The following is a 72,089-nucleotide window of genomic DNA, read 5'->3' on the forward strand; positions in this document are numbered from 1 at the left end:
AGTCTAAAGTGGGATAAAGTAAGGATGTGTTTTCATGCAAACTTTAATTCAGAATGATTATTTCCATGTAAACTAGTAAGAGAATAATGTTAATTTAGAATGAAAAATAATCATGTAATCGTCCACATTAAAGGATGTAAGTTTACTCAGGAAGCAGAGCCCGATGTGACCCTATTATCTCCTGTAATTATGTGAAATTTCATCCCAGAATTAGCCCCAATATACCTTGAAACTTTTCTGATAGATTTTGTGGGAGAACCACTCTGGAGAAGTTAGACAAATAAAGTAGCAAACAAATAATTACAAATCAAACACATTCAGGTGAAAACTGAAGCAACACTGAAGATGAAGCCTAACTGCCGTCAGCAGGTACTAAGTGGATTCATGTAAAGCAGATATATGTCATGAGTTGGATGTCATCACCAGCACACCACTAACTGGTTGTTTCACAAACTATGAGTAGAAATAGTAAAATGGTACAAACTTAAAACAGCAACTTTTTGTTGTTTAGGTTCTTCAAAGCATTTTCTGTTTATTTCTCATTCACTACTTTAAGAGAAACTTCGTTGGGATTAATGGAAGCAACAAGTTTATAATAGCTGGTTTTACTGCCATCATCTTGTCACACAAGACAAAATCTTGAGAATATCATAGTCGGAGATGTTTGTTAAAGGACTGTAAGTTGCACATTTGAATCCTGTTTATACCTCAGACCACAGCTGGACCACCACTAAAACATTTATCTGTAGTGTGCATTTGTGATTCCGCATCTTTGCAAGTTCTGGTTGGTTGAAAAAGACTCGTTGCCTTGTTTGCACTGAAAATTTGATCTGGTCTGAGATCTGTCGATCGGCGACCTCAGAGGACCCCCAGCGTGGAAGAGTAGCAAGCATCACCTTCAAAACTTTCACTTTTCTGTAATGTGGAAAAAAATGCAAAACATATTTTTTTCTGCTGACCTCAAAATTAGAACTTGTTCCAAAGCTTCATACCTCAGACATGAACTTTTTATCTCAAGATCTCTCAAGATAAGAGCAGGCTTAAAACTCATCTTTTTAATTTGGCTTTTACTTAGGAGTTACTATATTTGTCTGGACATTTAATTTATTTATTTGTACCCAATTCTTTTTAGGGATTTTTTGATATGCTTTTATAATCTTTATTGTCTTGTTTTTACTTGAAATATTTATTGTTTTATTATTACTACTTTTTCATTTTATTTTTCTTCTAATGTATTTTATCATTTTCAGGATATTTTCCAGTGTTTGTTCAGAGGGAGCCCTCAGCACTGGGTGTCATAATGGCCATGGCTGTGGGGGCGCCTTTCATGTCTCATGGTTTCCCTGGTACTGTGGTCTGGTCGACTCCTGGTGCAGATGGCTCCTGCCATGATGTTCCTTACCAGGCTCATCTGTGCTCAGCAATAAATAATTAGGTAGGTGTACGCGTGATGTTTAAGAGTAGTGCTGGAAATTGGTGTTGTTTGGGTGTGTGTATGAGTGTGTATGCGTTTCCGTGTGAGAAGGGAGGGGCTGATGAATTTTTTGATGAATCTTTGTTGTGTTTTTATATCATGTAAAGCACTTTGTGTTGCATTTTATTGTAGAAAGAGTGCTTTATAAATAAAGTTTTAATTTGATCTGAAGAGATTTTTCAAAAGCACAGAATTAACATGACACACTAAAACCTGAATTAAGAATCTGAAACAAGTGGTTTTCTTCAGTCATAATGGATGTAAAATGCTTATTCTCTCCAATGATTAGAACTGGAGAGATTGTGTGGTGAAGCGAAATAAATTCTCCAGTCTAACTCTTTTATTTTAAACTCCAGATGGTGTTCTGTTAAAGAGTGAGACTGCACGATGTGGTAGAGACACTGACCTCCTGACAGCGGCTTTCTGTGCACAGCTGCGAATCAAATGCTTCATTGGTTTCCAAAATGTTTCCATAACCAGATCCTTGGATTCAGTAGCAGTTGAATGAAAATTGTGCTTGAAGGGAAATTATGTTTCTCTCTGAGAGGTTTGAATGCTTAGACCATAAAGCACTGTCTTAAGTCAACATATCATTTCAAGTCCATGACATTTATAGTAAACATAAAACACCAGGGTTTATGCGCCATTCCAGCCCACATGGAAACACACACCCATGCTCACTAATGAGAGCACGCGATCTGACACAAATACAAAGCATTTAAGCATGCACAGACTTAGACAAGTCATTTTCGGCATTGGCACCACTACAAACTAATTTTGTGTTCTTGTACACAAGGTTCTAAATGGCTAAATGCAGTCAAATCAACACCAAAATCCTTTTAAAGCAAAAAGCCCTGTTAGTAATTATTACATGCCAGTAAATCGAATCAGAATCACAAACTGTTTTAATGTGAGCGGTGTGGCACAACATGGAACATAGACATAAAATAAATAAATCTTGAAGATAAAGCTATAAGACATGGAAGAAAAACTGAAATAGAAAGGACTCCTACTAAATATGCATAATAGATATGTAACAGCAAGCAAATGAATTTGAATCAGGTGTGTTGCTGCATGGACGCATCCAACACCGGCAGCATTCCGGCCCTTGAGGATCAGATTTGGAGATTCTCATTCTAAACTCTAATGAACTCTGTATCCGTAGGGGATGAAAAGTCACTCCAACTTTTCCTGCTGAGAAGTTTCAACTCCCGTAGTTTTGCACAGACAACTTAATAAGACAAAGACGAGGACAGTGGTCCTGTTGGCCTTGAAACACTTTCATATTTTGGACACGAATGTCCAGTTAAATGTCCAGAAAAAGTCAACTGTCAGGAAAAAATGACCATTTTTATCTTGGTGGAACTGCATGTGAAGCTTGGTGCATGACATGCAAAGTAGGCTACTGAAAACTCGCAGCAGTTCCGCATTATGATGAAGCCATTCTTTATGTTTGTATTATCATGTATTTGCTACATAATGCAACAAACATTTTACAGAAACAGACTTTGTAAAAATGGATTTTTACCACACTGAAAGTAGACCGAATGTCACCGTTTGTTTTTCACCGACACTATTTTATAGCATTTTTTTAAACCTTTTTTTTCAAGCTCTTTATCAACCAGCTAATCTGGTCACTCTACTATAAGTATGTTGTAAATATTAGCAGTAATGGTGCTTTACTTGAAATAATTCAGCCATTAATGCTGCTTTTATTCCAACAAAAGCCTGTTTTGATGTTTGGATCAGCAGATAATACAGGTAACTAATGAGATGAACAACAGGCTTCATTTTGGGGTCATTCTCAGCTGGAGTCAGCTAACCTCAAAGGGCAGCAAGCTTTGCTGTGTTTTCAGATTTTGTTGTGGATCCAGTCAAGCTGCTTTTATCAAACAATGACGCAACCCAAACTCAGAACAGAAGCAGCCTAAAGACGCTGGATTTTTCCTGACGTCCTTGGAGACGCAGTTCATCTGTTGGAAGTTGATGGTTTCCATTAGCGCGTCAATGTTCTGCATTTATGTTTCTACGTGGTTGTCGCCTTCCACGTCCCACTATTGTTTAGCTACATTATAACTAGCTGGTTAAAAAGTTTGGGCCAGGAAAGATGCAAAGACACCAGGAAGTAAAAAAAAAAACCCAAAAAAAAACGTGTTCAATAATGTAACCAAACATTAGCTGATCCTCCGAGGCGCTAGGCGTCCACATGGACCACATGGTCCACATGGTCTGAGGTAATCTTACTGTAGTGGGTGAAGCTTCTGTGGCTGGTGGTGATCCTTCTGAAACAGACTGTCATACGAAGACGAAGGCAGCAGTGGTGGCCGTGCAGCAGAAAAAAAACATATTCAGTGTGATCTGGTAAGAACTGCTGCAGTCTTGGCAAGATCCCCTCACTGAAAAGGTTCACAAAAAAAAACAAAAAAAAAACATACTCAATAAGACTTCACAAGAACAGTAAACACCTCAAATTTGACCTGCATTGTACCATTCTGGTGAGGCAACAATCTGACGAGGATGAGTCTGCAAGTAGAGACCAGTAGGTGATCTGCAGTGTTTGCTTTGAATCCATTCTTATCTCCGTCACACCCAGCAGGAAGTCTCAGAGCTGCAAGAAGCAAAAAAGAGAAACCAAATAAAACCATCCAAAAAATACAATAAAAAAAGAATCAGAAAGTTCCTGACAAGCTAAACTCTTCTGTTGGATATGCAGACGGACACTTTCGTCTACCTCCTGCGGACAGGATTTGGTCCAGCAGTGTTGAGCGGTACAGCTGACATTTAACAACTGAAGGAAACAAACCTAAGACAATAAAAGTAGAGATATGATAGAAAAGCTGTGTGTGTGTGTGTTGGACGGTTGCAACAACGCCACCAGATGGTGTCTGAGACTGATGTCAGAATGCAGGAATAAACTCTGAGCTCAGCACTGCCCACTAGTGGAGGAACTGACTGAACAGCAAAGACAACGTAAAGGATGTGTGGAAGTACGAGCGTAGCGATGCGTGAAACGGACAACTGTTTACTTATGGGAGCGTAAATGGACCATTACATGAAGATATTAGAGAGACTCTATGATACTTTGTGTCACTCTGAACACAGTGTGGAAGCGATAACCCATCAGAGACTTGTCCCACAAAGTTTTCAACATTTATCACTTTCATTTTTGTTTTTGCAGATTTATATGACAATAGTATTGATTCAACAATAAAAATACAGAGTTAGTGGTTAGAATTCATCCACACTGTCATAGCTTACATGCTACAAATGCTTGGTGAGACAATTCCAAACATAAACATGGTTGAGGCTAACACATTTAGCCTGGGCTAATATGAGCTGTTGTTCTAAGAGACATCCACTTAAAAGACAATAGTCACTAAAACTTCATCAACCAAGGATAGAAAGAGAGAATTTGTGAGGAAGGTGCACCAGGATGTGATAAGCACAACAGAGCAGGAAGTGTTAGGAATTGATGCCAGCTTTATGTAATAAAAGAACTTTGTAGATGTTGTGTAAACTGTCTGTCAAGGTGCTAAAAAGTGTCAGTTTGTATGCTGAGGAAGGAAGCTGAGTGCACACAGTGGAGACATTATACAAGATGCGTTTTGTTAAATTTTACTTTACATAAATTCTCTTTTCAGATGCAAAACCAGGACGAGCATTTATGCAGAATATTGCCAGTCCACTTCAAAATTTCAATCTGTATTATGAGGTGACTGCAGTATTTCATTTATTTAAATGGGACAATGCACATTGATAGACAGAGAAATGTAAATATACCAGAATATTTCCATCTTTAGTCTGGCAGATGGAGGAAATTTTAAACTGTATAACGACAGACAGGCAAAGACAAAGATCATACACTCAATCACACATAAGTGTATTCCAGTGAGTGATAAACTACATACTCACGACAAATTACTAAAATATATACATGCTCCAGAACATGAACTTGAGTTATTGATATTTCAGTATGGATCACTAGTGCATGTGTTACCAGGCATTAAGTCCACGGAAAGTCTTAAAAATTGGACACGCTAGTTTACATCGTTGTGTGTTTGTTATTTTGGTGTTTTTTATTGCAACAAGAGAACTTTGCCAAGAATGAGATTAGATTTTAGTAACTTTTTAAGAAGTGTGAGCTAAATCACAAGGGACTAATGGGCTCATGCCAACTCCACCTCCAGTTAAATTATGTCCTAATCCTGGAGTGTTTGGGGGGAATAAGCCCCAGTTTTGGCTCACGGAGACGATTCTTTCAAGCTTGATTTCATCAACTTCTCTGTGAAGGGTTCCCATCCAATGTTCTTCCCTTTTGTTGTGCTGTGATTTGTGTCATCTCCCAATTTATCGCTCGGTGAGCGGACAGTTTTTATCATGAAAGGTTTCTCTCTGTCTCTTTCAGTCTCCTGCTCCTTGGCCCCTACTGTCCTTTGTCCCCCTCTCTGTTCTGCTCTGTTTGCCACTGCTGAAGTCTTATGGTGAGATCACAGCATCGACACAATGTGGTCACAACTCACAAGACTGATTATCTTCCCTCCATTTATAATATACTGAAACCTGTTTCTATCAACTCCCATAACTCGGCTTCCAGCCTGACAGATTCATCCTGCTCTGGAAAAGTTCAAAAGTAAATAAAGTCAGAAGGAAATTTTGAGCCACCAGTTTATTGTAATTTATTATTGGTCATGAAAAGATCAAGACCTCAAACGGAATTGACACACAACAGCATGAAGAACCGGGACAACAAAATGCTTATTAATAAGAAAACTGCTAAGAAGTTGCAGCTGTGCATTCTGAGCCTCCCCAGCTTTGTGACGATCGATCACAAATACCACCCCAACCTTCCTCCCCATTTCTACACCTCATTTCCACCCAAAACAGAAAAATTCCCACCGTCTCGGAGGCCTCTCCTGACTGATAATTATTCATGCAGTATCTCAGTGGAAATGAACGTTTCTCCAACAGAGACGGGGTTGGAGATGGATCTGGGTTAATTATCAAGAGCAGTTTTAATTGCTTTCGTTTTCTCTGCCGTGATGTTAGCGAATTAGCAGAAGCTCCTCTCTTTCTGTACGTGTGTGTGTGTGTGTGTGTGTGTGTGTGTGTGTGTGTGCTTTAGCCACCTCAGCTGATTTGCGAACTGGAAATTGGAATGCTTCCGCTCTCCTAACTGCAGTGGATAAGAAGATGAAGCCAAGCCTGAGCGGTCGAAGGGGCCTGAGTGAGGTCTGCAGAGATGCCTGCAGAACAGAAGATAGTAGAAAACATGCTCCTAATTCTTTCTGGGGTCTCACCCTCTTAACCCCTCCACTGTTCTGAGGGCTTCAGCATTTCCTTGTGAGTTTCGCGGTCCCTGCGCTGGGATATGGAGTCCACTTGTAACTGTTGATGGGAGCGTTTTACTGTATATCAGTGTCTGCAAAGCATTTTGAATTACAGAACACAACTGGTCAGTGGCTTTAAAGATTAACATGAATTTTTCTGAGATGGTTTACAAGCTTGCGTTAGTGGCAGAATGCAAAAGTTTGGGTACCCTTTCAAAATCCATGTTTTACTGAGTCAAGTTGAAAACAAAGTGATGTGCAAAAGGCGTTAAAAGGTTATATTTCACTTTTAACTTCCGGAAAGGGCTGAAAAACAATTAAAAGCTTTATTTTACAAAGGATTTAACCATTTTTGATGGTTCGACTTCTGCAATAGAAAGACTTGAATAGAAGACTAGGAGAGCTTGTGGAGTGGTGTGCACCGTTATGTTTATGACCTTCATCAGATGAAAAACTTTCAATACAACATTCAGTATTGAAAGTATTTAAATTCACAGTTTACAAGTTTAGTGCATTACATAACAAGTCCTGTGATTCAGGTTAAAGGTTTTTATCAGGGCTCACATTTCCCTGCTCTCACCATCATGAAAATCCAACCTGTTCTTCTGAAAATTATACAGAAAAACAAACATGCAAGGAAAAAGTGTCAGAGAAAAGAAAAAACATAATAAACAAAAAATAAAAGATAAAGGAAATAAATAAATTAAAAAAAAACAAAGGGAAAATAAATATCATAATTTGGGAAAATAGAAGTAAAAATACAAAAAGACCTGTCCAGGGTGTACCCCGCCTCTCACCTGATGATGGGTGGGATCGGCTTCCAACGACCCTTGATAGGACGAAGCGGTTGGTGTCTTTGGAAGTGAATGGTTGGATATGAAGTTGTCATAAGACGTATTTGGCAGCCACTGAGTTGAATATCATCTTTTTACATTAACAAAAATTGCAAACTGAGATTTGTCAAAAACCTCCAAATGATCCAAATTATATCAAATAAATAAAACCAATAATTTCCCATATTTCAAAAGGCCAGGTTGGAAAACACATAAACAAATTATTTAAAAATCATTTAAGTGATTTTAAATATATTATTTAACTTTCAGCTCTACTCTGTGTAAATAAATTAACTAATTTAACAATAATAAAATGAATAAATTAAATAAAATACAAATTTCCTCTGAAAGACAACTCACTATGAGCATTTGGTGGGAAAAAGTCAACACTCAACTGTAAACCTTCATGCAGTTGTCTAATTGCAGAAATATTCTCATAATTTGTAAATTTGAAGCAAAGGAATAAACATGAAATTCCCATTTAAAGACTCATTTTTATTCATATTTATCTCCATCTTCTCTTGCTTCAGATTTATGCTCCATCACCTAATTTATTGAAGGCACAGTGTGTTTGTTTGTTTTTAAAAACATTTCAAAAGAAAAGCTCAGAAAGCGTATCCTTAATTTGCAAGAACTAGCTAGATACCTTTAACTCATAGCAATAAAAGCAAAAAGCTGCTTTTTTCATGACAGTAGTAATAACTTACACCATGAGAACATGGTTTTGCCAGAAGCCAAATGAAACCATGAACAGAATAGGATCCATTTCACTTCAGTAGGCTCAAAAAGGAGGCCACATCTCCCCCAGCAGCTCTCTGGGGCTTAACTCAAGTGTCTCATCCAACATCATTGTAGGCTACTGATGACAGAAATGTAAGGGTGTGATAAATAGGGCCATTTAAGTTGGGTGAGGAAAGGTATAAGCTCCTTCAAACAGGGATCAGGTGGTAAAGAGGATAAGGAGTAGCTAGGTTCAGGAAAAGTACCACAACCCCTGGATTCTCCAGACGCTCACATTTATGACAACGGTGGTTTTCTCTCGTCTTTTCCCACTGATTCCTCGGCTCTTCCTCAAGGGGCATCAATCACTGAGCCCCTCATCACCACAAACCATTCATGTTGCCTGCCCCGTGCCCTAAAAAAGAATGGCCTGTCATTTCTATGGTTAAATTCAATCCCGTCCACTTGAACATGCATCGACAGGGACCCGTCGGGACGAGCGCATCATTCATCACGCCTCAGCTCCTGTTGTTGCTGTGCATAGTGGTTTACGTGTGTGCGCATGGCAGCCGCCCAGATTTGTCTTGGAGACGCCAGGGAAAGATGATAGGAGCGCAACGTGATCGGCAAGGCAATAGAGCATTTAAGCTTGCATCAGACAGCGTGAGATTATGATTTTCTCTGTTTCTTCTGTCTCTCAGAGGCAAAAACACAGCACAGCTGTAGTTGTCTTGTGGTTTAGCCCCCTCCCCAGAACTTTTACTTACCCCACTGAGCTCCAGTATTGGCAATTTTAGGGTCACAATGACTGCCAGTGGTAAGTGAAAAGGAATGAGAGGTAAGCCTTGAAATTCCTACACATATTTGTTTTCCTTCACGTCTGTTTGAGGCCGAGAGCAAAGATGATCTGACAGTGGATCTGTTTTCATAAAGCCCGTCATTCTGATGGGATATACAAAGGAATGTCTCCTCCGTGATCCACCTGCACATCACGTCTCAGTTCAGAACATTGTGCAATTTACTGGAGCACAAAGTGAACAGACTCATTTTGCTTCTTTCTTTTAAAATCACAAATCTTGTTTTATTAAGAGTAATATTATTGCACTTATATTCCAAAGCTAAGATTTTCCAGTTGATTCATATTCATGAAACTCCGAACCAATTACAAAAACAAGCTGCATCAGGCATGAAACTTTCGCTCGCTGTCACTTCTCTCTCCACTTACAGACACTGTGCTTTAATTATATGCATGAAAATCTTAGAAGATATTGGGGAAAAAAAACTGTGAAAATGTTCAAAATTCATCGTCCTTGTTTTGCTTTTAATACCAAGTGAATGACAGTGATAATGAGGCTTATCAAGCCTCTCATTGTTTTGTTGGCTGACCCCCTCCTCGTCTCCACCACCAATCATCATCTTAATGAGTAACTTGTCTTTGGCTGGTATTTTAGGTAATGCCAGTTAATAGGCATCATTCTGTTTGTTTTGATATCCCTTTTCTTTGGCGTGAGAGTATACTGCCAAACTAAACCATTACAGGAAAGAAACGTGTGGTTAGGTTCATTTGTCTGCTGATGTTAGATATAAAGTTCATTTTCTTTTCAGAAAACACAGTTTTATAAAAGATATTTTACCTGAAGTTTCCTCAGAAACGTCATCTGACCTCCAGAGTGGATTCCCGGAGGCGTGACCAGCAGGTGGTCTTTGCATGTGTGGGACCGCACGAAGGCCCCTTTGTTGCGATTGATTGGCTCAACTCCTGATTTCTACGGCCTTCCTACTCAGGATTTGATGCTCTCTGTTCTGAGGATTTTTGCATCATCTGAGGCAATGATGTGGTTATTTCTTTTGACAGTTGTCTGATATGTCCGATATATGAAATGGCCAGATGGGTCACGCGTCCAGGAATCCACCAAGGTCCAACCAGCTGATGGAAACATGTCATGATGGACATCAGATGATGTTTTAAAGAAGACTGAAGTGACAGGCGAAACATGTCAAAAGGTAAAACTGCAGCTTCTTTCTTAACAAGTCGTCTGACAGGTAAGGAAATGTTTTATTCTGAAAGAAAATTCCTTATTTTTTAATGTTTTCTCTCGTTTTTTTGGTTTGTATTTTTACTTTATACATTGGTGTAATCAATGCGTCACAAAATGTTAATGAATAGCATGAGCCTGCCTATGTTCCAGCAATCTATGTTCCATCCTGTTCTGTAATAAACACCACCCAGTCTTTCCCATGACATGCAGAAATGGTTGACATCATGTCCACTGGTCCAGACTGTCATTTTTAACATCAATTAATAAGTAACTGATCAGTCAGGCCAACTCGTGGATGTCGATTTAAATGCGTAAAAGGCTGAGAAAACACTAATTCAAAGCTGAAGAAGAAAACAGTGGCGTTCTTGTGAAAGTGTGAGATCTTCAGCCAAATACTTTGAACATGAAAAAATACTTGATGCTGCCTTTCAAAGAGACAGTCGTGGTACCACAGGCTCCCTGCGCCCAGCTGGTGTTTGCCATCAATCAGCAAAGTCTCAGTGTCCCCCTTTGTCAGCTAAGTGGGGAATATTCCCTCCTGCTAAAGTGTTTGGCCCCTCAGGGGAAGCCAGGCACAAACAGTTATGAAGCTTTATTGGACTTATATATCTGTTTTATGTATTAGACGGCACATAGCTGTGAAATATTTACATTATTCTAGACACAGGCGAGGAGAGTTCGCAAAGTGCCCACAATCTAAAAACAATAAAGAGCAGTCTATCTCTTTATCGCTGCCATTTTATGAAATGACTTGAGGCAGGAGATGATTTTATTGCTGGAAAGTGGAGAGTCCAGAGCTTTCTGCCTCTTTCTCAGAGTCCTTTAAGGTAGCTGCTTTTATGAAGTGCATTTTAATGCTGCACCACAATAGAAGCAGTGACTTTTTAGGGGAAAGAAAAGCTGTCAAAAAGTGCTCCACTAATAAATCATTTATTAAGCTGTCATAGTTTCTGTCAGATGGATCAAAAGTACATGGAAATGACACCTCTTCAATACTAAAATACCAAAAATAATGACGAATATAAAAGTCTGACCTAAGAATTTTTTATGACATCCTAGAGATATGTGACACTGTCATTTTGCCTCTTTTTTCATGTTCTTATTATGTTTAGGTTAAAAAAAGCATTTCACTGAACTTTGGCAGTTTTTTTTTAGTGAGGTTCACGCTAACCTCGGCTAATCGGCGTCCATCTTGCATCCTAGCTCTACTCTGAGCTCCCTCAGGACTGTAAAAGTTGGTCTGATTAGGACTCTTGTCTTATCTCTTGCTTTCTCTCTTTGTTTCCCTCCAGTAATGCTCACTTGGGTGTCTGTTATGAACCAACCAGCGGTGCACTGTCAAAACAGCCAGTGTGTTGATATCCACTGTAGGACACAGTGCTATGAAGTGAACCTCAGCAGTGTCCCATAAGCAAACGTAGAGGAATGCGTCAGCCTCGAGACACTACTGGGCAATGACAACTCAAGCAATGTACAAAAAAGGTCGCCTCACATTCAAAATGAGTCAGAAAGGCATCTTTAAGTGTAAAAGACATACATAGTGCTACTTTAACCCTTAAAATGCCACTAGATTTTCAACATACCAGGGCACCATCACTTGTATTGTTGAGAAATTTCTCAGGAATGGCAGTGTGTAACTCTGGGGGGTAAACTGTGGTGAATATCTATTCTTTAGGTAATCTACAGTTTTCCAGGCATTTACATCCCATCCAGGAAGTTTATAATCCAGGTTCAAACTGTACTGTTTGTTCAGAAGCTTTAACTCAGTGGTCACCAACTCCAGGTCCTCAACATCTACCGTCCTCTAGGTTTTACTGTTTCGCTGCTACAACACACCTGATTTCATTTAAAGGGTTCTCCAACAATTTGTTTTCAACTTCTGCCCCAACCTGTTAATGACCCATTGATTGTGTGTTGCAGCAGGGAAAGACTAAAACCTGCAAAATGGTGGATTTCTGCTGTTTAATGGTAAATCCACAGTTAGTGACCCATAACAACACCATTACTGGCAAAAAATGTGTTAACATTATGTCACAATACCTCCAGTTTAATCAGAATATTGTGGTGAAGCAATTTTCGGTCAAACTTTCAAGCAATTAGAAAGCTTGTCCAAACAGGATCAGCCAAAGATCCACAGGTATCTTCAAATTACAAAAATGAATGTTGTTTCCATAAAGACCAATGAGGGAGTGGAGGGGGCCTCTGTGGTGCTATATCAGAGGTGGCTGTAGCTTTGGGTTCTGGCTTCCTAAACCGTAACACTTATTTACAGGTGACATAATTGGCCCCCGTCAGGTGAGTAGCCCACCCTCAGCGACCCCACACTGAGTGAGGCTTGGTTCCAGTCTAACTTTTAATATCAGAGATAGTTGAAAGAACTTCTGGCAAAAACGTGCTTAGGTGAGGGCATGACCAGAACTTATGGATGAACGTGACTTCAGCAAGTTTACACTCATTTTTGTGCCATTCTAAAAAAAAAAAAAAAAGAAAATCAATGATTTTTAGAAAGATAGTCTCAGAGATCATATTAATCTGTTAAGCAAGCTTTGCCTATTTTTTTCCACATCTGTTTACCGACTGTACTTAAAAGCATTGAGGGTCTTCGTGTATTTTCATATTAAAAAAAAAAAAAAAAACACAGCAAAAAGTGGCTGAGGTTGGGGCTACAAATACAGCACAGTGACCAGTTTGTCACTGTGTCCTCTCTCCCCACCACATCCCCTCTTTGTGCTGGACTGTGTCAGTTTTTATATAAGCAGGGCTAAACTATTCCTTCTCACACACTCGGGTTAAAAGAGGCTAAAGCTACTAATTCGTATATAATCCAGCAAGATTCTACCTTTCCACTGATGCCACTGTGTGTGTGAATCAATCAGCAAATAATGTTTTACATGTTTAACAATTCGCTTTGTTTACGGCAACACTTAATCTTTAAAACTTTGACTATGCTCTCCAGCATGCTCAAGCGCCAGAGTCCCTTCTGTCAGGTTGGTTGAACTGGGGAGAAACGACCTACGTGGAATATTGAGCTTACAATTTGTAATCAACAATTGTGATTTATTACCTTTGTGTTTCCTTCGGTACCTTAGCACCTTTAGCTTGACTAGTTATTATTTTTTTCTTTGTAAGTTTATTCCCTGAAGATGATGGCCGCGCTTTTATACAGTTGCACAATAATTCAAGTCTTCTGCTCAGCTTTTCACAGCACATAACGCCGCCACTGAGCCTTGAGCTTTCGCTGCAGTATTTAACATTGTGTAGTTAACTTGAAGAAAATAACGAGCAAAGGGAATGTAGTGCTAAAACAAACAAACAAAAAAACTTGTCATTTGTTCCACCAATGTAAGCTATAATAACATACCAGAAGTTGTTTAATTATATCCAGACATGGTACACATCTTACGCCTTGGTGACTTCCACTCCTATTTGCATCTGACCTTATCAAAGGTTCATTCCAGTGTGACCCTTGAACAGCTTGACCAGTCAGATCCACATATGCCTTCCTCTGAAGAAGCTGGCCAGACTGCCAAACAGCTGCTGCTCTCCTGACCAGACCAACTCCACACACCAATCATGCAACATGCTGCAGGGGCAGCTGAACTGCAGCGACTGAGGTCATACCGCACAAAGTCCGGACCTTCTATACTTCATGAACAAGCCTACACATGTACACACAAAACCAGGTGCATTACAAGTGCCCCCTCTAATTCGCTAACCTGTTTATAAAGGGATGACCAGATGGATGAAGTTTATACATGGCGAACAGACAACCACGCATTTGGACAGATAAGTGCAAACCATTTACACATTCCACATTTTTCTCTTTGTTGTGTGCAATCATGCCAGCTGAACCATGAGGAAACAGTTCAGCATGTGAGCAAATCAAGAATCAATGTAATGATATGGCCCATTAAGTTATGAAATGAGGTTCTTCACAAATTGTTTTGCTTGGAGTAGATTTCTCCAAACAGGTTTTTCTGTAATGGGCTGGAAAGACAAACACTTCTATCAGCAAGTCAGCCGCAGACTCACTTCTGGTTTCTGCCCATGTGATCGTTACTTAACTCGTGATTTTTTCTTGTAAGCAGACAAAGAATAAGTCTTTTAAAATGTGCTAACGGGACTTTGATGCTTCAGCATTCGCAATTATGCATGAATTTTGATCAAGTAGTGAGTACTGTCAGCTGTTACAGGAATCACTAACATACAAAACATCCCACACCTGGATTCATGTAAACCTCATATCATATTATCAAACTGGCCGTATTCACTTTCTAAAATTAATTTCTTCAACAGTGACTGAGTTAATGTGCTGTGACCGTTGTAATTATGAACATAATATGGAATCCAACCACCCCATTATGACTGGGTCACATGGGAATCAGTAAACAATCATGTATGATGCTTGATATTTAAAACTAAAGTCCATTTCAGCAAGGTGTTAAGAATTCATCAAATTAAACGTCTGAACAACATGAACAGCAGCTGCATTTCAAATAAGACAGAGGAGCAAAACCTCTTTTAAAACACTGTATCTAAATAAGGTCAGAAAAGCCATAATGCCTCGTGCGTTTTGGAAGATTTACGAGCGAGTCACAAATTCATTATATTTTGGGTGAAAAGCATTTGGATTCATATTGCTGAATGCAAATGAAAATGTCATAACCCTGCATGTGCTTTCTACCACTTAACATCATCATTTCAAGCCACAGCTAAACAGAGCAGAGCGCCGCTTTGATAAATACATTCATTTATATGCTCGGGTATTTAAGAAGAGAGAGTGCCTTCAGCATCAGATGTGCATAATAATATACAGTACATGAAAATCACCACATCTGCTCCATGATGAAAAGGTCTTTGCTAAAGCTGTAAAACCCAGCAACTCTATTTGAATTTATGAAATCCCAAACACCATTTGTGGAGGGGCCAAATGCAAATGCATTATTAACATTTCACAAGAATGGGGAGAATTAGTCACAAATTATAAAGTCATTTTAAAGTCTTCTGCACTTGGTAAAATTTGCAAGACACACTAACAAACTATGAAGACGGCGAGGCGCAGCAGTTTCCAGTCAGCTTAGTTTTAGTTCATGTGGAACTTCATCAGCTGAAGGATTTACCTTTAACCTTCTGATGTATGAATTATTAAAAAATAAACAATGCCTCCTGTTTTCACATACAATATTTTACCTGTACAGAGAAATTTTTCTGTGTCTTTGATATTATTTGACATTCTATTGAGACTGGATGGTGGCATAATGGTTAGCATAGCGGCTTCACAGACAGAAGGTTGCTAGTTCAAGCCTCATCTTGAGGGAGCTTCGAATGGTGGCCTTTCTGTGTGGAGTTTGCATGTTCTCCCTGTGTTTGTGACTCTGGCTTCCTCCCACCGTCCAAAGATATGCATGTTAGCTTAGTTGGTTACTCTAAATTGTCTCTAGGAGTGAGTGTGAGCATGCATAGTTATTTGTCTCTCTGTGTGGCCCTGTGATGGACTGAACCTGTCCAGGGTGCGCCATGCTTCTCGCCCAGTGACTGCTGGGATAGACTACAGCTCACTGCGAGCCTGAATTGGGCTAAGTGGTTAAGAAAATGGATGGGATGGACTTCTGTCAGGTTTGCATTCTATTCTACAGAAATATTTATCAGTCATGATCCATGATATAGGAATATTTATCAGTTTCTATTCCATAGAAATATTGATCAAATAATATATTGTCACATTAAAGACACACTACAGAAGTCAACAGCTAATTCAGCATCCATCCTGCATCCAACCTGACCTGTTAGCTATCTCCAGCCAGCAAAGATGATCTTACCATGACTCTTATCTTGTCTCTTTCTCTCTTTAATCTTCTTGCGTTTCTTTGCTGAATCAGAGACATTGTGAGTTCAAAACAGTTCCTTATTATATTGCATCCTAAATGTAAAAGTTGTATAGTGTCTCTTTCTCAGCCGGCTCTAGAAATGCACATGGTAGATGTCACCATTTCATCAAACAAGTCCAGGACGTTGAGTTTTAAGGTCAGAAAGTTGTGAGTCTTTAGAACAATAGAATATTTCTATAAAAATGGACTAGTTTAATTTTTTGGTCCAGTTTATCACTGAGGTAAAGTTGGTATTTACATGTGTGTGTATATATAACATTGTCTAAAGTCCTTAGAAGTTGCAAAACTGTAAATACACCATCTTCACCAATGAATATTCTAGAAAACGGCTTTTAAATAGATGCCTCCTGCCGTGGACACAGTGCATCAAAGGGTTAAGAACAGTTTCTGCAAGGTTATAATGATACCTGCCTTTCTAGTAAAACAACACAAATGCTCCACGTGTGCTCACAGCTTTTGTTCCATATATGAAGCAAATGTAGATCGCATGACTGTAGACATCATTTGAAGCACATGCTCATGCCAAACACATGAGATCCATTTGTGCAGTACACATGCTACACATGTGATCCACGTGAGGTTCACATGTGCTGAACAATTACCGTAAATGCAGAAACAACAAGTTATTATTCCTACCATATGAAACATTGAATTTGGCATTATCTTGGTGAGAGAAGCTGATTATTTGCACAGACGTAAATGTACGTGCTACAGTGATGAAAGATCACAAGAAACCATTTTATTTACGACGATCCTGATATTTTCCAAACCCATTGAAATGGATTAACCTTGCAGAAGATGCAAGTGGTCAAAGCTCTTATTATTCTTTTAGCATAACAAAACCCTCGGGCGGTGTTGCCAATGCCTCCAAATGTTCCTCATATCTTCAAGCAGTATTGTCTTCGAAATGTTTCCTATCATGTCACTATAGTTGTGACTCAGTGGCCTTGATTCTGGGCTTCGGGGATGTTTGTTGTGCAGTGACCTGTAATGGCCCACAGCTCACACCGTGTTTCGTTCAGAGAATAAGTAATAATACTTTTAGTCTTGGAGGCTAGTGGATCCTTCCATACCGAGCTACGAGATAAAACAAAACTAAAGGCTTCCGAGTCTTCACAACACCTCCCCTTAAACCGATTGCCAATTAAAGCCTTCTGACTACAGCATAAGTCTATATTACCAGGGCAATGAAAAAAACAAACCCTACATGTCCATTAAGGTTTCCCCCCAGGGCTGTGGCATGGGGCTTAATAATAAAGTTAGCGGCTGTCATAATGTACCCCCTGTGGATCACAGGTCATTAATGCAGCTGCGGCCTTACAAGAGTATAGAGGCTCTGAGGTGCTGCTGTATTGATTATAAGTCCACCAAGGCATATACACACCTAGACACGCATGCACGCACACACCATCACACCCTACACCTGACCCATGTCAGCCTTGTATATATTGGGGCCAGTGTTGATGATTCAGCACTTTCAGCCCAGCAGCTGAGCTGAGTTAAATGCAGGACATGAGGAAAAAAAGAGGAGGAGGAGGAGGAGGAGGAAGGTGCATAGTGGCATGCAGCCAACCCATCAGAGAGGAGAAAGTGGGGTGGGTGGAAGGGTAAGAGTTGCAGGATGGGGGTCGGGGATGTTGTCATATGATGCTTGGAATGATGGATAACCTTACAAGGAGTGAAGGAGTACGCCATACACACACAAACTCACAGGCATTTCTACATAAACCTTTACAGTAAGACAAAACATGTTTAGATGCACTTCCAGAAAGTGTGTGTACACATCTGAATATTCAGCCTACTATAACTCACACGCTCGCTCTAATACTAAACAATGCAGACCTACATTTTTAACAGGGCACAGAGACGCAGGCATCCACCCACGTACAGGCAAAGAGTTTTCTCTTGGTATTAAAGCACTTCTTTGGCTCTGATGTCTTGTCACTTATCTTAAGCGCTGGGAAGATGTGCAGGACTGGGGGAGGGTGGAGGGAGATGACATACAAGCCAGCTTCATTCTGCTGACTGCTCAACTTTAAGCGTTGGCGAGTGCAGATTAACAATGACGGAAGGTTCTAACATCCATCCAAAGCAAGCAGTGTTTCCTTTACACTTTTTTTTTCCCATCTAAAGTCAAAGTCATCTCAAGTTAAGTCTCATCTGACAGAGAGCCATCAGGCCTTTGATGCTGATGTATTATATGATTAATCAGATCCTGGGCTGTCCTTAACTTACATTTCTGGTATAATTTACAAAAAAAAAAGACTTTAAAGTAGTTCTTGCAAGGCAGGTGCCAAGTATGATCACAGTGGAAATAATTAAAGTGCTTTCTGCTGTCATAAGCTTTTAACATCCAGGAAAGATACAGAATAGGAATGTTGTGATGGGGGTGAGACAACAAATATTTCAACAAGATGATCCCAGATAATGTTTGTGAACTGTTTAAAAGGTCAGCGCTGAGAGGAGGATAGGCAGATTGACTGAAGATGACACAGTAGAGGTATGCAGATCGGCATTTCTGCACACACATCATGTCAAACACACTGGGTGCTACTAAGCTAACAGATATATTTAACACAGGCTCATCAGCACTGGGCAATAGAAGATTGAGAAAATGTTGCCTGAATTTGAGCTGTAAACATGAAACCATGAACCAATCCTGCCTTTTATTAACAGCTGAGGCTGCTGGTGGTGGTGTAATGGTGTGGAGGATATTTTATTGGTACACTTTGAGACCCATTGAGCATCATTTAAACTAGCACGGCGTGCCAGTGTTGTGCTGCTGACCATGTCCATCCCTTGATGACCACAGTGCACCTGTTGTCAGATAATGGATTTTGCTATTCCAATGCCTTGGTTAAGCAGTGCCACAAAGAGTTAATGCAGTTCTGAAGCCAAAAAGACAAAAAAAAAAGGCTTCAATCCAGTTTTACAAAGGTCTAAAAAGGTCTATCAGAATCTCAAAGGGAAATCGCTGCATTGGACGAACACATATTGCACAGATTTAGTTACTTTTCAGATGAATGAACTGGTACAGAATCAAGGTTTGCAGCTCTGCATATGTACTGCATCTCTGCTTTGTACATGACCTCATTTACTTTCTTGGAAAATTGGCTCATTCCCTTCACCTGAAATATTCATTTCTCCATCTCCGTTTCAAACTCACACAGATGTATATGTTTGTTCCCTTTGAGGACTAGTTTAGTGCAGAGGGAGGATTTTGTTTATTCCTCCTCGGCTCTCTTTCTTCCCCCTTCCTTTGTCTTCCTCCGTCTCTGTCACACTCTCTTGCTCCCTTATGAGCTTTCATCCCCTCTCATTCCTTTATCAACCTCCTCTTGCAAAGAGAGCGAATGTCTATTTTAAGCAATGTGTCATGCACCAACCACCCCCACACAGACATAGCATGGCAGAGACGACTGGCACAAGTCGAGCATGTGGAGTGGAAGGATCGGCGTGCTGGGACGAGCACACAGCGTTATTCATAACTGTAACAGAAAATAAGTCAATGAGAAAATACTGTTATGCTGTCACCATTTACAAGAACTTAACTGAATATTGTCCTTGTTTGATGTGCTACAGAATCCACAGGCTGTAAAACATAGCAGTAAAATGGGAGGGGGGAGGTTGCTTTTTTCACACCCCAGGTTCCTGGTCACTGCCTGAGGCAGGGGGATGTTTTGGTCCACTGGTTTGGGTCTGGCCGGGTGTCACTGGTGGCCCCGGCCAGCCCCAAGCCCATGAGGCTTGGATGCCTTAATTGGGATTATTATTACAGTATTTTATATTATAATCATCACCAAACAGGCTGAATCAGTTCCACCCTCCCAAACTGTCGAAGGTGACAGTGATTAGTTTTGTTTTGAAAAGATGAACACAGGCAGAATAAAGAAGCAATCAGGACCTGAAAAGTCCAGCAGTAAAAAAAAAAACAAAAAAAAAAAAACTGTTGGTATAATTTGTGAGGCTGACAGATATTTTCAGAGGGGACAAACAATCACAGGACCACTCAAGGTAAAGAAGGAGAATGATGATGAGTCTGGTAATTACAATAAAATGTCACTTTGTCAGGCTGTTGCCAAGAATAATATCAAATCAACAGCGAGAGAATGTTCTTCAAATGTCATTTGAACAGAGACAAAATTAAACAAGATCTTTAAATATTTGAAGCACGAGCTGTGTGTGGAGTAAAATGATCTCTATCAAATGCTTTTGTAGCCTTTGAGCAGCAAATAACCCAGTCCCCTGCAGAGAATGATGATCAACTTGAGATTAGTCATGAAGAGTCTGACTGCTGAGAGGACAAGTAGGAGACCAGTTTAAACAATAGATGTAAACATAAGTTATTCCAGCACATTAACTCTATATGTTCATAAGCTTTACAACTGCGTTTTAAAAGACAGCAGTGGCCTATCATGTTAATCCTATTAAAGATTAGACCGATCAGTTTTATTTCCACATTTTATTCATATAGATTTACTCTGCTTTACTATATTATTAAAGACTACCTAATTGCTTAAAGCTGTCTAATCAATAACTCTGGCCCAGTAGAAAGTAGACTCTCAGGCAATTTCAGATGAAAAAGAAGGTCCACTGACAATGGGACTGTAAGAAACAAAGCTGTAGAAACTAGCATTCTGTTTAGTCTGCAGTGAGACAGAAGGACTCCTTTAAACTGAAAAACTGCAGAAATAGTAAAAACTGAACTGTTAGTTCATTTATCCAATTCCCTCCACATTGATAAGGACTGGACTGGTCCCAAATGCTGCTCTACTCTGACCCCAACCCTGAATTTAATTCAAGCCGATGCAGAAACTACTTGCACTGGGTTAAGAACTGGTATTGTTAAAAACTGGGAGTATAGCGGGGAAGATCCTGGATAATGGTGATGAGCGATCTCCTAAATATTTGGCGATATCAAATAGTAGAAAAACAGCAGTAGAACTCAGGACTATGTTTAACAGAGAACATAGGATCATAGGATTGAACAGCTGTGGAGCCAGAGGGAAACCACTCGCTAAGCAGAACCAAGGAAAAAGGATTACATTTGCTAGGGAGCATAATGACTGGACTCTGGGAGACTGACTGGAAGAAGGTCATGTGGTCTGATCAGCTCAGACTGATCCGGTTCCAGATTGATGGGGACATCAGCATAAGAAGAGAGGCAGATGAAGTGATGCAACCATCATGCCTTGTGTCTACTGTACACACCTGTGGGGGAAGTCTATCATCAGGGGTTGCTGCAGTTGGTCAGGTCTAGGTTCTGGTGTGGGTTCAGGTCCAGGATCTGGCTCAGCTGACTATCTGAATATACTGCTAGAGCAGGTTATTCTGTCTTCTGTGATGTCACGGCCATATTCAGCGATGTTGATACCAGGGTTTATGGGGCTCAGACTGTGAAAGAGAGGTTTAGGGAACAGGAGACTTTGGCCACCAGAGTCCAGATCCGAACCATGTTGGGAATCTTTGGGATGTACAGGAGGAGGCTTGTGCAGCAGTCAGACTCTCCCATCAACAATACAAGATCTTGGTGAAAAATAAATGCAACATTGGATGGAAAAAAACCTTGTGACATTGTGGAAGCTTATCGAAATATTAGCATAGCGAATGCGGCCATAATCAAAGTTAAAGCTGGTTTACTGACTGGAGGGGTTAAAGTAGGGGTGTTCACTCAGGGTCCTGCAGGTGTTGGATCTATGCCTGATCTAGCACACCAGATTCAAATTAGATGGTTCTTCTCAACAGCTTGTTGCCAAGTTCTGCCCAAGCTTGTTGACCCATAAGTCTGATTCAGGTGTGTAGCCGCAGGAAAGATCCAAATCCCACACAACATTGGACACTAGGGCTGTGACGATATGCTTTTGTCTCGATAAAATTCAATTCCAATTTTTTGGGTGCCGATTCGATTTAAATTGCGATTCTCAAAATTCTTCGATATTGCTGATTTTTTTTTTTACATTAAAAACCCCACAAAAAATTTATAAAACTTCTTTTTTTTTTTTTTTTTGCTAGTAGCCTAATTTTTCTTGATTTCAGTTAGGAGAAAACAAAACAGTAGGCCAGACCATAATACTGCTATAATGCTCAAGAAGACAAGTAAAAAGATCAACAAAACCAATAAAAATGACAAAAAGTTTATAGTGGATTAATTTTATTTAATTGAAAAAAAGATTTTTTTTTTTTAACAGAAAAATCGATTTTAAAATTGTAAAACAAAAAAAATCCAGATTTTTGATTTTTCGATTTGATTTTCCCACCCCTATTGGACACTGCTGGGGGTTAGAGTTTATTCAACCCATAAACCTGGAACATCATTTCACACCCTTCAAAGCAACCATTTACATTTATATTTCTTTCATATTTATTTTGGTAGAGACTCAAGCAAACATTTTGCTTCTTGTCTCCAATTAACTGAAAGCAGTGACAACTGTGATGCATTGAAGCATTGAAGTCAATGTTTTGGTGACACAGTGACTGAATTGGGCCAACAACCCACCATAAATGTGTGTAAACTCCACTTGTCATATCTGAAATGTGTAATAATTTGTGCTTTTAGTCTTTTGTCTCCCAAACATCTCACCTCAATCTGCTCCTTTTTCTCCAGCTGCCTTTCCCTCCCTCATAGCTGAGTGTGAGATGACACACGGGACACGGCAAAGCGCTGGGCACACACGGCTCTCAGGTAATGAGAAATGATGTTGGTGTCAACAGTGGAATCGTCCAAATCATCCCTGAGCTGAGTTACATAATTCAAATATCATTCTTTTACTCCCTCTCTTCTTTTATCCGTTATCTCTGCCTTGTCCTCTGGCACCCTCTCAGTTCAAACAGATTTGATTTCTATTCCTCTATGTTCCAGTGACATGGCCGCTCCTCCGAGAGGCGTGTGCTGGGATTGGAACGAGGATCAGGTCACCCATCACATCAGAAAGGCCAGGAGGTAAAGAATGTGTCCATGTGCACTGGTATTATAAGTGTTTATTGTTTGGCATCATGGTGCATTTGTTTTGTTGGTGATTTATGTTCCTTCGTTTTTGTCTATTTTGAAATCAATATATTTCAGGGGGGCTTTTGGCCTCAAAGAGTTTAGCTTGGAAAAGAATTATTTGAAAATGTTTGAAAATGCATATGTTCGTGATTTCTTGTCAAGAGTCACATAAGAAGATTGATTCTACTATCATAATGGGTAAGCTGGGTGGTACTGCAAATCTTGGTATTGATGAGATACCAAGTTGGTCATCGCCAATACTGATACTCTTTGCTTGAGATTTTACATTTTTACTTTTAATATTGATAACCATCATCAAATTAAATTTATTCCTTTTCTTTTTCTTTCTTTTTTTTTTTTTTTAATAAAGTTAATACAAATTATCTAAACAAAAGAAAACCCGACTATAGGTTAGCTGTTTCATGCCAATCTCATTATATAGCTGTTATTGAACGATACTAATTTCAGCCTTGGTATCTATGCTATCGCTATCAGCCCACCCCGCCCTGACAATGGGGCTCCGAGGTACTCCAGAGAATCTTAAAATAATTTCCCGTCTAGATGCTTTTTTTCATGAATGTTTTCTAACCTGGGTGTTGTCAGTGAAAATGTGTGAAAGGTGAATAAAAGCACAGATGAATGAGTAAAGTTCTCTTTTTTTAAAGTGTTTTAAAAGCTCTAACACCTAAAGTCATGTGAACAGTTGGCAACAATGGGACAAATTCAATAGATTTGATGGCCTCATGTCAACACGTAAGAACTTAAAGATGGATTATGGAACTTTTTTACCTTAAAACCCCACGTCCCGGACTTGTTTAATGACACAGTGCCATCTATCATGTGTATTTCCACAGCCGCTGCTACCCAGCAGTGTCCCGAGGCTGTGAAAGCGACCCCATACAACTTTTACGTCCAGGATGCAACGTGACTTTTCCCGGTAAAATATGGAACTGGATGTTTTCAGCAAGAAACGCAAGAAAATTAAAAGAGAGGAAGAGACAAAACAAGAGTCACTGTAAGATCGTCTTCTGCTGGATGAAGAGTTAACAGGTCAGGTAGGATGCAAGACGGATGCTGAATTAACCCTCCCATGACGGGGAAAATGGCAAAAGTTCTGTAGTGTGTCTTCAATATTTTCTACATAATCAGTTCTTGCCTGATTAGTTTTTCTTAACACTTGACAGAAGTTTTTTTTTTTTCCACAAAGTTCATCCTAACCAGAGATTCTAATCCCACGATATTGATTCGACATATGCAGCGAAACACCAACGTGGAGCTTGGCTTCCTATTTCTGAAGTTTGAAATACCGAGGAAGAGCAGCAGAGGGTCAAAGAGGGCACTTTTAATCTGATCAGGAACAACTGAGATGTGAGAAACTATCTCTTCAATGGAGAGTTTTCTATCTGCATTAGCATTTGTATTCCATTTTAGTCGCAAGAGAATATTTTATCACAACCATTAATATTTTTCTCTGAGGATGTCATTTAACAGCTACATTTAACCAACACAATTTTATTTTGAGATGTAATATCCATTCAAGCATGCAGTTCAGATGGGAACAAGGACATTAAGAAAGGCAGCCCCCCTCCCGCCACCTAAAAAGCCTTTCAGGGGCTCTTATAACACATTGAACTCAGCTGCTTACAAGTCCCTCTCTTGGTCAGCTGCTGGCAACGGAAATGAAGTGCACCAGATTGGTTTTTCGGAATCTGAATGGGGAAACTTTTCAGGCCGGGGCAGAGTCTGCACTGGCCAGATTGAGGTGAGATAGAGTGGAGAATATGAGCAGGGAGATGAAGTTGACCCCAGCCGTCTTTCACCCCCTCCTCCTGCAATTCCGTGCTCTGACTAGCAGGCGCCTCCTTGGCAAGGTTGAGGAAAATTTACTGTTAACTGCGAGCATAGAATCACTTCAGCTTCTGTCTCTCTTTATTTTCACTCACTTGTATTCAGTGTGATTCATTGTTCCCTTGCACTCCCTGTCTGGAGTGCAGTGCTTGCACTTCACGTCTCTTTGTGCGCATACAAGCGCTTGCACACGCACACATGCAGTCTCGCACATTTTTTACTTTCATCTATTCCGTCTTTTCCTCGCCCCCCCCGCCCCCTCCTCGCTCCCTCTTCTATTCTCCAGCAGTGGCTGAAATGTGGGGATGTATTGGCATGTCTCCTCTCATCACCCCACCATTTGTGAGGTGGATCGAGGAGGGTGTGCGAACCTGGAAGAGTGTGTGTTGAGGCGTAAAGGACCCTCTCAGCCCTAAGCCAAGTCCTGTCCATCCAGCGGAGAGCCCAGACGGTGTGATTCAGCCGTCCGGAAGCCCGGCCAACTCTTACTCATACACAATCACGCACACACATATACACACTCAGTTGCAGTCAAAGAGAAAGTCACAGACATCCCCCCTCCTCTTAAGTCACCACATTGAGCCTACGCTGGAGGAAGGACGGGGAGAAGAGTTGCGGAGGGGCAGTTCTACAGCTCTCAATCCTCTGGGCAAGGTCACCTTTGCCTAGATAGAAGCCTGCAGAAGTGATATGAGGACTGTGGAGGGTACAGGTGAAGTCAGACTTCTAACAAACTTCCCTCAAAACAGATTCAACTCCCTCCAGGGCAAACACATAAATTGATGTACGTGTTTGGGCAACTGGCATGTTTTTAGAGTCGCATGCATGATTTAGTAGGAGAGAGGACTGAATGATTGAGAGGGTCATAAGCATGAATCCATAAACCACACAGACTTTGACTTGGATATTTGTGCATTTGTATGATTGCATGAACCTCCAACCTAATATAATTCTGGGGGTGTGGTGCAAAAAAATCTCGTTCAGAATTGTGAGAAATGGAAATGAAGGTTATTTTCAACTAGTTTTCTATTTAAAATGATTTTGAGTTGAGAGTAAAACATCCTTAAGGCAGAAAAACTTATTTTGATAACATTTTAACCGTAAAATTCCAGATTAAAGTTAAACCTTCGAAGCTTATCCGGCTGGAATTGTCGGAATCAGGGTGAATAACAAAGGATCGCAATCTCCTGCTACGCATTACTGAGGGTTCAAAAGGCAATCTTTTCATCAAGTGCACCCATCATCCTGCTGAATTCATTAACCAAGCGTTGTACCACATGCAGGCTCTTATTTCTCATTACATCCGAAGCCAGCTACATTGAGTCCTGTTCCGTCCTGTACAGCTGGCCTCATTGTGTCCAGGTGATTAGCATCATGCCAATGCTGTGGCTGTGGGCAGCTTGGGAGACCAGGAGACCTTCTCTGCTTGGCATTATATCCACCATCCCCCTACGACTTCAAAACTCTAGCCCCGAGGTGCCCAGTGGGAGGGCACAATGAAAAGCTGACCCACCACACAGTTCACACTAGTTCATCCACATCGAAGCCCGGAGGCACTAGGAGTGGCTCAGCGCACCCACACTAGTAACCCTTGACTTGTTAGCTTTATGGACATTCTGCATCACAAGTATCAAGTATGTGATTATGGATTTCCGTGCTTAGAGGGCATCGGAAAAGTGTGTGTTTCCAGGCAGGCAGAACATTGTGAATAATCATAGCAAAACTATCAAGTGTGGACCAAATGTAATGAACTGGATTCATGCGTGGACCAAGTAAGAGCTGGAAAAGTGAGAGTGAAGAAAAGAAGGGAGGAAATAAAGAGAAAGGGAGGGTGAGTGTGACAAGCACCATAACGTCCTCAGAGATGCATTTGGACAGAGTGAGCATCTGTCAAAACAAGGCAGCCTCAACGGCCACCTCACTAATGGCTGTGGACGTGAACGGCAGAGGGGGAGGGAAGATGGTGGCGGCTGGGGCATTGCATTGTGCTACACACACACACACACACACACACTCGCACACTGACAAAGCACACGCAATAAAAACAGCTGCAACTTCTACTGTGCTTGCAGCACATCTTACTGATCATTTGATACCAAATTTCTACAAAGCAACACTGTAATAGCTATCGAACTCTGATTTGTGTGTATGTGTGTGTGTGTGCAAGCTCAGTGTGTGCATGTTTACCTTCCAGCTGTGTTTTAGGTTGGAGATACTTTTCACCATCCCTCATTGTGATGAATAGGGTGGTGCGTCAATCACTCATCTGAATTGTTCTTTTTTCATCATCTTTTTTTTTCAAGGCAATTTAGCCAGAGTTATGTTTTTTTTTTCTTACTCACTCACTGCAAAAATAACCATGAGCAATCATCCAGGGCTATATATCATAGTATTTGAAGAAAATGGGATGGCAGCAGTAGCAAGGTCTACAGTAACGAGGCCTTGCTACTGACAACATCCTCAATTTTCTTAATTCAAACATCCTGTTGTACAATTGACATTGTTCTCTATACTTGATGAGAGATGTAGATTAAATACCAAGGAATTTAAAGTAATATTGGATTTGGAAATTCAATTTTCCCCTGAGGTCTGTGGAGAAAATATGCTGAAAAGAATAATACTACAGCGTTACCCCAATCTGAACCGCCTAAGGCCACCACATCTGTGTGCAAAAGCCAGAGTACCATTACACACACACACACACACACACACACACACACACACACCAAATAACTCCTTCAATGGAATGTATAAATTTAATTTCTCAAACTTTCATCATTTATTTAAAAAAAAGCAGCCTCTATTTACTTTTTTGCTGAATGGCAAGAGAAACCCTGTAAATGGAAACGTTCGTGCTTGAGTGATGATGTCACAGCACTGGACAGTGATGAAGTCATCTCATGTGATGTTGCTGTAAAACATCATTTTAGGAGTTTTTATCAGTTCCTGCCAAGGAGTTTAGGGCAAACATAACTAAAACTAAAATAAATAAATAAATGTAGAAGAGGCATTCATCCATTGCTTCTGAAATGGTCCCAACATCATCTGAAGTGACATTCAGAGAATTCCTCTCAGACTACAAACACTGGAGTTTTAGATACTTTAAAATAAAACTATAAATACAACGCAGAAAAACTATTATCAAAGACAAAGTCTTGCATTCAGCTGTTTAAGTAGATACGAAAAACAAACTGAGGCATTACAGTACTAATTAGTTACGCTTACTTGGGAGATGTTCAGAGGAGCTTATATCATTCTTTCATGATTTTAGATTCTTTCATTTAGCCTTCAGAGTGCTCTGATCTGAGCGTAAATATTAATACTGATTTATGAATGCACTCATTCAAAGCTTTTCACTGGTGCATCTGAGAAAATGAAAGGGGGGTGGGGGGATCCCAAGAGAATTTTCGGGGGCCATAATATTGTAATAAAAATAGAAATGTATTGAATAAGTTTGATGGTTACATGGTGGTGTGGTGGTTAGAACTGCAGCTTCACTGCAGGAAGGTTGCTGGTTCGAGCCTCGGCAGGCGGGAATGATTTTATTGTGATTTTGCTATTTGTGTTGTCTTTTATGCTATTTACACAATCTGCAATGTGTCATGTAAAGCACTTTGAGTTGTCTTGCACATTAAAAGTGCTATACAAATAATCTTACTTTGCCTTGTCTAAACTGATTTCAGAATGCAGCCATTCAATGATTTTCCATCAGGAAGAAATATTTTTTTGTCTTCATCATTTTCTTTTAAATATGGCAAATAGAACAGACTGACGAAAATGATGGAACGATTCTCAGTGTTGCTAAGAGAAATTGTCGAATACAACTCTGTGTATAACCAAACAAAGCCAGTTTAATTCCATCCAGCCAGTTTGAGATGACATGCCAGTGTTTCTGGAGAGGAGCCAGCTGGAAAAGTCCAGGATCTTACGTCTGAAATACTGTCAGCATTAAGAATTCGCCACATTTTCTCACAATGTTCAAAAGCCAAGCAGCAATGGAAAAATAAAATTGTTGTGTATTATTTTAAAAATGAAAAATGCAAAATCCTCAAAGAGACTTAAAAGTGATCCGTGCTAAAAATAAGTACTTAATCTATTATTAATATGGACAAAGAGACTCATTGTTCAAATGCTTAAAATAAAAGGGAAAACAAGTAAATCCAAGCATAGTTACAGAAACTCCGCGTAAAACATGGAAAATGAGACCCAGACTGATAGGAATTTTCTGGAACAGGAACCAACTCCTATAAAGGACACAGTATATCCCTGTATCATACCATCAATTTCTTTACAACACATAATATAGTTTATATAGTTTTAACCCATTTTGAGTCAGTAGGAGAAATAAAATTCCCATTGGGTGTTATAAGGAATCTGTTGCATTCATATAAATAATGTCATCATCATTATTTAAAGTCATGAGTTTTGGTACTAAACAGAAGTGTTTCTGGAGCGAACCGTGGAATGATGTTTTTCTGTGCTAATAGGGTTCATGTGCTCCACGCTGCAGTGAGACTGTTGACATCGTCCTGATATGAAAGCTGCTAGCGTTGTCCTGAAGGCACAAACCCTCTGAACTAAGTCAGCGATAGATTTTTCTTCCAGCTCTCATCCTTCCAGATGCACTGCATTTGAGTTTCTACAGTTTCTTCAGATTCACTACTTAATCGATTCAGTTATAATTCATAAACAGTTTTTTTTGTTTTTTTTTACAATCATTAAATGACAGAAATGCAGCTGTGAAATGTGGCAGCAAGCTAAACGTCACACGGACTTCTGGGCCGGTAAAGGAGCGGACCCCATAAACGAGCTTTCATTCCAGTGTGGTCGATTTTCACAATCTGTTTTTGTCTTTTGTTCAAAGTGCCGTCTTTTTCAGAAACTCCACCACAATACAGCCTTGTCAGTGTTTTGGTCCGGCGTAAGTCGTAAAAAAATTTCTTGAGACGCTTCAATGCAGCCTTATGTGACATCACAGCTAAGAGAACAATGTCCTCCATCTTTATTTTCATCCACCACCACAATACATCCTGTTGCATACGTGAAAGGCAACAAGATATCTTGTAGACCAGGGAACCTCAATCCTGGTCCTCAAGACCCAGTGTCCTGCAGGTTTTCCTGGTGTCCCTGTTAGAACACACCAGATTCACACAAGCTCTGCATCGGTCTGATAAATACACATTGATTTAAATCAGGTGTGTTGCAGCTGGGACACTTGGAAGACCTGCAGGACACCGGTCCTGGAAGACCTGGATTGAGGATCGCTGTTGTAGACCAGTTTCATGCTTGTTAATGGAGAGATCCGGCCTAACTGACCCAGAAGGTACGTGGAGGTCCATTTCTGTCTGCTGGGTCCCAAACAGGCTCACACCTGGCGTTACACTGCTTGAGAACTGAACTGAAAAATGATTCGTTTATATTTCTGATGATACGGCCATGTGATGTGAAGGTTTGCACACGTTACATGCCTCCTTTACAGCATCTCAAAACATTTTGTGTATGAGAGACATACATTGCTGTCGGTATACTTCCACTGGAAAGAAGAGCAACAGTGCAAAGCAAAGTAACCTCACATGTATGTAAAAGCAGGTCATCTTTAAAATGCCCTCCAGTAAAAGCTTTAGTCAGCAACTTACTCAGACCATCAGACCCTTCAGACACACACTTTTATGAGTCTTCATCATTATGTAACATAAGAATCAAGATTTATTTGAAGACGTATCAGATGAGCTGGACGATGTTCCTCAAAAGATGAAGATTTTTAAACAACTTCTATTTTTAGACTGGAATTTCTCCTAACATGGCGTTTCTGACTTAATCATGTGTGTTAAGAGCAGCAGAAAATATTTGCTTTAGTTTAACAGAGAGGTTCCAGCTTTCTGGATAGAAATCTCAACTTTCCAAAAGAAATATAGATTTTTTAATTTTTTAATTTTTTTTTATAGTTAGAATTACCAGGATGATGTCAAAATGTTTATTTATCGCACCTACATGCTATTAGCATGCTTTTTTTAAAAAACATTATGTGAGCATTGACATCTAAGGACCTGAAACTGCACATGCTGTTGCTATCCTGCAGGTTGGTCAATGGCGTGCAATAAAGAAGTCCTCGTTGAATCTTATTAACTACATATTAATGGAAACAATAGTTTTTGTCTGCAGGGTAAAGAATTCATGTACATTTTTAAGCATGCAGTGCATCTAAAAATGTTTGAAATATCTGCTTGTATATGTATTTTTTTTACCATGCTGACATCTTTTCAGCAGATTTAAACAATCAGCTGTAAAATCATCGAGCCGGTGATCCACCAAACCAGCGAAGAAGCACACTTCCAGCATCTGGGTCAAGTTGGTAGAAAACTGATTTGATTTGACTGACAGCTCTTGTTTTAAGACCCACACGTTACAAACACACAGACTTTACCACTTTTTCTGTTTGTGTGTCTGTTTAACACACACACACACACACACACACACTCACATGCAAAGAGCATTGCATGGTGTGTTTTTGTTGGAATTTTGACAAACAACAACAGTGACCTTTAAGGGAGGCGAGGCAGCATGGCTGTGATCACAGGGAATGGAAACGGAGCCAGAGTGAAATGTCAACCGTCCCTGTGGTCTTAGCACTGATGCAAAACTGCAAGAAGAGGGAGAGCAAGAGAGTGTGTGAGTGGTTCTGTGTCTTGCAGGCGTGTGTTCTCTTTATATGTGTACAGCATTTGACTGTTAGTGTCTAAAAACGCATAATTGTGAGTGTGTGTGTGGCAGAAATGTGCAGAGTGGCATAATAACAGACATAGCTGACACTTTTGGAGATCCGTTTCAGTTATGTAAGATTATAAAAAGAAGTCACTGCATGAACCTGATTCACTTCGTCTGAATGTCAGAGAAACTGCATGACAGTCAGAGTTATTACAGTCACATGACTGATGTGGGAAACGGTGCCAAAGGTATTTAGATTGTATTTATAAAAAGCTTTTCCGGTCATGTTGACCACTCAGACTGTCAGTGTAATGTCATCACTGACGTGCAAAGCTAAAAGCATTAGCTTGGCTGTTAGGGAGCCGTGGGATTCTCCAAACTGAGCTTTTAGTAATAAACACAACCAGTGATCACTGGATAATGATATTTGGGTCAAGTAGTCCTGCTGTTAACGTAAAACTCCAGCAATTTTTCTTGCTTTCTGTGTTCTGTGAGTTTAAAAGATAATTATGATTTAAAATGCACATAGAAGCTCAACCCTTTTAATGCAACTCCACATCCAGACAACTTCAGAACAACTGCAGTTTTCAGATTATGAGGCTAAAATGACCATAGCAGCATAAAGGCTCACTTAATAAACAAAACAGAATTTATTTCTTACAGTATTTTGTAGAAATAAGACCCAGATCACCAGTGGCCAAGCCGTTTTTCATCTGCATTTCTTTCTCTCAATCCCAGTTTTCTGGGAATACTACACATTTTTCTTCAAATACTGGCCGTTTTATAGTTACTTGTGCTATAATTTACCTACAACTCTCACAAAGCCAATTCTATCTGACCTTGTTTGAGGCCCCAAACAGCTCATTTGCTTTATTCCAGCCACAGAGGAGCGTTATTTGTTTCTTTTCAGAAAGATAAATCTAACTTGCTATTTTGACTGATCCTAACTGGACATAATAGTCCAGCAATCTAATTGATGACAGATCTGATTGGAAGTGGCTTATTTCTGGGTTAAACTAGATATCTGTTTGCAACATAGTGGTGAAAATATGATAAATATGATTGTTAATCATGGATTATTGCAGATTTACCTTATAGAATCTCTGGAAAAGCACTGCATTTTGTAGCTGGATGTAAACCTCTTGAATGGGATATAAATGCCTGGAAAACTTCTGCAGATCACCTAAAGAGCAGATATCCATTACAATTTACCTCACAGAGCTACACACCACCGTCCCTGAGAAACGGTCGACAATATAAGTGAAAGGCGCAGACAATCTAGTGGCACTTTAAGGGTTATAAAGATTTTTTCTGATATTCACAGTATTACTGGATTTGAGTCATGCAAACAGTGCGTAACTTTCTGACTCTTAGCTAAAGACGTCGGTGAACTCTGAAGGCTAACCACGAACCAATAAAAAATATTATACCAACAAAGTACACGCGACATCACAAGAACATTTTTTGCTTTTTCTTATAGAAATGTGAAATGTAACATAAAAGGATTAAATAATCTGGTGGTGTGAGTTTGTTTTCGCATGTCATTGTGTTATTGTATAAAGCCAGGAGTTATAAATGACCAAACTAATTTAAGCTTTTAAACAATGTTTACAGGAAAATTTCCCTCCAAGTACGTGATCCTGTGGTCGTTTCCGGTTGTTTCCGGTGTCTGTTAGCATACTCTGTTCTGCTCAGGTTATTCCTGTCAGTGTTGTCACACATAAGGCCTGCCTTTCCAGCTGCATTCAGGAAATTTTGAAATACCAAAGTCATGTCAGGTTTTTCCAAAAAGAATTGTCTCAAAGCAGAGAGATACATTTCTAAATCCTTCCATTCAAGCTTCAATGAGTACTAAGAAAACAGCTCTACAATCAATATGATGACCTCTTGTGTTTTGCAAGCAAGTAGGTCTGAAGAGAGAGAGAGAGAGAGATGGATATCAACTCCAAGCCTGTACATGTAATGTTCATGGAACATTAAAAAATCCAATATGGAATATTTCAGTAGCTGGAATTCCATTCGGAAGCTCTTGCTTGCCGTTCCAGGCAGGCCATTACTTTCATCTTTCCTTCAGTCAGAGTGTCCGTCTGGGCTTGATGTTTCGGTTATGTCTTTGTAAAACACGGTGGCTTCTGGTTATTGGTTAGACAAGAAATATGATGTTGAAAAAACTGCAAGAGCTGTACTGCAACGAAGGTTCCTAGTTGTTCTTAATCAAAGTTCCACTTGGTGCACACCATCGTGACACCAGGGTCTTTGCAGATTGGTGGAGCAGAGGGAGGCATGACGTGTGGCTTTCTCACAGTTTGAAGTCTGGAACTCTTCAGAATGATATGCACTCACACACTTACACACACTTACACACAAACCCACACATAAATGCACGTGGAAAGCAAACATATACCCCGTTCTGTGGGAAACATACATTTAATCAAAGGAAATAAGATTATAGCCTTCACTCGTTTGTGCGGGTGCTATAGGTTGGTAATCTGATTTTATCACACTGTGCTGTATCTTGTATGACAGCCCTTCATACAGTATTATACTGTGTCATATCATGTTACTGTGTTGTATTGCATACAATTTCATCATATATGTTTTGCTACGGTTTCCACAGATTTCCACCATGTTTTCCGGCATCGGGCACTATGATATGGTTTGCTGTGTACTCCCTGAAACAAGAACATGCATGCATACATCGTATTAGGAGCTGAGTAGATGGTGTCTTTATCATGCAGATTGTTCAGGCTGAAAAATATTCTTCCAGTGTTTCAAGCGGAAATCATGTGCACTCAATCAAGGCCACTGGTCCGTGCAAATAAATTACACTTTATAAAAACTAAAGTCACATGAGACAGGTGTGAGCCTGCATGCACGTGAAAGTGCCTGAGCTGTATTGGTATTTGGAAACGTGATTGACAGAGGGGAAGTCTATTAGGTGAGATTGTTAACAGAGTTGAGCCTGTTATCTGCTCCAGGCAGCCGTGAAAGAGGGACGGCTGATTCACAAGGCAACTATTGAGAATTTCAAAGGTGTTGTCTGACTGATTTGGGCCCAGGCTTGTGTCACACTGAGCCGGCGAGCAGACTCATACCCAGATCCGCTCTGATCAATGTGCTTTCACATCCTCCTTCCTTTACCATTCCTTTCCTCCTCTGTTTTCTCCCAAAGTTTCTGTGTTCTTCCATTTCTTCAAGCATTTTAAGACTTCTTTTGTTTCTGCTTTGCTAACTTTGCATTTTCTTTAGTCTGAGAAACAAATTATGTCCTCTGTACTGTGCTACATTTTTCATCGCGCCAGAAACGTTGCTCCTACTGAACAAAACTTAATCTGCACAATTAAGCATGTATGAAGACAACTAATCAAGCTAAACCTTTGCAGGGGTGAGCCTAAAAGCAAATAAAGTTTGATTTGCTTACACTGTACTTCCTATCCTTGTTTTAGCTGCATGAATATTTTATATCCTTTTTGTTTATGGTGCTTGTGAGCATTAGTTGAATAGTCATCTCCACCCCATGAATTTCTCAGAATAGCAAGCACAGTTAAGAGGGTGAAAACTCTATTCTCAGTGGCCGCATAACATTTGCAAAGCACGGCATAGTTCCAACGTACAAATATAGTAAATAATCGGCAAGAAAATTTTGTGTCAGGCTAGTTTTGTTGAGTGCATCTGCGCACATTGAACTCCATGTGACCTTGGTTTTGATTTACCAAACATTGCCAAGGGGAAGCAATGAATTGATGTGCATGTGTACGTGTGTGTAAACACTTGTGTGAATTCGTGCATGGCAACGTGCAAGGTTATCCATTGGCTAAGGCAAACGAAAGATGACATCAAGCCACACATACTATTCAGAGCAGCTCAACACACACACACACAAAAGCCTGTGTGTACAGTATTCACTGAACTGTGGGCAAGACCCCAGAGGCTGTCTGCTGGGCTCATTGGGCTTGGATTTAAGAGATGTGATTAACCAGTTCAGAGTGAGGTGAGGGGAGAAACAGGAGGGAAGCACCAGGGAGCTGGCCCAATGGGAGTGTTACCCAAAAGAGTGTCTACTTTGCAGAATCAGAAGGGATTTCTTTTCAACTGCAACAGGTCTGGTGTGAGAGCACATGCTCCTTAAACTGCTGAGTTTATGGAAAGATGTTAAAATAAAGAGTGTTTCTATTAACCTCTTCAAAATCAAAATGGACAGACTGTGGGACAGACTTGGGATTTTTCTTAAAGGTATTTCAGAGAATGTTTTCCAGGCCCATTTCTTACTATTTGCTAGAAATCCCTTTTGCACCTCGATTGCAGCCAATTTGTAAAATCCTCTAACACAAAAATAAAAACATTTAGTCACCTGTGGAACCTAAAGGACTGAAAAAAATACCACCATTTTATCTGACCTGTTTTTAAACTTAGCTACCATTTGTTCCACCACCTTAATTCTTTGGGAACAGGGGTTGTAGGCTTGGGGGCGTGGCTATGTGGGCGGGGCTTCGAGAAATATGAAGAAAAGGTTTGTACTTTTGGTTTGTGTATTTTCAAAATGTAGCCTGTAACAGAGCATCAAATGTTGTCTGCACACTCCAAAGCCGCTGACCGTTATACACGAGAATTACCTATAGTCATCCTGTCTCCCGTTGCCTAGCAACTGTAGATGTGGTCCATGCAATTAAGACAATCCGATTCTTCCACAAAACACATGAAAATATAAAAAATATTTAAAAAATGCTGCCAGAAATTCTAAATTTATTTCCTTTCATTTACCTGTGTGTTGAAAGTGAAAATCTGGGAGAGGCGGCTCAGACCGGTTCTCCTCGGGCTGAAACACCTGTACAGGTAGGGTTACCTAATGCTGCCAAGACCTGTGTAATTATACAAATTTGTCATCATCATGCAGACTACAAGCTAATGTTACTGCTGCCCATGCTTGTCTGCCCATGGTGACAGAATAATAACAACTTCATCTGATTATTAAAACCTAATTTACGTCAAGGATATGGTGATAAAAACAGACCTAAGCTGCCATCTTACTGCGTTCTGGATGCTTGCAGCTAGCTGAAAAATTGTCTGTGTGAACCGTGTATAATGTGTGAAAGTTATATTATATATATATATATATATATATATATATATATATATATATATATATATATATATATATATATATATATATATATATATAAATACACACACACACTTACTACAAGTACTCCTCGGGACTCGAATGCTGGTCATTTCCATCTTGTGCAAAATGAATTCTGAGTGAAAAGAGGCTGCGAAGGATCCACCACTAATCGTTTTCGCTACATGCCAGACAAAGTTCGGCTTAGTATGGAGGATTGGAAGGCATCTTCCAAACGGGACACTTCTTGGCGCCACTATGACATATACAGCAGATGAAAGGTTACTGTCCATCCATTCCACTTTAAATACAAGAGGTGTTTGTCCCTGTGTTGTTCACAGTCTATTTAACATAGACTACTAACCTCTAACAGGTGTTTTATTATTCCAGTTGTACCTGCAGACCAAATTTACAATACAAATCAGAATTACGGTGTCAACAGGAATATATTTCTGCATTACACAACAAAATGTGTTTTGTTTGGTGTTTTTTTTTTTGTATTTTTAGAAAATATTTCAGTGGGTACATTTAAAAAGGAACTCATGAAGCTAAAAAAAAAGGTTTGACCATTTGGCAACAGGTAAAAGTGGAGAGAGAAGAAGAGCAGCAAAAAGAGGCCATAGAGAAAAGAAGAGGATAGAAAAGATTAAAGAACAAAAGGACATGAGAGGTGTGAAAGAGAAAGAATGGTGATAAAGATAGGAAGAGAGGCTATCAGATGGCGCATGAAAGACAAAAAATGAAAAGACTTCAGTCAAAGTGGTGGAGACCAGGGTGGAGGAGAGGACATGGGAGGAGAGAAGAAGAGAAAAATGAGAAAACTGGTGTCAATCAAAAATACAGATCTCCAATAGAACTTGATCTGGCAGCTTTGAAAAAAAAAGTCCTAATCTAATTACCCCAATTCAAAGTTTGGTGAAAAATATTTTTCCATCTATCTCTGCTTCAGACGATTCTGCATACGATGCTACTTGTATAATACAAAAGAAAGGTGCAGTTTTTATTAATGAGGGATTTCAAGGAAAAATTAAATTGGAGACAAGCCAGGAGTCATTACTTAGTCTACTTACCAAAAGACCTCTAAGAATGGTACAAATTCCCAGTTGAATTGCACATGGGCAACCAAAAAGCCGTACCAAGCAGTGCATATGAAAAGTGTACGTCTCCTTTCTATTCAAGATGTCAAGACAAACACAGCATTCCTTGGAGACAGAGTGATCTAAAACCCCGTTGTGAAAATGACATTTGGAAAGACATTGGAAAAATCCACCCTGTCTCAGCTGAAAATGTGGGACCTAAAGTTGAATATCTCATCGGGCTGGGCTATGATAGAGCCGGAACAATGAGAAGACATGTGATTGCATTACAGAGCCTCAGTCACAGACTCGATTCATATAGAATCAAAGTCTTGTGGTAGTCTGCAGACATTGTGACATCCCCCCCTTCGGAAACACTATGATAGAGAATGTAAGTTTTTAATCTTTACATCTACTGTAAGCAGGAGCATAAGAACGACCACTGGAAAGCAAAGAAACATGGCCAGGTGAGATATGAAATACAGGAGGCATGTTAGAAACACAATGGGGGTCCAGAGGATAGTGGGTTTTTTTAAGGATCAGATAAATGCAATTCACTCTGCACTAATATAAAGAAGTCATATGACCATTATATAAAGGCATCGACCCAATTTCTACCGCTGTCACAAGAACCCAAACTCCAGGCTACTTCCAACCATTTACTAAAGCATTACAGTCACAAAATATGGACTTCTGACTGCGCACAAAAAGGCAAGATTGATGGCTCTGGTCATTTCTATCTGAAGGAACAAGGTGGCCCTCGGTAAGATTTCTAAAACGTCAACAGAACTTCACAAATCCATTGGTGATCCAGTAGAAAGGCATGTGGTACAAAGAGAGAAGCATGACAACCTCACAGTCAATAGCAGGACAATTTAAAGACGTCATGCAGCAAGCCAACTAAACACCAGGTTTGAGGAGGCTGACTTTGAGCCAGCTACCTGGTACCTTCTGCCTTGTTCAAATGCACTGAAAGTGAAACTGATGGTTTCATGGTTCAAATGAGACCCTTTGCAGATGGACAGTGAGGAAACAGACTCCAACAGGTCTTGCATTGACAGTCAAAGAAACATTAGGTCAGATGGATAAATAATTATTCCTAAAGATCTATTTACGTCACATTTCCAGCAACCACCTGCTCACCGAGAGGTTGTTCTGTGCATGGAGACGGCCTGGCTACAGTCCAGCATGGGGAATGACAGGCTCTCAGAACCTGCAGTGATACATGTGATCCAGTTCTGAGCCGCTGCAATGCCTCTACACACAGGGATCCCATTGGTGTTTAAAAAGCTAACATGTGCTAAAACTCGTGTACATTTGGAATGGGATTGTGCGACTCTAGCTTAGCATTTCTATGTTTTTTTAAAAAACATTTTTCAGATCTTACATTTTTAAAAAACATTAAAGTTCTTGCTCTGTCTGAATTTGACAATGTGTGTGTGTTTTACCGAGTTAGCGCATGATGTCATCACCAGCCATTTAAATGTTTTCAAACTCGACAACTCACACAACGAAATGTAGCAAAATCTTCCAGCTTTTAGCTAATGTTGCTATGAAATACCAGTCACGTACAGATTTTGAGCTACAAGGCTTCAAGCAATAAAAAGTCCACATTAGCTCACAGTAAATTCTATTTGAAAAACAAGCAAACAAACTATGACTATGACAAACTGAGGATTTCAGGGGGGCACTGGACTCCTCTTAGCTGCCCCAAAATCTGGGCCCTGAGCTAAAGACAGTCCTCTGATAATGCAGACGTCCTCATTGCAGACTGTTGCAGCACAGTTTGGCCTGGAACTCGGTAATTCGGTACTGGTAACAATTTAATTGTGGTTTTCTTTTTGACTTATGAGATAAAAGTCTAGTAGCTTTATTAATATCCACAGAATAATTATTTAATTTAGCAGAAGTGTGTATGTCTAAATGACTGAGCAGAAAAAAACATCTACACACACCCTATGTTGAGAGATTCATCAAACTGTCTCCATCATCTCCTTCTCCTCCGACTTCTCGCTTCCTCTCAGTTCTCCTGAGCCTCTTACTGTACCCTTTCCTTCTTCCCGTTCAAGCTGTGCAACAATAAAATGACATTATTATCAATGAATATATTAAACCTAATCAGCTAGCGTGTAAATAATTTACTGTACGGTATGTGCTCATTACTCCTCCACTGTGTCTTTACTGTAGAAAATAATCACATCCTATACAAGATTAATGACTTATAGTTAATCATGTGATAATAAAAGTAATGGATCATTATTCTGTTGCTCGATCACTTCTCAATGACTAAAAATGCATTTTGACTGCAGAGATCTTTTCCATGAGCTTGGATCTTTCAGAGAGTCTGTTAAAAAGCGCTTTTATAGAGCTACTACTAGACTACTTAGTATTAGTGGGCGGAGTCTGATTGGATTTTATATTCACATTTCTGTTTTGGTCATTTTTTATTAATATTACAGGAAAAGTTTTGTTTAGCTATCATTGTGAGGACAGGCTACTCAGCTACATGCTGAGTGTTTTTTGTTTGAATGCAGCTACTGCAGCCCACATATAACAATTAACTTGGTATTTTTGTACAAGCTCAGTTAGGATAGATGTTGAACAGCAGTGATGTGATCTGGTCTCCTCTTTGCAACATGCTAGCTAGCAGTACCAGAGACGAGTCGCTGAATGAGTCAGTGGAGACGAGGAGTAGTACGGACATTTTAAAATGTTTGTTCCTGACTTGCTCAACACTGATAAAAATGTGAGGCATATAAACTCATAGCGAGTTCTCAGCACAGAAAGAAAACCACTCCACTCCGTTTTTCACAAAACAGTGATAAGCACACTGAAGACGAATGTATGTAGTCAGTTCCGCCACTCTTTTTGCAATGTTCCAATTAATAATGTAATAAAATGCTGAAACATAATGGCTCATCAGTGGGTTCTGTCCTTTCTTAACAGTACTAGTTAAGATTAGACTATTTATTTTGCCATAGGTGGAACAAAAGAATTAATTATAAAAGATGTAACAACTGTAATAGTTTAGGCCATTTGCAATTACTTTCTGTTTGTCAACAGGTTTCATTGCGATGAAGACCAGGGTATATTTGCACCACATGGCTTACTTCGCTGTGGTTTCGTTTGGTGGCATATTTTATTATAAGTTAGGAAAGAAAAATATTTCTTGTGAGAGAATGTTCTTTTTTCTTCTACATAATTGACTATTTACCTGTTTCAGATTTAAATCAGTAAAATCTGTCAGGTTTTCCACCACTAATTTGTACTTGGAATTTTGAATTCATGTTGCAGTTTTTGCATTTGTGATATAGTTTTTGTGTTTCACTTTTCTAGTTGTGTTGTCGCTTTTCTGTTAGTTTTGTAGTATTTAAATAGTATTTAAATGTGTCACTGCTTTAACATTAATGTATGGATTTTGCATGCATGTTGCATTTTAGCCTTGGTTGTTGCAGTTGTGTTGAGGCTTTTATACTCATATTGCCTTTTATATCACGCTGAACTTTCTGGGACACTAATTAATGACCACACGAAGCTTCTAGAAAGACTAAAAAATATTTCTGCAGTAAAGGACAGAAAAAGTCAAACACATGCTGGAGAGATTCTGAATAATACACCATGTCTTCACTGACTAAATGAATTCCAACAGCAACATCTGTGTGGTGCCTTGTTACCTGCTACCAGGTAACTAAGACTGAAAACAGCAGGTTTACCAATACTGGAAACAAGCATCATTTCCATTTGACCATGTTACTGATGATTGATGAGAGAGCCTTTTGTGGACTTATCCCAAATTTAAACTACAAACATTTCAAAATATAAATCCCAAAAAATGAATGTGTGTATTTATTCTGTGGCTCACAGCCAGACAAGTAGATGACTGTAGTTAAGAGGACAAAATGAGTGCAAAAAAACATGCTTATTTATTCAAAACCACCTTAGAATGGTTTATGGTGGTTTGTTTTCCATGATATTTATGTATGATTATGATAATTAAATATAATTGACTGTATTTGCAGCTTAAACACTGAACGAAATGAAGAATTGAAGGTAATGAGATAAGAAGCATATTTTTATGTTCTATTATTTTACACCCCTTGAGCAGTCAGCACATAAAGCGCCGTAATAATCCTTTATAAGGAAAGATGTTTACCACTGATTAGACGTTGTTTCTAAATGTTTTTTTTCATTTCAGGGACCACTCCAACTTTCTGTCCATACTGGCAACTCAGACAAGGGTGCAATACCAGCGGTACCAGTTTTTGACTAATGAACGTTTCCTAAAGAGTTTCTTCGTCTTTTATTTGATCAATCAGGGACAACTTCAATCAGAGGCTGACTTGATTTGTTTGTTTTGTGATTGACCAAACAATGTGAATTCTTTTCACAGTATTAACTTGAAGCCGTTTCCCAAGGACACGGAGAAAATCTCAATAAGCAGCTGGAAAAAAATATTTTTACTTTTCAGCAAATGAACACCAGTAGAGCTACCATCCCACAGAATCCAGTAGCTAAGTCAATGCAGATTTTACTTTATATAGCTTTACAGTTATCTCCTTACAAACCTTCAACAATGAGTTTGTACTTTAGTTATTTGCTTTTAGTTTTTTTTTTTTTTTTTTTTTTTTTTTTATGAAAACCCCAGTTGGAGTCATGAATGTTTTCACAGTCCACAAAACTGTATGCATCTTTCCTTAGTGGCCATAAAATGCCAAGACTTGCAAACACACACAAGGCAAGACAACAAACAGAAGTCAAAAGAATAAAGGAAAACAATTAACATTAAACAAAAAAAAATTAAATAAATCTTTTTAAAATAATATTTAAAGTCCAGATTATTATATTTACTGTTATTACATGGAAATAAAATATGTACAATGTGATCAATATAATAAAACATAACAGTAATATATACTATTAATTAATAAATAAAATTGGACTTTTATGAATAATAAAACAAAAAAAAAACAAAGAAAATATTTACAAAACAAAATTATTTTTATGTATTCTTAACATATTTAGGATGTATTTTCTTCACTTTGTAATCCACTGCATTACATTCACATATACCAGCTTAATTATGCAAATTAGATTGTCATTTAGTGACTTATAGTAACTTTTAGGAGAGCAAATAACTTTTCCTACTGAGGACTTGGCAACATTGTTTATATCGTCTAAAGTGAAAACAAACAAATGGCTGGTTTAGTCAGCAGAGTGGTCTCTTGATATTCCAAAAGGTATTGAACCTGATGTTTTGACTGACTGACTGAGTATTGACTCCATAGTATCGATGTGCCCATCCCGATATCTAGTGGAGATTTAATCACATATTGCCTGAGGCCCTGTTTACTGGTCAAGCTGGGGTCTGTGGTCTGATGCTGGCTGTGTCTCTGCAAACCCAGGTCTCAACCTGGTCACTTTGCTCTAATACCAAAAATAAAACAATCAAGGTTATGAATTTAAAAAAAAAAAGTGTTAATATTTGTTTCATGACACGTAAAACATTTCCTTTAATCATTTTCAAATTTAGTCAAAGACCCCAATCAGTCCAGTCAAACTGAAGCAAAATGGACTGGTGCTTAGTAACAGCATGATTTTTGCTCTGTGAAATGTCATGAATTCTCGTCAAAACCGCTGCTTTGCTTTCTCATTTTTGATGCAAGAAGAAACCTTGATAAGCTCAGAACCATTAGTTTCTGCAACAAGGACATAAGACAGTGAACGAAATATCCCTGACAGCTACATTAACTTAAAAGTCGTGTGTTGGCTCTTGCTTCATGATGATTTCCTCAGAGGCATGGGATAGATGAACACATCAAGGTGTGAAATAAATAACACATGATGGGAAATGTGTAAATACTGCATTCTCGCGACCTCCCCACACACGCTCTCCCACACACACACGAGCACGGCGTGTCGCCGGGATGAAAGCAGTAACTGGCATCTGAGATAAGCAAATGCCTTTGAGCAGCGTCCCTCACATCCACGCTGATGCATTATTGATCGTCACTCCTCATGGTATGGGGATTTTACCCAAGCTAGCAGATGCCCCATGGTGAGCGTCACCAGATGAGCTATGAGTGTTTCATTTGAGTAAGACACTAACTGGTTCAAGTATTACTGAGGAAGAGACATTAATGGTATAAATCCGTAATGTTTTGGGGGTTTTTTGTAAACTCAGCTTGTGAGAATTTCTTGATGAATATTTTACAAACTGGACTGTAAACTGTAAAACTCATCCTACCAAGTTGAAGACAAACCCTTATTTGTAACATGAAAACTTCCCTGTTACAAAAAAATTGAGGAAATTATGATTATTTTTCTGTATATTTCTGTTTATAAACATTAATTTCTGTTTCATTTACTTTGTAGAACTTGTAGAGCACGGCCAAACAAGGGGAGCACTGACGAGACAAGAGATGCAGCCAAGAAGCCATGGTGACTGGACAAACTGCAGAGATCCACAGCTTAGATGAGGGAATTTGTCCACAGGAAAACTAATGGGTGTGAACTCCACAAATCTGGCCTTGATGGAAGAATGGCAAGAAGAAAGCCATTATTAACACAAAACCCTAAGAAGTCTCGTTTGCAGTCTGCCAGAGGCCATGTGGTGGACACAGTAAACATGTGGAAGAAGATGCTCTGGTCAGATAAGACCAAAGTTGAACTTTTAGACCAAATTGCAAAACGATATGTGTGGCGGAAACCTAACACTCCCCATCACCCTGAATACACCATCTCCACTGTCAAACATGGTGGTGGTAGCATTATGCTCTAGGAGTGCTTCTTTTCAGCAGGGACAGGGAAGTTGGCCAGAGTTGATGGGAACATGGATGGAGCCAAATACAGGGCAATATTGGAAGAAAACTTGTTTGAGTCTGCAAAAGACTTGTAATTGGTGTGGAGGTTCACCTTCCAACAGGACAATGACCCTAAACATAAAGCCAAGGCTACAATGGCATGGTTTAAAACAATACATATATTTACGTGTTAGAATGACTCAGTCAAAGTCCAGACCTAAACTCCAACAAGAATCTGTGGCAAGATCTGAAAACTGCTGTTCACAAGTGCTCTCCATCTAATCTGACTGAGCTTGAGCTGTTTTGCAAAGAAAAATGGGCAAAACATCTCAGTCTCTAGATGTGCAAAGCTGATAGAAACATACCCCAAAAGACAGCTGTAATTGCAAAAAAAAGGGAGTTCCACAAAGTATTGACTCAGGGGGCTGAATACATTTGCAGAATACACTTTTCAGTTTGTCATTTGTGAGAAAAAAATAAAATCCTGATTAATTTTCATTGTACTTCACAATTGTGTGACACTGTGTTGGTCTTATAAAATATATCTAAAATGTGAAAAAGTTCATTTACCTTATTAACTTGGTGTAATTCTGCATTCAGTTGTTTTCTTTCACAGTTTGATTAACATATTAAAAACAACTAGATTTTCAAATAAAAAATCCACAAAGAAAATGCTGTATAAAAAAGTCCTTACCTACATACAAGCCGCTCATGACTGACCCTTCATTAAGTCCTGCCCTAGAACTGCCCCTGACCAATACAGTATCATACATTATCAACTGAAGGGGCTTCAACTATCAACTGATATTTTTTGCCTTTCCCAAACCCAAAATAATAATGGACAGATGATAATGTGGATTACATCGTGTGTAAGACCCATAGACTGTATATAAAAAGATGAATGGAGCCTCCGTGACGTCACCCATAGAGGTGGTGGAAATTCCTGGTCCAGAAAGTAAAAGTCCTGTCTGGCAGCTGTTCTGACCAGTCACCAAACAAGATTAAATCAATGAGCAGAGTTTATTTGCCAGGTAAACGAGCCTGTTAGTGAAAACACCTGTTCTAAATGTACAGGTAAATCCAAAAACATGGCAGGACCTTTACTTTCTGGACCAGGAATTGCCACCTCTGCCCATAGGTTTCTGAAGAGTTAACTTGAAGCTCGGTGGGCGGTTCCTACCATCGCCATCATTGCAGGGGCATGCATGTCGTCTAGCCCAGAAATTACAAATATGAGTAAAGAGGTGGAGCTGAGAGGCGGGCTGTGAGTGAGGACGTAGATGATTGATATTGAGTGAACTCTGAGCTGCCTGTAGCTGAGAGCTAACCAAGCTAACCTGGAGCTTACAGAAGCTAACCAGCTAACAGAGGTAAGTAGACTAAAGCTGAGTCACGTTGTTAACCGGCTGAAAACCGCGGTTGTTTTACGTTCTTACTTGAAGCAGGAGATCGGATACCTGTCAATCAAAAGGATACGCCCCTAAATATTCCGAATTTTGAGATTAAAGTACTTCTAAATGGGTGAGTTAGAAAAAAATTCACTCTACCCACAGTTGTCGGGGAGGTAAACCTGAATATTAAACCAAAAGTGGATTTTTGTACCAGGCTGTAGACATTTTGTTTTTCCATGTTTTTTACAGAGGGAAAAATGGCAGAATAGAAAGCTTGCCAGGCGTAGAAACAGCAACCATTGGGAGGGGGAGCTTAACAAAGGATCAGTTGCTAAATAAGACTAAAATAGAAGCTCTGAGTGATGATTAATGAAGAGCCATTTTGGAGCTTAAAGGGCCGACTCTTTAAAGGGAACCGAATCAAAAGAGCCAAATCTTTGAAATGAGCTGAACTTCCCATCTCCAATGCATTGCTCAGTATCAGAAGAGGTTAGAATTTGAGAAAAAGTATCTAAAAAGGAAGCCAGAGACACCTTTTGGTTCATATTTCTAAATTAATGTCGCCATTAACAACTTTGGCCATCTTTAGATGTACTCTAACAGGATCTCAATTAATTCTCAGTGTGTCCAAGTTGCATGGTTATATATCTGTGGCAAAGATGCACTTAAAAGTGCAATATGACTAGGCCATTCATTAGTCTTGGCAAGGGAATAAATATGTGTATTTTCAAAATTCACATGATTTAATGAGTTTGCTGCTAACTAACAAATACATTTAAAAGATAAAACCCTAATTTAGTGGCTCTTCATTACAGTTTATTGTTAACCGCCTTGTCCTTTGGACTTTTAATTGCTAGGTTGAAATGTAGTTAATTATGCTGAATTCCATCTCACTGCCTTACTCACTACATGCACACACACACACGCGCACACACACACACACACACACACACACACACACACACACACAGATAGCAGAAAAACACTGTTTTCAATAGCAGGTTAGGAGAACTTTATCGTTCAAGTCTGCCAGTGATCGGAAGGCTGACTTTGCCTGTTCTTGTTAGCTTGGTTAAATAGTCTCTGCTTTAATTAGTGTGAAAAGATCAATGATGTAGAAAGTATCAGGGAGGTTTTAGGTTAACGCCATGCTGCAAATGAAGCTCGGTATCTTTCGAATAAGGCCTAAACAAGCACTTTGTGTACTTTTTGTCTTCAATCTTTTAACATTTCTTAAAGTACACTGGAAAAATCTTTGGGTAAAATAATTAAATTTCTTTAATTAAAAATATGCTGAAGCACATCAACTGAGATAAATGTCAGGATTTTTGGCCTCTGATGGCCCCCATGGGATTAATGGTGATGTTTAAATGTTAATTTGGAAAAAAAAAAAAAAAAAAGGAAAAAGTAAAGTTTTTTTCAGACATCAACTGAAGATATTCCATGCTTTTACCAGCTTTTGGTTTAGCAGATTAATGCTCATAATAAGGTCAAACTAATGCTAATAAAAAAGCTTCCACACTGTTCCATCCACCTTGTACCGTTTATCCGAGGTCAGGTCGAGTGGGCAGCAGCTGTGACAGAAAAGGCTGCTATCAGTAATTTGGGAATTTAATTGACATTCTGCAATCACAGTGTCACTGCATAAGTACACTGACATTTTAAAGTTCTTGTATGCCAAACTTATTACTTTATTTATTTCCTGATTTTTTTCCTTCTCTATTTTTTCTCCTTTATCTGTCCTCATTCTGTTTTTGTTAAGTAAATTTAGGCATGAAGGGGTTAAATTTGAACCACTGAATAACGCAACCTAGTTTACTTTTTTAGTTTAAGTGATGCATATTCAGTCTGTGATACCAAGTTAAGATCCGGATCTACGTACTCTTCTCTACTGTCACCCTCATAAAATCAAACTGGGACCTTATTCAGATTCCTTTATAGTCATTAAACATGACATCATAGATGCTCTATAGAACAAGATTACGATACATATTTATGGCTACAACAAAACAAACTCACGTTATGACATAATATTCTTATAAAAATGTGACACATTTCACGTTTGTACTATAAACTATAATGTTATGATGTGATAACGTCTTTCATTTTTTTAAATTTTATTGATTTTTTTATTTTTTATTGATATAGCATTTCTCTTCTTCTTTACTTCTTCAACCAAAACGTGTTAAATATTAAACCTGCTCTTACATCGCCATCAGCTTTCAGCCCTGGGTGTCCAAAAGAACTGAACTACACATCGGCTGTGTGGGTATGTTAGCATACGATCTGAGGATCAAACCAACAACCTTCCAACTGAGGGACCAGTCTACTTCCTGGCCTGGTTTTACGTGAAACTCCTCTCTTACCTTCTGCTAACTTCATTAAGCTAGACTTTGCGTCTTCCTCAGTTTTTTCACCTCATGCAGTCCTACACCTACTGCTATTATCTGGGATGGAGGCTCCACCTCCCCTCCCCATTTCCAACCCTTCCAGCTTGTTGCTATCTTTACCAGTCGGGGTAATCCACTCCTCCCTATGTGCCTGCTGCCTGCTCTGCTCAGCGGTGCCCAGGATTATCTCCCCACAGCGCCCAAGGCCCGGTGCCACAGCTAAAGAGGAATCCACTACTCTCATGGGTGAGCTTGGTTAGCTCGACACATTGACTGTGCAGATGGGAGCAGGAGGAGATAGAATGAGAGGTGAATGCACACGGGGTGGTGATATTTATGACCTTTTAATGGGGGGGGGTGGGTCTGCTGAATATCCAGTTTTTGTGGCTGTGGAAAAACAAATTAGCTGCAATTTATCATTCCAACTAAAAAATCAATAAGAAAATGTTGCGATTTATTTTTGGAACATTTAACAGCTATGAAATTGTGTTGTTTTTGTTTTGTTTTTTTTCTGAGATCTGTGACATATATGGCATGTTGTTGATATATATATATATTTTTTAAAGTACCCATTATTTGAACAATCATGAAGTAGATTTGGTTCAGTAAATTAAAATGCAAAGATAAGAATTTGGTATGAAGTCCTGCAGGGCCTGTAATGACCTTGGAACAGTTTTTTTTTCCTCCTCCCACTTTTCACATCCTGGTCAAAGCATCCATTCCCCCATGACCAATTAGGGTAAAGCAGTTATATATATGAAAATAAAAACAAAAATCACATTTGTATGGTGATACTTTTTTTCTTTTCAGAGGAAGTAATATGATGATGCAGAGTACCTTGACAAGTTTCAGCTGCAACTTGCAGCCTTTTTTTGGAAAAATCGTCAGAGGTATTGTTTATATAGTTTCCGCTGTTTGTTGGGGGCGTGGTCATCTGTGGCCACGCCCCCTGTAGCACGTCACTGGAAGAGGGAATCTCAGGTGTGTGAGAGCATCTCTACCCCTTTGTCCCAGCTTAGGTTGTTACTGTCCTGATTCGGGATTTTGATTGCCTCCTTTATCCAACATTTTAAATGTGTTTCCCTTCGATCTGACAATCTGTGCGCTGTCTGAATCCATGATATGGTTGTTCCTTCTGCAGTGATCCAATATGGAGGATTTTAAACTCTCCTGTTCTGCTTTTTATTTTTGTGTTCTAGTGAGCTGTCTGTTCCTTCTCACATTCGTTTCGAGAAAATAAAAGTCTTTGAGGTGAAACTTATGTTGATTACACATAATTACATCTGAGGCCAAAAAGATGCTTTCTGTTTGCAGTTTCTTACCCGATCAGCGTGCATCATCTTTAAAACTTGAGTAAAATCCTATAAAGAGGCAAATAAAAAGAAATGAAGAAAACAGAGAATAATGACAGAAGTTGTTGTGATCTGCTCAAGTAGCTGTTTAAAGGCTGATTTATGCTTCTTTATGTACATAAATGACTACGTTCGTTTTAAACATTGTCACATATCGATGCCATCGTACCTGTTTTTTACGTTTCCAAAGAGGACAAGTCAGTTTATCAGCCAGTGGTCTGTGTGGAGTTCATGTTTTCACACCAGCTAGTCACATTAATCCACTGCTAGGTTTACAACCATCCAAAGAAAAAAAACAAAAATTAAAAAGTTGTAGAAAAATAACACCACAAATATAATTTTGCTATTCTCAACTTCTTCTGCATCTCCTTCAGGTGCTTTTTATTTGATTGTACCTGCGTCATTTTCATCCTGGTCCTCTTCTTCTCTGGTTTGTTCCTTTTGACAGGTTGCTTGCCAGCTATACAACTCAACACTGCCCCCCTGATTTCTGGTGGTATTGCTCCGTTTTTTTGGTGTTATGTGATGGATAGCTAAGCCTCTTAAAAAAAAGACTGATTTATGCCTGTAGCCAAACAGGAGACGGACTAAACGGGACTTAAAATAAGTATTTGAACAGTAAAATACACAACAGCGGTCCGGCATTTCTCTCTTTCCTCGGCTAAGAAGGACCCATAACGTAGTTGACTAACAGCTCCGCTTTCTGCACTTCAGAAGCAGTTTTGCAAATGCGTGTGTGACGTAAGCGGGTCCATTTATAAGTAATATTTTGCATGTGTGTTCGCACAGTCACTGTTTTGTCCCGTGAGTTTAATCACCAATAACTGTTTTTGTTTGGTTTGTCTGTTCAGCTGTTTTGCTCTCATGATTCCATTTTTGGTTTTCTTGTTTGTTTTTCATTTCCCAGCTTGTTTCTCTTTTTGTAGATGCTCCTGATGACTGTCAGCTTTGTTACTGCCGCCTTGTCGGTGGCAGAGCTTTTGTTTTTGCTGGCATTTATTAGACTGTTTGTTTCTTAACAACTTTACTCTAAAACTAGGACAGATTTTCTTTTATTTTCCTTGGTTTAACTTAGATTCCATTAAATTTTGGAAGTAATCCCAATCACCTTCTGGCCCAAGAAGATTCTGAAGAATTCTTTATCACCGTGAAATAGGGCCATTTTTAACATATGCAGAAACACAATAAAGGTCAGGGTTGCAAAGTAAGGAGAAAAATAGGAGATTCTTAGAATTTTCATCACTGTAAGAGGACAGATGAAGATATAAATATGCAACAAACATCACAATGCAGCCAAGATACTGTGAATTCATTATCAGTGTATCTGGAATATAATAGTGCTTCCATACAAAATGAATGTAGGACTGGGACATCAGCTGGGAATCACTACTTGGTGGAAATGAGTTGCTTGGTGGAGGTCTGCGATCTCAAAGTGCTTTTCTAGCTTTTCTTGCAGATATTGTCTCCTTACAGGTGCAGCAGCTGCTTGTCGGGTTTTTTGTGTTTTGATTGAACCAGTTGATGCTGCTGCTGTCTATCTGCTGCATCTTTGTCTCTTTTTTCTTCTTATCTTCTCCTTTTTCTCTTTTGTTCACTTTCTCCTTTCATTTAACGCTGCTGTCAGTGCAGCATTGACATGTAAATTTAACGATTATAAAGAAAATATATGTAAAAATAATGAATACTGAAATCCATTAAGCTCCGTGTAGAAAAGCAAATTTGTTCAGACCATCAATCTGCTTGTTATGATGCTCACCAAGACAAGAATGCACATAGGTGCTTAATACCAGTGTTTGCTTTATGCTTAAGTATCATGACACCTACAGTACTTCCAGTTTATCAGGCAGGCAGACAAACTGTTTGTCACCATGTTAATGTGGCTCTCACTGCGAAATGCTACCAGTCACACTTTTATACAATGTCATTTTATGTGTCCATAAACGATGGAGCAATACATTTATCCTCAGTGGTTGAACTCATGAATTATAGTAGTAATTATTATGAGAGTGTATAATATTATGTGCATAACCATAGGTTCTGAGGTGAGAAAAGATGAAGAAGGAATATTCCTCTGCTGCTGTAGCTCTAGCCTTTAGGCTGCAGTCGATTCGCAGTCCATTTGGGGGTATATCTCGATTTCTAATCCATATATTCAACTTGCTGCCTTCTTATTCAACCTCCTCTCCCCAAGACACTTTCCCATCCAATTTTCTCCCCTTTCTCTCCCATTCGCTCCTGTCTTCCCTCCCCACCCGCCCCTTGCTGTTCGGTTTAGATTCAGGGATGGAAAGCTTCATAAACAATTTTCTCCCTTTGCTGTTGAGCCACTTTTACCCAGGCACTGTGTGAACGCCATGCCAATTTCCTGAATCCATACTTCACAGCCACCCCCCCCTACACACACTTTCTTCCTCTCCCACTCCTCACTCCCTCTGTCCGTCGAAACAATGTCCATGTCAAGACAATTATATCCACTTTCTGCCACACACACTAACTTGCTGTGTTTACCACCGAAGGGCTGGTGGCAGCAAAGCAATTTCCTCCTGATGCGAATGCTGTATCTCTCCCTCTCTCTCATTCACAGCCTCTCATGGCTTCTCCAGCCCTGCAGACATCTGATCTCATAAGCGATATATCTGCTGTTATAGCCACTGGCACCTCCTTGCATCCGGCCACCAGCTCTGCCAGTGCTGCTTATTTCTGCTGGGAGGCGGCAGAAATGTGACAGGCAAAGAGCAGCACAAACCGAGGGCCACCAGCTCCATGCTCTGGGCTAGGTGTGTGTTCAAATTGGCCTAAAATTTGCAGAATCTACCTTCTCCTCTCGCGATCCCTTAACGTGTCGCCTTCTGGATTTTGCAAGCCACATGTATTCTCCTCACCACGTCAGCTCTGTTTTACAGAAAAGAACAGCCTCAATCAAAACTTTATGACGCCGTCCATCATGCCTGCGCTGGGTATTCTCTCTGGGCACGCTGCCTTGTAGCAGCTGTGTGTGCTTGAAATAGGTGGATGTGGGACATGATTTAGCCCGGTAGAGATGAGTGAATATTAAAAAGTAAAGAGGTTAGAAACTAAGGTGTCCCTGCAGTGGAAGAAGGCAAAAGATAGAGTCATGCAAACACATCCACAGAGGCCAACTAGAGCTAGGAGGCAGAAAAATTCCATTCAAATTTAGAAAATCCAGCAAATTTTTCCTTTAGGTGTAAACAGTTTCTATCCATACAAGCCAAATTGGTGTGTGTGTGCGTGTGTGTGTGTTTGGTTTTTGTGTTATTCTGATTGCAGCTAATAGGGTTGAGGAGATAAGGCACAAATAAATGAGGTTTCTACCCTTCCTAAGGAAAAAATTGACTGTTTCTTTATCCTGATATAATTTTAATGTTATAATGAGGCAATGGGGCAAAATGGTTTGATATTCTTATAAAAACATTAAAATAATATTAGCTATTATCATCACTTTGAATACACAATACCATATCTGTGGTTTGTCCATTTGTGGAGTAATGCCTCATATACAACGTGAAATGTCCATTCAAGTCACTAGTTTTGTGCTCTAATGTCCTACAAGGACTAATGCAAACTTTATCATAAAGCCTCTTCAATCATTAGGTTTCGTACATCAGGAAGTTATAAAATCTGATCCTGTTATAATTCTAAAATCAGGAAATTTTCTCAGATAAGTGCTAGAAAGCAACTTTTCTTTGTTTTTACGGTTTTTAACACTCAATAAGTCCATGTTTTTCTGTTTTTTGGAAGATAACATGTAAAGTATTAGGATGGAGAAGATTTGAAATAAGTTGAATTTTATTTTTCACATGACTACAACTGATGCTGTTAAAACACTGTAAACTAAGAATGAGCATGTCGATACTTGGATATCAGCTAATCAAAATATTGGATTTGATTCTTTTATGAATATAAAAATATAATTTTCCGATAAAAAAAAACACACAGAAGCCATTTGCTTTCACTTCTCAGGCCATAAAACTGCATCCTTGTTGTAGTCCATCCTTACTGTTAACTCAACCAGACTTCCTTCCATCAGCTACAGCTAGTCTAAAATGTTGCCGCTCGGCTTATTACAGGAACAAAGAAACGCGAGCACATTACTCCGGTCTTAACTTCATTTTAGTGGGTCTTTGTCGCAGAATAGAAAAAAAAAACACTCCCTGTCTTTAAAGGGGCAGGAATTTATTTTTACACACACCATGTGGCCAGTTTCATACCACCATGTAAAGAAGGACGGCAGGGTGCACAGAGAGAGCTGGAAACCAGATTCAAATTACAAGTGTCTAAAGAGTTTAAAGAGTTATAATGTTCAGATTTAGGTTTTTAGTTACTTTATTTGCTTGGTGTGGTTCTGTGTTCAGCTGTTTTGTCTAACAGTTTGATTAGAATAATAAACATAACTACATTTTCTGATGAAATAAAATTCACAAATATATAAAGTGCATAAAAAAACACTCATAATTGCTAAATGAGAATAAAATATTAGTTCTGAGTGATGCTGAATGAAGAGCCATTTTGGAGCTGAAAAAACCAACTCTTCTAAGGAATTCAAAAGAGCTGAATCTTTAAAACGAGCTGAAATTCCCACCACTATTAGCTGCACACAGATCGGGAAACCTTTTACTGTTGGCGTCTTCACTTACTGTTTGTATTTAATCTCTTTGGCTTCTGCTCAGTCTGAGATGTTGCCTTTTCTATTTTCCTTTTGTCATTTATTTGAATTGTCTATCATATGTGTGCAATCGTGTTATTGCTCATATGTTTGTGTAAAGTACTTTGGTTTTAAAGTGCTATATAAATTTTTGGTTATCTTTTGATATAAAGATTTCAATGACTCAAGCTGAGAGAATGAAAAGTCACATTTATCGAATAATTTTGGCTTGAAAAAAAAAAAAAAAAGCCAAATAAATCCATTACTAGCTATTACTATCCCAGATCTAAGTGCATGGTCAATAAGATTAAACTCTATTATAGGTCTATGTTGTAGATTTTTGCTTTTTACCTGACAAAATTAAAATTCTTATAAAGGTTTTAAACAACATCTATTCAAAAATCAGTTTTTCTTCAACATGGACTTCATGTTATGTTTACTATCACAGTAAATGCCTCTGTTTAAACCTTTTCTATTATATACTCATTTTTTCTCTATTTGCAATGAAAACATGCACATTAAACACAATACTTTCACATTAAAATATGTCCATCAATTAGACCTTTCTTTTTTTTATTTGTAATCATTAATTCATTGCTTTAATTTCAGCTAGTTTCAAGGAAACCGTTCAAATTCCTACTTCAAGGATTATTGTGTAATCTTGGTTGTGGAAATAATTAACACTCTGCTGCAATGACCTGCAGTGCTCACGTATTTTGACATTTTCTGCTAATAAATGTTTTTGCTTTTCATCCCTAAAGCAGTGGCTCTGAAACATTTTATAGCCACGTGAGCCAAGTGGTTAATAGCAGGACATATCAAACTAGTCACCTGCAGACATCCTGTAAATGTACAGCTCTCAGTCAGAAATATATTAAATTAAATATTAAATTGTACGTATGTATGTGTGTGCATAGATGTGTGTGTATATATATATGTACACGTATGTGTGTATATGTGTATATGTATGTGTATATGTGTGTGTATATATGTATACATCTGTAGGTTTTTTTTTTTTGTGTGTTATTGGGTTCTTTTTTTTTTTTTAGGGTTCTTTTTTTTTTCTTTCCTGTCCCTTTTTCTCCAATTATCTCTTTCACTTTATCTCTGCGTCTATTTGATTTCACTTTTCCTATGAGGTGTTTTCTCTCCTTTCTCTTTCTGTCTTTCTTCTGTCCTCCCCGGTCCAGCAGTACAAAATCTAGAATTCAAACAAAAACGCAAAATAAATATTGAAATAAAATAAAAATTCAGAAAGTCAAGGGGATCATTATATCTATAAAGCTTCCCTTGGCAAAGAAAATTTGCTCAGCAGAACAGCATCCAGACCATCATTCTGCTTGCCTAAATGCTGGACAAGACACAAAAAAAAAAAAAAAAAAAAAAAAAAAAAAAGAAACATATTAAATTAGGGGGAAAAAAGAGGTTTTTGGTGGATGATGTTAATATCTGTGATATTCTGAAAATCAGCTTCTCCCAGCAACATAATGCTAAATTTAGATTTTTAAAATATCATCTGTAACAACTTTGCTTATGGATGTCCGATGCTAAAAATAAAAAAAATTTCATAGACTTAACAAATGAGGAAGATAAAGAGATTTTTAATGAGTCAGTTCACCAATGTAACAAAACCTCTAGATCAGGGGTTTTTAACTCGGTTCTACTTGGTGAGGTTTCCCACGTACTTCTGCTTCAACACACCTGAATCAAATTTGACGGATCTAACAGCCTATCAGGTTCTGCACAGAGAATCGATCATATGAAGCAGCTGTGCTGGAGTAAGGACACATGGAAAACCTTCTGGATTGCGGACCTCGTAGAACCGAGTTGGAAACCCCTCATCTAGATACCCAAAAACCGCCTTTTGTCACATTCAGATGTTTTGCATTAATAACTGTTGTTTATACATGAATAGGTTAAAAAAGTTAACACATATCTCTCTGCAGTAACACCATACTTACACCAGCCCTATTAAATAAAAACAAAACAAAAAAAACAAATTTATCTGATAAACATGGTTTTTAAACCTGACCTGAAATGATTTTGGGACCCCATGGGGTTCGGGACCTCCAGTTTGAGAAAGGCTGCCTTATCGGATGGTTAAGTCTACATTGAGACAGAGCTTCAGAAGAGCAGGAGAGGGAGCAACAACTCAACAACCCAATCTCAGGCACCGTGTTCATGTTTTTGGCATGTTTGCACGTTGAGGCTTGTGGTCGGAAAATGAGTTTGATCTCAGCTGACAGCGCCGGAGAATCTCCCATGCTTGGGTCACATGCATTTTCCTCTGGGCTATCCCTGGTGGCAGCGGGAAGTATTTGTGATTCACGCTCTAATCTCCCCGTCACAGATGTCATATTGAGAACTGAATTGAAGTCGAGCATTTATTGGTGCAGCATCCAGCGATGCATTCTCGACGGTACGTCTCACACAGCTCAGGTTTCATCATGGACATGAAATAAAAGATCAAAATATCAAACTTAAGCAGTCAGTGTGAAGGAAAAATATGCAATAACTTTCACTAATTTCCATCCTTTTGTGAAGTTTTACTTCATTTTTCTGTTTTTCTCTCTGCAACATTTTACATTACACCTCCACTGTATAAATTCTCCAGGTACATGAAATAGAAAGAATAAGTTATTGTTATTGTTGTCAGTATAATCCTGTGAACAAATGCTGTCTGTCTGGTCAAGTTCTTGTTCAATCTGGGAGACTTCCCTCTTGAAGACGCATTTCTTATCTTAAAAATTTATCTTAAAACTTGTTCAATGACACAGTAACGTCTACCATGTGCATTTCTACTGTGGCTGCTACCCAGCAACATCCCAAGGCTGAGAAACCACAAATACAACTTTTATATCCAGGACACTGAAAATCGAATGGAATTAGCCATCGATAGGGGGCAAATGTTCTTTAGTGTGTCTTTAAACCTATTTGATTTTCACCAAAAAAAATTTTTTTTTATCATTGCCAGTTTGCAAAGCAAAGGCGAAGCATTGTGAGAGCAAATCGTGTGGATCCACACAACAGCTGATCATCAGTCGTGACCATAGACTGTATATAAAAGATGGGCGGAGCCTCCGTGACGTCACCCATAGGTTTCTGAAGAGCTGAATTGAAGCTCGGTGGGCGGTTCCTACCATCACCATCTTGGCAGCGTCATGGAGCTGAGAGGGGGCTGTGAGTGTCATGGTGGATGATTGACATCGAGCGAACTCTGAGCTTTCTGTAGCTAAGAGCTAACCGAGCTAACCCGGAGATAACAGGAGATAACCAGCTAACGGAGGTAAGCAGGCAAAAGCTAAGTCACATTGTTAACCGGCTAAAAACCGCGGTTGTTCTACGTTCTTCTTACTTGAAGCGGGAGATTGGTATCTGTCAATCCAAAGGACACGCCCCTAAATATGCCGAACTTCGAGATTAAATTACTTTTAAATGGGCGAGTTGGAAAAAAATTCACTCCCCCCACAGTTGTCATGAAGGTAAACCTGACCTATTAAACTGAAAATGGATTTTTGAACCAGGCTGTAAACATGTTTATTTCTGCTGTGATGCTGGTCTTTTTAACATGGGAGTCTATGGGGATTTGCTCTGTTTTGGAGCCATCCCTACTGGATGAAGGGGGAACTGCAGTTTTATGCACTTCCACATCGGCTTCACCAGAGGTTGCCGCTTGTCCGTGACTTGATCACTTTTTATTTTCCAAAATTCGCTTTTCAGTCTCATGATTTTTCTGTAAAAACAGATATTTTTCTGGTTTCCTGTATTTTTCAAAACATTATTCGATGCTGCTGATGATAAAATCCCTAAACTATAGGCAACTGTATCTTTTGAATAGTTCTATGTCATTTTTAATGTTCTGCATAGTGTTTCAGCCTTTTAAACCCCTTTTCATCTTTACTCCATCAACCTTTTTCTATTTAGTCATATCTACACGTCTGTTTTCTGTTAATCCATTAAGTTGTGAAAAGATCCAACGAATATTCTCTCAGTAGACACGTTTTAAGTCTTTTGACTATTCTGTCCCAGCTTTTTGAGAATATGTGACCGACATGACAGCGTAGATGAATATAAAATTTTGAAAAGACAAAAAGCATCTTTTAGTTGCAAATCACCCCAAGTGCAAGCTGGAAGTCTCAGGTCGACAAAGGCTGCATGTCAGGATGAAATTAGCGCCTGTTAATCTAAGGCCAATGTCCTCAAGCAGAAACAGGTGGATTATGCAGGGATGGGAACGGGTTTACTGCCTTGACTGAAAGAGTTTAAGTATCTTGAGGCTTCATTCATGAGTGAGTTAAAAGAAGTGGAAGATTGACAGACACATTGGGGTCGAAATAAACTTTCTCCAGAGTATCTGACGTCCCCCTGAGGTAAAAGTGAGGAGCAGAGCTGAATGAGGTGGCAGTGCGAAGAGGGAGGTTTGGAATCTTTACTGACACTGTAAAACTGGCAAACCCAGGCCTGCATAATCAGATGATGGATGGAGGTGGAATTCCCTGTACATTCTGTTTCTAACAACTGATCTGCTTAACTTCATTTCTGATGCATCTTTAAAAAAAAGATGCATGACTTTATTCATCCCAGAATGGCATCATCCTCCCATTTCTTCCAAACCTTGCCAAATTTATCCTTGGAAATTCATAATTAATTGCAGCCATGATGTTCAAAGACTCATTTATGCTGCATGTACCTACATTAAGCAGTACAGACATTTCAAACATAGATTTAACGGCCCACGTCATCATAGCGTATTTTAAATGACATGAGTGTTGGCTATACATCCACTAGAGGGCAGAGCGGAGTTCATCTCCAACCTCCGACGTCAGTTTCAGCTACTTGCAAGCACATTGATGAATGCGAATTCTCAGATAGAGACCTTACAAAAGGCAGAACTGTAGATGGAGATGTCTAACCTTACACACATTATGGCTTCTTCTTCTATGCTCCTTTTGCTGGTTGCATGTCAGCTATACAGCGCAACACTGCAGCCGGGCTTCTGGTGGTACTGCCGTTCGCAAGGTATACTCTCTGAAAGTAGATAGAAGATGAACATAAGGCTTCTATTGCATGCATATTTGCATTTAGCTTAGCGCATGTATGAGCTCTGCTAGATGTGTCTGTCTTTGCTCTGCAATAATAAGAGGCTCATAGTAAATCTCACTTTAGCTTCTACCACAAAATCAAATCAGTTACTGAGACAGCAGTTGTCATGCTGACATTTAGATTCAGTATCTCAAACCAAACTCAAGAACTGGCGCGTCCATACTAACTTGCAATGAGTCTCGCTAGCTTTATCACCTGTGGTAACTCACACTCATCATGCATGTTTGATTTGGCTTTAACTCCTCATCATCAATCAGCAGACAACATAGTAGCATCATCACACAGCTGCTGTGTCAGGCAGTGGCAGCACATGTATGTGTAATTTAAGCTATCCATGTGAGATGTGAGATGTGTGACGGCTTATATGCTGCTCCATCAACCTATATTCTTGTTTGCAAACAAAGGAAAACAAATTAACTTAATGATCCCTGTTTCTGTAGATTAAGGCAGAAGAACACCATAAAATAAATCCTTTCCTCTTCGGGGATCCTTATGGATGTGGCTCTTCAACATTTTCAAGTCACCAACTCTGGAATATGAAAACATGTGATGCTCTTTGTTGCCGACACTGAGGACAATCAGCCGTTAGAATCTATAATCTTCTTCTAGATCTTGGCCTCCAGCTCAAACTTTCACTCACTGCCGCCTCTCCCACATCTGTCAGCATCAAAACTCCAGTCGCCCAAACATGAGTTACATACGGAAGATTAAAGTTTGAGGGAAATGTAAACATGGCCTGATCATCTGGTTTCTGAAAGACATTGTCAGATAAAAGTGACTGATGACGAAAGCCAGCTGTTTGACCTCTGTAGTTGTATAATTTCAGTCCTGAGGATACCAGCTTTAAAATATTAACTAGCATTTCAGGGCTAAAAACTGACCTGAGTAGCGATGCGACAATGTTTTTTACAATCCTCCATCTTTAATAATGTAAACAGTGGGTAAGTTTGTATTGTTTGCTGTAACAAACAGTATAAAGTATATCATCATATAAATAATAGATATTTGATGGCAGTTTGGTATTGTTATGATTTCCCAAAAATAACCTTGAGCATTTTTTGATGGTCAGCGTAACAGAGAACATGAATAAATGGATGATGAGAGAAATTTAGGGTCATAAACTGAAATTTTATTTTATAACTGAGAGGTGCTATAATATGCCAGTATTCCCTGGGCCTTATTTTCAGTTTCTTTAAACCCCATGGCATTTTAGACACAAGTTGTCCTTTGGTATTAGTACACTGAAACTCAGACAGGAAGTACAACTTTTTATGTGTTTATGTCTTAAATAAAAAAATAAAAGTTGCTCAGAGTAGCTCAGTGCTTGAGGATTTTTCAGCCAAAGCTTTTCCAGGGAAAATTCAGGGTGTTCCCTGCCCTCCCGCTCAATGGTTACTGGGAAAGACTCCAACTTCTACCTTTTATTGGACTAAGCAGTTATAAAAATAGATGGATGGATCATTAGAGTGAAGTACGTCCAACTGTGGTGTTCACAGGCGCTGGTTCTTCAACAAGCAGAAGTTTTGAGTTTGACAAGCTTTCTTTCATCTTCTTCTGAGGCTGCGATATAATCTGGATTGTGCTTACCATTGATTCTCTGTCTTCAGTGGCTTCTCATTCATTCAACATCATCCGTCTCTTCCCTTTAGAACAGGAACAGTCTGCATGCTGTGCAGGTTTGCATCTGTATTTCTGAACCCATCCCTTCAACGGAGTAGATGATCCTCAGCAAACAGTGCTTTTCTCATATATACAAGAATATATAATTTTATGCCTGTAATCCTCCTCTTGATAATTTATTTATGTACAACTTATAGTTGGAATATGTATTAATGTTGCACCTACAAAGTCGGTGCTGTTGGCCTGACCCTAACCAGGTCAGGCCAACAGCACCGGCTGCTCCTGCCGAGGACACGGCTCAAAACAATGGGAGACAGGACCTTTAAGGCAGCTGCTCCCCACCTGTGGAACGCCCTCCCTGACCACATTAGGACCCCACAGATGGTGGACTCTTAAGAAGAACTGAAAAAGTTCCTTTTTAAAAAAGCGTTTCATGACTAACTTATTTATTTTTATTGCTGTTGACATTGTTGCTGTTTTTACATGTTATTGGTTTTTATTTTATTCTTTTTTTTTTGTTTGTTTGTTTGTTTATTGCTCTTTTAACCATGCTTATAATAGTAATTTAAGATTTGGTTTCAAATATACAGTGCATTATAAAATAAAAATGTTTTATTTTTATTATTATCGTCATCAATTATTATTATTATTATTATTATTATTATTGTAAAACTAAAACAATAGCAATAAAATTAAATTCAAAAAGAAATAATATAATATTAAAATAATAATAATTTAAAAAAAAAAAATAAAAAATAAAAAAATATATATATATATATATATAAATAATATAATAATCCATGCATATAACTGTTCATGTATACATCATCTCCTTTGTTTTGAATCTGTTAGTGATGCAAATAAATTCATAATCAGTAATAAGCTTAATTTTTATCAGCTTGTCATTTGGACACTGCATGTTTCAATGTTTTGTTAAACTAAATCAATCAGTTAACATCTGTTACATGTACTGTCTAACTGTTGCATGTGCAAACATGGAGGTGCACCCATGTCTAAAAGAAAAAAAAAAACCTCACCACCCAAATCTAAACCCCATTAACTAAAGTAAAGTAGAAAAGAGGGTGATGTAATTGTACCAACCTAGCTTTTATTGCTATGTGTAGAAGTCTTAAGCTCATGTTCAGTCATCACATATACGACTAAAAGGACAAGTTTCGAAAGCTACCCTGCATGTCCTCAAATCCTGAAAGTGAGATTAGAAAGCTGCTCTTTATGTTCTCTTCTTTCCCTGTTGCAGGTATTCTACTCTTTCATTTCATGGGGGTGTATTACCACAGATCTGCCTTATGCATTACGTAAAGCACAATGAAATCATCAAATTACCCTGCTACCAATGAGCACAGCGTTTTATCTTTAACACATAAGTGCAGCAGATCTACTTTCTTCTGCATTTCAGCCTTTTCCACCGATATCACCACGGAACAGTGAACTAAACATTTCCAAATAACTAATAAGGTCAGTAAAATAACTGCTTCTTCTATCCAAGCCGTGCACATCGGCAGCGATCATGAAAAACCCTGACTATACGGATCCAACGCAGGACCTTCCTCCGATCTGTTCAGCTGCTGTCATCAGAACAACACTATGAAGTCTTACAAGCAAGAAAAACATCAACAAAACTTTTTTTTCTTCATGATCATGCTGAGCGGATTTGAGTAGGCAATGTACTCTGACTTCTACAACACTGCTTTTATTGCATTGTTAGAAACAATCTTTTCATCCATTTCTGCTTTTAAGGGATTTTTTTAAAAGATCTATTATTTATTATCGAGTCCTGTCAAGGAAGATTTCCGCTACATGTGATGAACAAAGTTTTCTTATCATTAAAACACAAGTAAAACAAAAAAAAAAAAGTCATTTATCTTTCTATATTCATTTTTTTCTTCAAATGCAACCATCCCGTGTGACTCCTCATAACCCTTCTTTGAAAGTAAGTCTTTGCTGCAAATGCAGGGTTGCAGAACAAAGTGGTCTTTTCTCTGCCACTCAGTCTGTGGCCTCACTCACAGAATGAGAACTTTCAGAAACTAATTACAGAAAAACCATCTTCATCACATTGCCATTATAGAGGGAGAGGGGACAGGCCTGCTGACTCCCAGGGCTCCTGTGGAGAGCAAGGCTCTGATACACTTAGCCGCAGCCCTGCTTTAATTGTGCAGAAAATGTGATTTGTGCCCCTGCTTCACTTTCTAGGGAAAGTGCTGTTCACAGTTGGGGGTGATCCAGTCGCATGAATAGCTCTGCTATTCAACCACCCAGGGACCTTTGCATGTGCGGGTATATGTGTGTGCTGGCATAGCACTTTCTGAGTGTTTGTCTCTGTTTGTCCTTCATTGGTAAGCAAGATTTCCGGAATACACTTAACCGACCGATGCTACAAAAGAAAGAAATAAAACTACAAAGGTTTCAAGTAAAAATATTTGAAAATTTCTTTTATCTCTTTTCCATATAATAAGAGCAAATCAGGTAACCACCATTCAGAATGTCTCCTGAATCACAAAGTTATATTTATTTCTAAGCTGCTGACCTCTTACAATGTGAAGATGAAGAGCAAATGTGGACTTTGGAATATTAAGTAATCTGTGCACACACACAAAGACAGAATGAGAGTTTGAAAGAATAAGATTGAAAAAGGGAAGACAGAAAGACTGAAGGGAGTGATATGGGCTTTGAAACATCTTGAGGGAGACAGAAAGAGAATTGTAAAGTGCAAGACGGAGTGTTGGGGGGGCAAGAAGAGGCATTGGCAGCGGATGAGAGAAACAGAGAGGTGGGGGTGGGGGTGGGGAAGAGGAGTGAAGGAGTAAAAGAGACTTATAGAGTAAAGGAAGAAATCCTTAACATACACCCCTCACCTGGATATGGTGCTTGTGAGCTTCGCTAAGAAACTGCTGATGTGACATGAAGAGCTAGAGCTAGCTTCTCAGCGCAGAGAAAAGTGCTTACTGGCTCTTCTTGTAAGGGAAAAAGGCTTGAGGTACACGCCTCACATATCCTCTTTGTTTGGAGACTTTGCAGTGGCCAGCACTTTCTATCTCCCCCCTATCTGTTCTCTATTTTTTCATTTTCTTATTCATTCCGTTTGTTCTTCTTCGTCTCAACACTTTCCTTGGACACACTTGCAACACCTGGCAGGCTACTTTTGGATCGATTTGTTCCAGAATAATCCCTGGCAGTGTAGCTTTGGCTGAAGTTTACTGTTGTTCTTCTTATTAACAGTGTTTCACTGCGGGAATGCGGTTATGGATTGAACCTGGAGAAAACTTGTTGTTTGGTCTGAGAGGAAGGTGCTTCATCTGCCACTAAAAGACACCATCATGAGTTTGATTGATTAAAGTCCATCTATAACACGATCACTTGTCCTCTTTTCAGAATCCAGGACTATAACACCAATTCTGGTGTTTACTACAGACAGTAATCTTTGCACAATCTGTTAACTTGGATAAAATAGTTTGCATTTAAAAGCTTAAAAGAGGTAATCAAAGACATAAACACATCTGGTTTATATTTGCAATAGGAAGTCTTTACTGGCTCAATTCAATCCCCAGCTCCTTTTTCCTGGCTTTAAAAATCAATCCTTAAGCAGTTTTTAAAATATATAACACTTTATGTATGTTCTTGTGTATTCAGGGTCTGGTGCCCATAATGTAAATAAGTAAAAGCAGGTAAACAGAAGACACACATGAAAACACTTGGAAATAAATTAACAATCTGGAAAATCAGATCTCTAAGAATGTCTAAATACATTTTATGTACTTAGACTTTGATCCTGATGGATATTTTTGGAGCAGAAAATAATTTGTAGCTTGTTAGCATGAAATAATTAATTATATATATTTTTTTATCACATAGGTTTTGTTTTTTTAATATCTACGTAATAATGCATGAGCTAAATAAATTCATGTTAAATGTATTTGTTCACATTTTTACTGAAGTCTTGCAATTAACAAGAATGTCCATTAAAACATTCTGCTATCTCCAAAGTAGACTTTGTGTCTTTGTACCATCTGCTGGTCACCCACTTGCTAGTACTGTTGAAATCACAAATGGCTAATGCTAATTTTGTGCCACTGCTGAGCTAGCAAAACTAGTGCTAGTTCAGCTTCCTACTGAAATAGTTTTACCTATAGCCTCTTTTTCTCTTCAAGATAATAGATATAAATAATGCACATAATTCACAAAATTAACAAATTACTAAGAAAAGATGGTTTAACATTTAAGCCAGTTTAGGAAAAAAATGGTTCAACGTTTAAGCTAGCTCCATAGTTTGGAAATAAAGTGAGACATTGTTAGCCCTGTGATTTTAGCACAATATTTGTATCCATATACACATTATGCATCCATGGAAGTAGGAGAATGAAAACAAAACCAATTTCAAGAAAACAGAAGACATTTTTAAACTAAATGGACTTAAATAGACAAATGTTTATGAAAACAAGCAAACAGCTGTTACATGGTCTCAGTTTATGTAAGTTTCTTGGAAATCTGAATTTATTAGAATTTATGGTTTATCAGAGTTCTGAAAAAGAAATCCATGTCTCTGGATTGCCATCTATGTCTGAATCATAACGCATTGAGAATCTCGAGATAGCCTTAGTATTAGGATGTGTGCTAACAACAACACTGCTTCAGCCAAGCATGTATATTATTAGCATTAAACGTTGATAATAAACCTCAGCTTAGTCGTTTCTGGGCATCTGTCAACCATCTTACAAAAAGTTTAATTCAATCATTTTTGCTGCATAGACTGTTGTTTTCTGCGAGAGGCCCAATAATTGCCACCCCCTGCTGAAAAAATACAAGGGATATTTTGAATCTCAGGGTTTGTCTTTCCATTTCTAAATCCCTGTGGTTTTGTAATCACTCTTTCTAAACCATCTTAATCTCTTAATTCACTTGTATGGCTAGCTCATTCTTTCCACCAGCGGCACTTTGTAGCGTCTAATCCTCTAAACTGCAGGAGATTTCCTGACCGGCACCAACCCCAGCACACATTTAAAGACATAACCAAAATATATGTATGTGCATGAGGAGAGAACAACAGCTCTCACTGGAGAGGACATTAAACTGGCTTTAGGTCTTCCGGTCAGCAAATCTCCTGCAGTGAATTAGAGAGTAATCGCATTCTTATTGATATAACCCTCCCTGTCTCAGTGGAAGTAATTGGAGATAATTTGTGATTATTTCATACTTGCTGGCATACTTTGGTTTTCTGTCACTAAACAAGACATACAGTAATCTTTCTGTTTGACTTTGGAAAAGTTAAACAGTAGAACCGACTTACATAACAAGGTTGGGATAAATATTTTTTTTTTCCCCCACAATAAACAAGTTTAACTCGGAGTGATAACGATATGAAAGAAAATGTGCATTAGTATCAGAGAGTTGTAGATAACAGTGGCCATGGTTAAATTATGTTTTTGTATTCTCCTTCGCGATGACATTGAAAACAATCATTTTGAATTTAGGTTTGCATGGAAAACATGGGTTAGGAAGGGTGCTGATTGGGAAGGGTGCCGAACATGACGTATTTACATGTCCCGAAAGAAAGTTCCATGTTTTTGTACTTCTGTCCATCCACTCTTTTCTTAATTGATTAATTTCTTCTAAGTGTCCAATTAAATGAATAATCTCTGATCGAGTCCAGCACTTGCGTCAGACAGACATCCTGAATTATGTGTCCAGCCTCGCAAAATATGTACATCGCGAAAGGGAGGAACATGTGCAGAACAAGCGGAATGAATATAAAGTGGAACGAACATGACTGAGGAATTTTTCAGTTTGGATTTAAAATCAGAATAATCCAACCACTTATTTTAGATTGAAGTTTATTTGGGAATTTGGTGTTTACAAGGTCATTTTTAATCTTTTTAAAGAGGATTTAGGTTTTATTCTGAATTAAAGGTAAATTAAAACGCATGTAAACGGAACCAGAGATTGCAGCAGAGGTGGGATCGTCATGGAGAAATATAAATTATTTGACATTTTTCTTTTTTTTTTTAATACAATAAACTTTTGGATGCTTTAATATGCACCTGCATTTAGATCTTCTGTCTCTCAGGTCCGTTGAACACACAGCCTCGAGCAAATATAATACTGCCTTTGCTCTGAATCCCCCAGCCTGGTCGTTATGTGACTGAAGATGGCTACACATTTAGCTTTGTGTGAATTATCAGAAAAAATGCTTAGTGTTCATTTGTAATTATGTTTATTTTCAAATCTATATAAAGAGCCTTTTTCCAATCTTTCCCAGCTCATCGGTTCATTTCAGGTTGTAAGTCATTGCTTTGTCTCTTTTCTCTTCAAACAGCAAATGACCACTGATGTCTCACCTCTGTGATATCTGCACCCTCTCTTCCAAATAGCATCCTCCTTTTTATCTAATGGAGAATGAGAAAAAAAGAGAAAATGTTTCAATGCCTCTGTCTGACGGACAAAATAAATTGCACTTACAAGATCCAAATTACATTGTTTAACCTCAAAATGATTGGCCCAGGCCCCTCTCCCAAGACCTGATCAGCTGGGTGATGTATGGCTTTAGTTTACTCCAGCTCTGCAAACCCAGCACTGCACAATGCTCTGCAAACCTCCAGGGCAGAGCTGGGAGGGGTGGGAGGGGTGGGATGTGCTGCTCGATGCAGCCAGAGGACGTTTAATGTTTAATAAGCCCCCCTTTTTTTACACTCGACTTTAATTTGGAAATATGAAGCTGCATGTGTTGAAAGAGGGGATTATTAGCTGGTGCTAATCTCTCTTTCTCTTTCTGCCCTTGTTTACTGGAGCTCTCCTCCCCAACCCTCATCCTCAATCCCAAACAGAATGAAAGAAAATGACAGTGAGGGGGTAGAAGCAGGAGGGAGCAAGAGAGAGAGAGAGAAAACTGAAATTGGGCTTCTTGTTTGTTGTGCCTTGTTGTGTTGTGAGCATGTAATAAGGCTCAAAATGTCACTGGTCCAAACAGTCACCCCCAGGCTGCGTGGGATTGTGGGGAATTGTGTAGTGGCATGTGTGTGCGTTGATTGCACATAATTTTAGAGGATTAAAACGTAGAATCATCTTGGAGTTTGTGATCTCATTGTGTTTCAATACTTAGATATTAGCAAATCTGAAATTGTAGATATATATATATATATATATATATATATATATATATATATATATATGCGTGTGTGTAATGTTGCAAAACTGAGCCAGTCTAAGAGCGATAATTTAGTTTGTCCATCTTTGTGAAAAAAGAAACAAAGATATTTTTTCTAGTAGAGCATTTTCTCTTCATTCTGTCCTTCCCACCAATAAAAAGCCCTCCCGTCTCTCTGGCCCACTGGTGGCATCTTTTTTGCATTGTAGGAGGTACCATCTGGAAGAGAGAAATATTAATGACAAACCCATATCCCAGCATGTCTTGCTGTTCCAATCAGCCAGCTTTCGGTTCCACACTGCTCCATGTTCCTGGGGAGCAGGGAGGGGCATGAGTGGTGGGGCGGAGTGTGTGTGTGTGTATGTGTGTTTGAGTGAGAAAAAGGGGGGTTTGTGGGCAGCATGTGTGCTAAAGCACGATTGATGCTTTGTGTAGCAACTGAATACAAATGAAGGATTTGTCAAACTGCAATATTTGGGTCCCAATAGATTACCATACGGCACCAGGGTAATTATGCACACAGTTGATTGAATGGAGTCAAAACAGGGGGAATGTGTAAACTTGAGGCTGCTGCCGCATTTGATTTCCATAGAAATGGAGTAGGCGACACGCGCACAGACGCATGCAAATACGCAGACAAATGCGTAATCACAGGCGAGCGTAAATGAACACTTATATCACTTATATACACACAGAAGCGCAGGTTAACATGAGCATGAAAACACAATGGCAGACAGAGGCACACATCAGTAGAAATGCTGTAAAAACACAGACCACGCAATAGTCTTCCAAAGAAAAGTGCTCGAAAACCAACAGGTGTGAAACAGGTAACACTCTGATAAGAAACATGGTGACAGCTATTAGTTAGTCGCATTCATGATCATAATGACCAGCCAGATCCAAAACGCTGAAAGATTCTCTTGTTGCATGCTGAATTGTTTTGGTTTGTATGCATTTTCACCAAAACACACAGATTCTCTAAATGAACCCTTTAAAGCCAAACCTTTGAAAACATGCGGAGAAATGTTCATTTTATGGCCCTTTAACAAAATGTGATTGATGTTAAATGATTAAAGTGTCATTTTCTGGTATCCATTTGGCAGCAGGAGACAAGTATCAGGTTGTGTTCAACAGGGTTGTGAGCAACGTTTCTACCATAAAGTCACGCAAAAGCTGTGAAACTGCATGCATCACATACGGTACGTCTGTCTTTACATGGTTAATATAGAAATATTCTGTATATTTTTATGTAAATGACCCAAAATGTTACTTTTTTTGCTGCAAAACAAAGATACTAACTAACGAATAGGTTAGACTAACGAGGGGCGATAGCAACAGCTGGTGAAACCAACACACGGGCCGCGACAAACGGCAGCGACGGCAGCAGCATCGAGCTCTCAGGTTGCTTTTGAGATGGGCATATCAATACTGTGGAGTCTATAGATATCAGTCAATCAATATATCAGATTCAATATTTTTCATTATCAAGACACCTCTATCTGATACAAACATGGCGTTTGTTTTCACTTATAAGAGTTTTTGGTAATAAAACTGCACGTGAAGCCCAGCATTCCTGCTGTGTCACATGATTCCGGTAGCCTATCAGATGTCATGATAATAATGCTGCTATAGTTACTGAAGATGAGGTTTTATTTTGATATCACTGGTTTAATGTGAGTTATTGTGCATTTTACTTGTCTATATAATTTATTATCCATTCAATAAAAATGTGTAGTAACATTTAGTTATTTTATTATTACTTTTTTTTTTTAAAGTATCGACATCAATATCGTAACAATGGAAAATGACCATAACTTAATGGTATCTTATTGATTGGAAAAATGTTCGTATTGTTCATCCTTAGATTGCTTGTCTCCAAGAAATGTGACTGGTTATGATTATTGGAGGAAATTTTGACATTTTCAAAGCAGTGTGTGTCAGATGAAGATGAAGAGTCACATACTTTCACTCAAACTGCCAGGAACGTTGGTGTTGACTCTGCTGTACATGAGACGCAAACCGCTCCGGGTTCCTACCACATCATTTGATGGCAAACGTCAAGGCTGATCCAGATGAATTCGGAACTCACTTTCTCCTTCAATGAAACCCTCGCTGATTGGTTGTAGAGCCATGCAACAGCTGCAAAACATTTCAACAACAACAAGCGCCAAATTCCACATGTTCAAATGTCTCCTGTCGCTTGGCGGGAGGATGGTAAGCGATTTTCGCCTCATGGAGCAAGTTCCATAAGAAGAGAAAGGGGGAGTGATGCTCCTTCCTGTTGGAGACTGTTCAGTAAATAAAAGATACTTCGGAAATATGTCACCAGGGAACGTATCGGTGTGGAAAGTCATAAAGAAATGCAAAAGAACAACATAAGTTATTAGGAACATAAAAAACAAAAGCCACAGCCTTGTTGGTACAAGTCTGTGCACCAGAAACCTCTTCATACGCTCAAAAAAGTCGACTGAAACTCTGAGGAGAAAGCTGTGGGTGTAGCAGAGGTCATAAGTTACTGTAGACAGGAAGGTGATTTATTCAGCCGACCCCCGGTTAGGGCTCAATCATTCCCTGTGGGAGAGCAATAGCCCATTCCGTCAAGCTCTTTATTGTGTTCACACACATTCTGATTGTTTCTTTTTATCATTATTCCTGCAGAATTAAACACAGCATGAAATAAATGCTATTGGCAATTGTGTTATGCATTATTGTCACATAGGAACACACGCTCGCTAGCACTGCAATCATCATAAAGTATTTTAGTTCTTTCATTATGCTTTTCCCTCCCTGTGTCTGTTTTTCCCTGCGATTGAATTCATCAACACAGTAATTTATAGTTTCATTTTAGCTGAGTGTGTTTTCTGTGCAAATCAGGATGCAGAAGTTCCAAAAGAAAACGGCATGAAAATTCACTTTGAATCATGTAAATTCCACTGACATTTATTCTTTATCAGATGTTTGCTCTTCTGAAAGGCTAACCTATATAGCTCGGCCTTTTACAGAAGGTGCAATCAACTCTTTTCAGTTACATCCAACTGGAAGTATTGACCATTTGAAGGCATGAAATGTGTGGGAAGGTTTAAGTAATCTCATTTTTCCTTTATTCCAAATCTGAGTGAATTCAGAAGTTGTGCAGCGCCTTCAGCTCCTATTCAAACGTCGTATCAATGGTGATATTTTCCTACAGAATGGCATTCCTCTCTCTTCATTCATATTCATCCCAGGAAGAGTCCCATTATGCACTCTGAAAAGACTCAGTTTTCAGCCAGTCATTTGAATATGTGAGCTGTTAGAAAGGGTTTCTATCTTGAACAGGCAGTCCTGTTGAAGGAAAGCCACTGTTGTCTGTGTAACTGTGTCTTTTATATGCAAGATTCATGTATTTATGCTCAATGTGTTATTTCATGTCACGAACTACAAAAATAGCCTAAAACCAGATCAGTTAGTGAGAGAAAATATAAATTAGGGGTTTAAAAGAAAAGAAAACTTTCCTTTTTGGCGACCGTCACTGAGCTCAGGTGCACTGCGAAGCTCCCTTGTTCACCTCAGCGTCTGGAGAGGTTGGTGTTGTCAGACAGCGTCTCTGTCTTTCTG

Source organism: Telmatherina bonti (genome assembly GCF_933228915.1).
Source record: "Telmatherina bonti genome assembly, chromosome: 6".
Classification (NCBI taxonomy): Eukaryota; Metazoa; Chordata; class Actinopteri; order Atheriniformes; family Telmatherinidae; genus Telmatherina; species Telmatherina bonti.